Source organism: Adiantum capillus-veneris, chromosome 22, assembly GCF_014529385.1.
Source record: "Adiantum capillus-veneris isolate H3 chromosome 22, ASM1452938v2, whole genome shotgun sequence".
Classification (NCBI taxonomy): domain Eukaryota; kingdom Viridiplantae; phylum Streptophyta; class Polypodiopsida; order Polypodiales; family Pteridaceae; genus Adiantum; species Adiantum capillus-veneris.
Window position 1 is genome coordinate 64,490,621 of NC_140952.1, and position 72,089 is coordinate 64,562,709.

At 40.6% G+C, this 72,089-nt stretch overlaps 1 protein-coding gene across 1 annotated transcript; it reads right to left on the minus strand.

Annotated features, from left to right (window-relative positions):
- Window positions 1-21,156: 21,156 nt before the first annotated feature.
- On the minus strand, window positions 21,157-22,711 carry LOC147429486 (uncharacterized). The gene has a single exon (XM_086495199.1). It carries the CDS (start codon window positions 22,698-22,700, stop codon window positions 22,110-22,112), a length of 591 nt encoding a protein of 196 aa, XP_086351325.1. The 5' UTR covers window positions 22,701-22,711; the 3' UTR covers window positions 21,157-22,109.
- Window positions 22,712-72,089: the final 49,378 nt, after the last annotated feature.

Here is a 72,089-nt window from a genome sequence, read left to right on the forward strand (position 1 = left end):
TAGTGACTGGGATTAATTGTGTGTACAAATCCTCTTGGTTCATAGCAAGATAACTACACTTACATCAAAAGAAAATTTACAGTCGATAAGAGGTAGTATGATGGGATCCAATGAAATAAGTATTTAATTGAGCGTTTTTGGGCCAAAGAGAAACACTATATGTTGTTGATATTGTATTTTACGGTTAATCCATACGTTACTTCTAATAGACCGCACAGAGTGGAAGCGATATAAATTTTCATCATGTGGATTATTCATCTAGGATAGTATGTGAGAAATATAGATAGGACAGAAGTAAAGAGATGAGAAGTTTCCCTCACAAGCCCTATTCTTGCCTGTAGGCAATAAGGGTATTGTGGGGAGAGATGTACCTGTAGCAAGGAGAACCTAGAATTTGTGGAGAGAATGAATTTTTAAGAGTGAGAGAGATATTTTTGGTTAAGAAGATGAGATTAGATATATATATGTTGGATTAGAGATGAAAAAGAAAACAACAAGAAATCAACAAAGTATCAATGTAGAACACATCTTACTTGTCAAACCCTTCGACACCATTTTTTATGGAGAGAGAAGACGAGGAAAGAATTCAACTTTGATTGATACACCAAGTCCAAGACCTTCTTCGATTATAGTTGATCTTCCAAGGATAGCTTACAAAAATGGCTAGTCTTCCTCTAGGAGAAAGTGTAGGCTTAGGCTTATGTTAATGTCTAAGTACAATTAGGCATTACTACTCACTCTCTCATGAATTCCTCTCATCAATGGCTTGAATGGAAGAATGATTGTCTCATTCATGTGTTCATCTGGTAAGCATACAAATTGATGAGAACATGAACATCCATGTACTATCACATTCAAGTTGACCAATCCCAATGTTGGTGTTGGGTTCTTGTTGCATCCCTTGAGAGTTTCTATTCCAGCTGTGAATGACTAACTTGTTGATTTCTTATATGTGGAATAACTGATTGCATTTACACGAGCTCCTGTATTGATCGATGCATTTGTGTTGTGAGTGTTCAACTGTATTTTGATGCGAAGGTCCATACCATCTAACCATTCATCATCTTTTGACACTGCATCTTTTTGCAATTCCCATTGTCAATGATCTATTTCCAAAGTGTTGATGGGAATAGGTATTTGTTGATTTTTGATAGTAGCCTTCCTTTTGAGTACTCAAAGTTTGAGCTTTCTCTTGGGCTTCATCAATAACCTGTTGTCATTTTGTCTTTCTTTGCTTAGCTGCATGCATCCTTTCTAGCAATTCATTGGTTAGTGGCAAATTTTACTTCTTTAAACAACATCTGCTAATCCAATTAGCCATTGTTTCACCATCTAGGGTGGACAACTTAACAACTCCACTTGGAGACACATCTTCAATGACAAACGGTCCGTTTCCTTTTCTCTTAAATTTGGGAATGTGTTGCTTAAGGGAATAGACTAAAACTAAATCCCCTTTTTTGAAGATTTTTGTAGTTAAATGGGAATCAAAAATTTGTTTTTGTTTTCTCTTTTGTGCATAGATGTGAGCTACAACAGCTAGCCTTTGCTCATCTATCTTTTCCAAATATTCAAGTCTATCTGACAATTCATGTCCAGTCCACTCAAGATCCTTAGCTACCCTTAGTGTCGGCAATAGAAATTATATTGGTAGTATGGCATCGAGACCATAAACAAGGTTAAAGGGTGTAGCAGTTAAAGCTGTTTTGAATGAAACTTGATAAGACCATAGAGCAGCATGGAGATTCATTTCCCAGTATGTCCTTCCTAAACTAACTACTTTAGTCAACAACGAGCTAAGAATTTTATTTGTATGCTCTGCTTGTCCATTTGCTTGTGGATGACCATAAATTCATTAAGTAGATACTCAATCACCTCATTGAGAAAATGAGTTCGCCTATCACTCACAATTTCTATTGGCAGTCCATATCTTGTGAACACATACTCATATAAGAATGTGGCAGTGGTTCTGGCATCATTCTTTTGAGTTGCTTTAGCCTTGGCCCACTTGGTCAAATAGTCCGTAGCTACAAAGATGTATTGAGCTTGGGTTCTATAAACAGGTGACTGTATTGGCCCAACAAAATCTATACCCCATTTTACGAAAGCTCTAGCCCCTATCATTGGCCTTAAGGCCATGCACTATCCACACGGGTTGGCATTTTTCTCGTGTCATCAATGATACCATGTTTTTCAACCATCAAGGTATCATTTCTATGGAGAATAGATATGCATCTGGTAGATCATCATCTACACCCTTAGGTGGTTATCCTGAAACAATTCTTGACAAATGATCTTCTCTTTGATGAGTGGTCCCCTTTTTCACAACTACAATGAAATCAAATTCCACAAGAATGATGAACCATCTCACTATTCTTCCTGTGTTGCATGGCTTGTTGACCAAGTACAATAAGTCTTGGTGGTCCACAAAGAACACAAATTTGTTAGCCAATAGGTAATGTCTATACTTTTTTACGGCATAGATCATTCCTAGTCCTCCCCTTTTGGTGGTGGTATAATTATTTTCTGCCATGTTCAACTGTCAGCTAGCATAAGAAATAGGAAAATTAAATATTCCATCTCTAGGTTGAGCTAGTATACATCCGATGGCAAAATTGGAAGCATCTACATGTATGTGAAATATCTTATTGCAATCTGGTGCTTTCAATATAGGAGCTTAAGTGAGAGCTTGATTAAGCTTCACGAAGGATTCTTCACACTCATCAGTCCATTCAAAGTGTGTGATCAAGCTGTACATGGATTTTGCAATTATATCGTACATGTAAATGAACCTTCTGTAATATCCACAATGTTCCATGAAGGCTTAAAGCCCCTTGACTGTTGTTGGTCTAGGCAAATCATCAATAACATGAATTTTATCCATATCAGTAGCTATGCCATTTTAGACACTATATGTCAAAGAATTTTTTCTTGTCTACCCCTGAATGTGCACTTTTTGGATTGAAGCAAATCCTATAAAGTCGACACTTTTTGAATACCTTTTTGAGGTGTTCAAAATGATCAATCCGGATTGATGAATGTACGCATAGACCATCCATATATACTTTTAAAAAATTCCTAAGATATTCTTTAAAAGCATGGATCATCAACATTTGGAAAGTGGCAGGAGAATTAGTTAACCCAAAAGGCATAACTCAATAGGCAAAAATACCCCATTCTGTTGCAAAGGCAGTTTTATGCTGATCTTTTGGGTCAATGAAAAGTTGATTGTATCCTAAAAATCCATCTAAAAATTTGTAAGCTTCTCTTCTTGCAACTCGTTCTAAAACATCCACAGTGATTGGAAGAGGAAAGTTATCTCTAATGGTAGCTGCATTCACCTTCTTGAGGTTGAAACACACTCATAATTTTCCATTTTTCTTGGGTACTACCACAATTGGAGAAACCCAATTTGTGTGTTCAATTTCATAAATGAATTTGGATTCCTTTAATTTTTTAATCTCTTCTTTGATCTTCCTGGCAAATGTCTCGTTATACGTGTATGGCCTTTGTCTACTTGGTTTAGCATCATCTCTCATGGGTATAGCATGTTGAAAGATTTTTGGATCAACATCCTTGAGATCCTTATATGACCAAGCAAAGATATCTCGATATTCTCTCAGTAAGCTTAACAAAAGCTCTTCTTTTTGTTTTGTCAGCTCATTTGCAATGTAGGCAGGTCTAGGCTCTTCTCTTGGTTTGGCCAGATCTATCTTTTTTGTGTTTTCAGGTCCTTCATAGGACTCACCCTGTTTTTGTAGTTCCCTAACAAGTTGTTCGACTATGATTTTCCAGTCTTAGAGAGTATATTTCTTGTAATGGGATGGAACACTCATAACATCTTTACCATCCTCTTCTGTGCTTTCCATTTTTGTCGTATATATCTCCTTTAGAGCTTTTTCCAACTCTTGATACTTCTTTTTTCGTTCAACTCGTGTCATGGTCAAGTTCTTGTCCTATTTTTTTGGTTTTCCTTGAGTTTCCTTTCTCGTTTTTCTCAGTGTTTTTTTCATTTCATGTTCATCGTTTAAAGAATATCTACTAGTGATTTTGTCCTTGACACAATCAGGAGCATCTATCTGCATCAGGAACTGTGTTCTACTAGAAATTGATGGCATAGGTCTAGCCTGGCCTTCACGCTTTGGGTGTCTCTTTTTCGTCTATACCATTTTTGTCTTTTTGGTTCCTGGTTCGCAAAGTCAAAAAAAATTTCCTCCCACCTTTCATGAGTAGCTTAGCTCTCACATGTTCTTTTTCTGACCGCGAATCGTCGGAGGTAGCTCAATGTTCTTCTAACTCATCTGTTGCATCATAGTAGAGGTCTGAAAAGACTTGTTGAGCTTTCATCAAGTCCTTGGATTCCAAAATTTTGTCTTCAATGTGAAAGGTTGAGATCATTTGGATGGAAATTATGTCATAGTTGTCCTCATTGCAAAATTGAGTGGGCATAGACGTATTTACACATACATCCATTGTCACTAAGATTTACTTTACAGGCACTGCATTATGTCCAGAATATCAAAGTTGTTGACCCAACACAGGCTAAGGTCTTTCCATACCCATCGGTGGTCTTTGAGCTTGGGCCACATTATGCTGATATCTATACATGGGTTGTCCTTGTGACGTTGTATGAACATTCCCATCATACTTTGGTCGGTAATAGCACTCATTGGTCTCATGGTTGATCCATTTACCCTCGATTGCACACCATTTTTGCAGCCTAATTGGTTGTTCTTGTTGAGGTATCCCTTGTGCTGGTCCCCTCATAGGTGCTTTTTTCATGGTATTCATCATCATGTCATTCATCCTTTTGAGCATGTCTTCTATGGCTGAAAGTGGTGTTGCAGTAGCCATTCCTACTTGTGCTGGTTTGGTGGATGCTATTTTCTCGCTTTGATTATCCTTTGGGACATCTTGTTCATTTAAAATATCACAATTGTCTTCTAAGTCAATAACATTTGACACACACTCTTCTAGGGTCATATGCTTCTTGCTATACAGTATATCATGAAGTTCTTTGTTTAGAAATCCCTCTAGAAACAAAGGTGCTAGTCGTTCTTCTGCGGGTATGTATAGCTCTGGGCATCTTGCAATATATTGCTTCATTCGAGCTGCACAATCCCTAACAGACTCACCTTGTTCCTGTTTAAAGCTATAGATTTGAGCTACTATGTTGTGTTTGATCCCCATTTTGGAACAAGCAACTAAAAATCATTGAGCTAATGTATTAAGTCCACGATTGACCTTGGTGGAATGTTTTGGAACCATGTTAATGTTTTTCCTTCTAATGTCATTCCAAATCCCTCGAATTGAGTATGGAAATCAAATATGTGTTTTGCTCTTAGCACTTTGCTTAAAGCTTGCTAAGTGGTCATATGGATCCCTAGATCCACTGTATTTTTTTGATCCATTTCTGAAAATCAGCTGGTCTGACACATCTATTTGGTTCAGCTCCCGGTATCCTAGCAGTTGGTCGTGTTCCATGTCCTTCAAACCAGTCTGTTGGAAATAGTGACTCATGTAGCCCTGGACTGGCCTTAGTGTCACCCGGTTTTCTTCGCGATGAGGTGATTTTTGGTTTCTTAACATTACTCTCCAAAGATCTCTCGCGGTGTTCATCTCTTGGAATAATTTCTGTTCCATGGCTCAATATCCAATCCTTTATGGAGTACCCTTGGTATTTGGTTTGTTCTACCTCCTTAGGAGTCATCATAGCAAAGTTATTGTTATAACAATCCCTAAACATGTAGGTCGGTAGATCTAATGATCCCTTTTCCTTGATTTTGAAGATATAGATGATCTTCATGGGTGTTAGTTGTCCTGATTTGGCATGTGAGTCCATAGAGGATCTTTGATGTTTTTATCCTTCCAACAATAGACTTCGATCCTAAGATTATCCGTACTGCCGTTTCAAAGGCTTCAAATCAACTTGATCATATTCCTCAAATTCTAAAGTAGGTGGCCCTTCTTTTGCTGCCATATCTGAAATTATGGTATTTACCTCTAATCCCCATTTGTCTATCACGTCAAGGTTTTCAACTTGTAAATACTAAGTTCCGTTTCTATCCAAATGCTTATAGCACACTGTCGTTCCCGTTTCAAAGTGAGTCGAATAGGAAGACATTTCAGACGTTGAATCCGAAAAAGTGTTTGAGACTTCTTCAACGATAGTGTGCAAGGGATTGCCTTGATTCACACTTTCTTCGGTGGATACTCTACTGGAGGTTTCTCCAAATATGCCTTGGTTATCTAGTATGCGACCAGACCTAAGATTCATAAAGACTTGTGAAACACTAGATAGAGTACTTACCATCGGATTGACTTGTTGTTAATATCTTCCACTTGACTTGATTGCAACTTCTGCCAAGCAATCAATTCCTTGTCTGCAACCTTATTCCTATATCAATTTTGATCAAGTTAGCTATTCTTTCACAAAGACCGTACAATTCTTGCTAACTATTGTGATTGGTCTATGTGTTTCACTTCAAATCGAGCGAAGTGAGTCAGTAGTTGAGACTTTCAGATTCTACTTTTGCAAACAGCCAAAGGACTAATATGCAATTTGGAAACTGAGTGAACATGTACCAATTTGGACCCAAAATTTCCATGTGGCCTTGTGTTATGTTGTTCTCACACTGTGTACAAGTTCAAAAATCAAAATTGGTGTCTCTGTGTAACAGTAGTAAATAATTGTGATTATTTACTTTTCTCAATTTTTTGCACTTCTTGGCTTGTTTTGCCAAGTATACAGCCTGTTAAGGTCTGTGAAAAAGTTTCATTAAGTTTGGACAAAATTTGTTGAAGTTTATCAATTGTTTCGTGTTCGCGGACTCAGTTTTTAACAATTTGGCTTAAGTCTCATTTTTGTGATCCAAATTTTATCAAAATTGATTTGTATGGTCTACTTGATATGCTTGACCTTGTGGTATACTCAAATGTGCAAGATTATCATTTTTTGTAGCAGATGTAAATAATTGTGATTACTTACTCCAGCTACTTTTTGCAAGTATTTTGCCCCAATCTTGACACAGATCGATTAAGTATCTCAACTTAAGGTCCTTAGCCAAGTTTCATCAAGTTTGGACAATTTTTGTTCAAATGGTCATCAATTTTGTGTCCGCAGACTGACTTTGCAAATCTGGCCATAAATTTAGGTACATATTGTAAATAATTGTGATTATTTACAACTGGTAAATTTTTGCATCTTTTTGGTCAATTGAGCATGTACACATGTCTATCACATCAATATAAGCCTATGATCAATCATGTTTCATTGAGTTTGAGTACAATTTTTTCCAATTTACACTCAAGTTTTCAAAAATCAATACAAACTTTAGTTTTTACTCAGTTTTTGATCAGCTTGGTGATCCAAATCTTATGTGCCTTTACAAAAGTTGTTTGCACACATGCATAGTCTTTGGCACCAACCTTGATCAGTTTTGAGCTGAAAGTAAATAATCACAATTATATACTTTAAGCCTAAAATGAACACTTTTTTGAACTTTTTCCTTGGACGGTATTTTCGTGAGCTATTTTTAAGCCTATGAATCAAGTCAATACTTAGTTAGGCCAAAAATGTCAAGAAAAAGTAAATAATTTGAGTTTTTTTCCAACTCTTGAAATTTTTACCTCAAAGTGTCCTTGAGTTTACCCACTAGTTCTTACAACTTTTAAAGCATACTCTCTAGTCGGATTGAGTGGTTGGCAGTATTTTGGTGCTATTTCTAGCCGTAGACCTGAAATTCTGCACCTTCACATAACAATTCATAATTGCTTCTTTCAAAGAGAGCAATGTTTTGAAACCCACCTCAGATTCTACTTACACTACTCCTAGGTTCTACTGCAATGGGGTTGTGGAAAGTGTCCACAAACACTCGTTTTCTTGTTTTTTATGGTTTTTTGAACCTTGATCTTAAGACTTGTCTGGTCCGTCAATCATTCTCAAAATCCTACAATCCAAAAGGTACTCAGCAAGTGCGATTACTTCCAAGGTACCTCTACACAACAAAAGATGACAATCTTAAGGTATGCGGTTTTATAACGAAAGTTTTTATTCTAGGAGATCCTAGAGGAAGTTAAAGGATAACTTCACAAGACTTTCATGTTTTTCCCTAGTTTAGGTCTCTTCGATCCCCGGCAATGGTGTCAAATGTGGAACGGGTGTCTAGCCTCACTCCTATCTTATTGCAGATGCAACGATAACCACAATTAAATTGTCAATCCATCGGACGAAGCTGACTCGACTAGTGCATAGAGGCTATAAGAGGTTGTCAATCTCTTGGAAAACAACACACAACTCGCATCTAACTCAGGCTACACTCAAGTAACTGAAATCACCAAAAGCCAATTGCTCATTGGTAAACAAATCACATCCATTACATCATCAAATGACATCCAAACGTAACAAAACTTCTAGGACATGTTTATAATACCTAAGCACACGTTGGAAAGGGGAAAGTAGGAACAAACCATGCACACTCTACACTACCTCTCTATATCCCAGGAAATATCCGGCACCCCTAACCACACAGAAACTCATATGCACACATACTTTTTTGTAGAACTCTACTCCCAAGCTCTCCTTTGAGCATCATCGATCACATACACTCACACATAAACACCTCAGCACCACAAGCCCATCAAAAACACCATCATATCCCAACATCAATCAATGCATACAACTCCCCAATCAATAAACGCACTCACATAGGGAGGCGACACACGCCTCGACCACTCATACAAGTTGCCCGCACAATCTCTCTCCCTCCCTCTTTGCACACACACACACACAGCCCCGGAGCCACCGCTACTACGGGTATACGGCAAAAGATGAGACGTAGATGAAATTGATGGCAAACTCGACACAAAACACATTCCAACTATGTATCACATGAACACAATCAAACACAATGATGGTGAATTTGATATTTGTCGGCTTCATAGAAAAATGCTTCGTGCAGCGAATTGATCCTCTTTGCACTAGCGATCTTCTTCAAAGCTCTCTCAAAGCAGTTCGACTACAGGTACTTCTCTTCTATTCACGGTCGAGCTCTCCCGCTCGTCATGCTTACCCCAACCTATAGCTGCACAGATCTCGGCCTTTCTCTTCACCTTGGCCTTCTTTTCCGACTACTGCATATGACACCCTGCCATGCTCCCCTCCTTCATGCTGTTCCAAAGCTCCTCTTCTATAAGTGGCTTCTTGGCCTTATCCTCCTACTCACGCCAAGGTGGCTTCCCCTTAAAGCTTCTGCAGCGTGCCCTTGGTTGCTTGCTAGCGAGCCCTGGCTTACAGAACCCTTTCTCTACCTCCTCGAGTGTGCCTCGCTACTGGTCAGCCCCACCTCCTCTCCCTCTGTCGAGCTTGCGGCCCTCAGCCCCTGCTTAGTATGGCCACCCTCATTTGGCCTTTGCACAATTGACGGCCCCTCCTTTTAATGGCTCTCTTAACCCTCCTGTGGCCCCCTCCTATTCTGTTGAAGGCCTAGGCCCTCCTGCACATGGAAGCCTCCACTTCCAGGCCCTTGGTGGTACCTTTTACTCCTCCTCATGCTTTGCTCTGTGGTGCCACGGCAGCCCACCCTTTGGCGGCTCTCCCTTGCTCACGCTGTCTCCTCATGCCTATTGTAAATGGCCCCTTGCCATGCTTTCCTGCCCCCCTTCACAGATGGCGGGCTTCCCTTGTTCCCTCCAGGCGCTTCCTCTGCCCTCTCTTGCAAACGTCACCCTCCTCCATACTGCAACTGGCGGCCCCCATTTCTTTCCATATGCAGCCCGCCCCCAGATGGCGCCACCACCCCCATGCATACCAGTAGTCAGCTTGTTTATATATATATATATATATATATATTCATTGAGCCTTTAAAAAATCCTCCCTTGGTGCTCCTTCACACGCCAGCGACTGCTACTTGTTGAAAGCCTTATAGTTTTTCCCCATCTGCACGCCCTTTAATTCCCGAGATTCTCCACTTTAAGATTACATGTGCTTCATTTCTTTTGAAGCCCCTTGTGTCAATGTCCACCTCAAGCGCAATCCACATAAAACTTGAGCAAATACAAGGCCGTCCATCTACAATAGACAGCTTCTCCATGGTATAGCCTTGCCTAATAGACCCAAATGCGAAGCTGTACAAAATACCAAAAAGTCTGACACTTCGAGCCTTCTAAACTCCCCCGATCGGTAGTGCAAAAATTTTCCTGACCTTCTAACAACCACATTTAGCATACACATCCTGGCAATGCTTGCCATATCTAGCATGAAACAGTTGGCCAATCACTGTACCACCCACTTGGTATCTTCCATGTACTTGCTTCAGGCTTTCTCCATGGTCGACAATGTTTGGTTGCACCATCATTGCCCACCCCCTCGTTGAGCATTCATGCTCAACCATTGCATTATTTAGATATTAGAAAAATGCATAAGAATCGAGAACATGATTGCATAATAAGAAGCTATATGTAGGATGTAGAGTTGTATAGGAGTCTTACCACGCACCGAGCAAGTCTTTCGGAGCAAAGACAAAAGCGAGCAAATATTAATATGCATCTAGCTCAACTCTAGCTTTCCAAATTTATTTTCACGTCATGATGTGTTGGTTTTTTGTATGGTGATGTTCATAATGCTCCTTTGTCAAGTACATTGGTTTTTATTTTTTCTTTGCACCTATCTCTAACCATGCCTATAATATATGTATATATACATATGTCTGCACACATACACACACACATGTATGTGTGTGTGTATCTAGAGAGAGAGAGAGAGAGAGAGAGAGAGAGAGAAGGAAAGTGAAGCTCTCATGTGAGACAAACAATCCCAAGTGTCCTTAAAGATTTATCCAACGGACCTCAAGACATGCTATTTAAAAGGAGTAGATTTAGAGAAATAAAGGGTGGCTAGGTTGAAGGCCAATCTCTCTTTAGCCATCGAAGCTTAGCTAGGTTGAAGGCAAATCTCTCTTTAGCCATCGAAACTGGCATGGTCTGCTAAAGAGAGAGAGAGAGAGAGAGAGAGAGAGAGAGAGAGAGGTACAACTTGGCTATCCATGCAATAAATTTAGGGGGGGTTTCGGACTACCTAGACCTTCATACCCTCAAACGAGGTGGCAAGCCTCCATTGGTTCAAAATAAGGCGCTCAGTTTTGGGACCCACTAGAGGGACGCCTTTCCCCTCGGAACAGAGGCAACTTTGGTACTTTTTGGTGCAAAATACAGACAAGGGTTTGATCTCTAATCCTAATCTGTAGTTGGGAATCACATAGCCACAAGCTTGTATCTCATTTGTTGCTTCAAAAGTTGACGTTTTCTTTTGTACCTAGATGTTACAGCAATAGTCTACATGCGAGGATATTGAAAAAAGGAATTTTGATGTTGGGGTGTTGTGACATGTACAATATGATTGCACGCGTGGAGTCATGCATGGGGGTAGTGGGGAGATGGATTGCACCCTATGAAGCCTCCTTGGTCACACAGTATGAGATGCACAAGTTGAGTCATGCCTATGAAGCTACATAGCTACTTCCCCTAAAAGCAAGCCACATCCAATGGGTTTAGAAAATGTGCCCATAACTTTTGGAAATCGGGGAATCTTGCAAACAATAGTATGCCAAGGTAGGCCAAGATGGTACAAGAAAAGTTGGGGTGGATGGGTATCTACATGTTAAAGGCAAGGAAAGTTGGGGTGGACGAGCATCTACCCGTGAACTTTGGTTATCATTTTCACTTTCACAAGGTAGTAGTGAGAGTTCTCGAACTACGATATAAAATTTCCCCCAGTGCGACCCCATTATAGTAGGGTGATCATTTCCCCACTATTGCCAATCCCTCTAGGCAGGAGTCAGCTCTTAATAAAGTCCTAACTCCCTCTAGCCATCCGCGCCGGCACGGATGGGTAGAGAGCAGTGTTTGGGAAAAATGTGTCTCAACTTAATATTGTTCCATTTCCAATTTCAAAAATGCCGGTTGCGGACAAGGGGAGAAGGAGAAATTTCACCCCAAAATAGAGAAAAATAGTGTAAAAACCACCCCTTATTTTTTAAAATTTCCTCTAGGCAGACTCAAGGAAAGGAATTTTGTATGTTTTGAAAAATGATTTTTCCCGAACTTTGGTAGAGAGAGTTGGCAAGAGTCAACTCTTAATAAATTCCTAACTCCCTCTAGCCATCCGCACTGGCGAGGATGGGTAGAGAGAGTTTTTCCACGTTCAATTTGCATTTTGGAGGGTGGCAAAAGGTTGATGACTATATTCGTACACAGCTTCACAGGTGCAATCCATCTCCCTCTAGCTATCCACGCCAGCGTGGATGGCTAGAGAGAGGTTTTGCAGATTCATAATGCATTCTAGAGGGTGAGTGAAACTGGATGACGATATTGCTATGACACTATGCAGGTGACCTCGCAGGGTGTAGCCATGTCAACTTGCAGGAAGTATCGCATCCTATTGTAAGCCATGCGCAACCTCGTAGGGTGCAAGAGATGCTTGTGTCTTTTCTTTCTCTACAAGCCCAGAGGAATTAGTATCGGAAGCTGAAGGGCCTCGTGGAAGGAGAAAGGCATATTTTGCAGAGCCTGCAGATGCCAAATAAAATGGTACATTGCTGCGACCTGTCGCTTCGTCCAACCAACCCTCACAGATACGTTTTGCAGCGCATTTAAGCTTTACAGCAACAACCTCAGGATTCCCCCATGCTGATAAGCGAGATGCTAGCTCGTCACCATTTTGTGCTGACCTCAGAATTTATTTGGAATGTTGGTGGAGGAGATCCGTACAGCCACTAGGCTATCCTTGTTATCTATGTCCTGCATGGGTACGCTAGAAGGGTTGGCGCCAGCTTGCAATTGTTTTGAGCCACATCAGGATCTACGGCACGTCAAGAGTGATCTCCAAGGGCTTGTTGAGATTGGCTTCTGCCTGCATCATGACCGGCTGCAACATGTCGGTGGGCTGGTTTGGGTGCTGCATGCATGGCGTCGACCGGCTCGGCCACAGTGGGGTTGAATTATAATCTGCATCAGGGTCGGCGGTTATTTCAGAAGCAGCATCAACAACTGATGTTGCGATAGCATTGGAGACATTTGCAGCATTGGCTTCGATAAGAGATTCAGCAGCAATGCTGGCAAGGAAGGTAAAAGTGATGGTTGCATCACTATCACCGTCAGCGGCGGCATCTTGGCATGAAGAGGACCGAGCAATTGAGCGTGCTGAGAGAGTCTTCGCCATGAGGGAATTAGGACGAGGCAGGCTGATTGGTGTTTCTCCAAGAGGGCCTTCGTCAACAACGAGGGCTGATATTGCAAGCGGGTTCATGCGTGAAGGAAGCCAGGACCTTGAAGGAGACGCACCAGGGCGTTTGCAGACCCGGCACACTTGATACCTTGTAGAATTGAGGGGGGAGCATCCCCCCTCAATGAGATCATACATATGTGTGTTCTACATCATGCACAGAAGGTGACGCAGGTAGTGTATGTGTAAGAGAGAGAGAGGACGCGCAGACACGAGAAGACGTGGATAGAATGCCATGTTCGTTTATTGGGATGGGTTACATTTTATGGTTGAGAGATGAAACGTTTGACATCTCCTATGATGACGTGGAATTATCATTCCAATAGATTTGAGAGAGGCTCCTCAGTGGAGGTGGCGAAGAAACTCATGAGCGGAAGCATCCAACAATGCGTCGGGGTTGGTTGTGCCTGCAACAAGTTTTGCTTGGACGGATTTAACGTCCAGGGTGCCAAGGTTAGCAGCAAGAAATGGGTACATGGGTGGGCTTCTCACAGAAGTGGGAGGATCTTCTTGTGGTTGCCTCGATATGCTAGTATGAGAATATCGCTAGCAAAAATGCCGTTAGCAAGTAGTAGAGAAGGTTTTCCTGCATCATTATCGACTTCTGTTGCGACCTCCTCTCCCTTGTCCTATATATCAATTTTGTCAGGTTTTGATCGTGGCACTTCCCATTTGGCATCGACGTCAGCTTCTAGACTCTTGAATTGCTACTTTTAGCCAAGTATTCGTTCTCCTTGCTTATCATTTTGGTATTCTGGGTAGCTCCACTATCAGCTTTGGCATGTGCTACCAACTCCCAATGATGTTAGACAAATTCTTGTGCTCTCTCATTGATTTTTGGGAGCTTGTGATAGAATTTGGTCCCTTTCTTGTCCTCCCATCACATTTTGTACTTTCCAAGCACTATTAGTGTACAAGGTCATTTTTTGCGTGAGGAAAATGGATTGAGGCTATGGCAGATAGCTCTATAGATTCCAAACTCGTGCTCAAAAGAAACAACACTAAGAGGTACATTGAATATATGTCAATATATCAAGGGTTTCACACTAAATTTCTCTAAAACTATTAGGCTTTTCAGCACTGTCACGAATCAATGCAGGCAAAAAAGATCAAAGAGAGTGTCCCAGAAGGGGGGAGTTTGTAACCATGATCAGTAAACACACAAGTAGGTGAAAGGGAGAGTCCATGTGCGAGCACAAAGATTTCCTCAGTACATCAATCATGACTATCAACCTTGGTGACTCTTCTATCAAATCACTTCAATAACCCTACCCCCCCTCTTCAATGACTGGCTATATATGATGGGTTGATGCAAACCTCAATATATACCATGATGTGGATTTTCTTAAAAGAATTTCCACATTGCAATAGAATTCTTCCAAAGTTCCCACCATGATCTATAAAAAAACTTATTGTACATCAAATCACAATAACTTGAGTTAGGGAGAGGGAGAGTGAGAGAGACAAAGGAGAATTAAGAAGAAGAAAAAGTCAAGAGAAGGTCACTCTCCTCTCTACTTAGTCTTGAGATTTGTATTAGTGGCAAGAGCGTTACTTTTTTCAGCATAAGGCATGTGGTTCAACCCTTGGGTAGAGGTCTAGGATTGAGTTACGTTTCCTTTCTTGAAATCATCTCAAAATCTTGTTTGACTTTGGGTTTTAAATAGTGTACCTTGCCTTGTCTTGCTCGGTTTAGGGATTGCTCGGAAATTCTTGCTCGAGGTTTGGGATCCCTCGCTGTATAGATACATAGAGGGAGATTCACTATCTGCCATAGCACCCGCTTGGATCAAATGGAAAGCCATATGCTTTCCCAAGCGTAGTGTAAACTCCACCTGGATCAAAAATATGGCATTGATCATCACCATCCGTTTGTAAAACTAATACAAACCACCCTAGTGTTGAGCTGGTAAACCTGTAAGCCAATCCTACCTGTAGATCTTGACAGCATAACCCTTCAAACAACTGCATGCATGAGCCATCTCCACTCCCAACACAAGCCTGCACATCCTGGAAAGCCTTTACATCACATGTCTCCCCGCCAACGGCTAGAGAGATCTCACCAACATCATTGTCTTTAAGCAAGGCAACCTGTAGCAATCAGCATAGAGGGGCTTGCATAGCAACCTTCAACAACATATCCGTCAATAGCATGGCATCCATCTGCGGTAACTGATCCTCCAAAGCAAACACTGGCATACCTTCACTTGTAGTCCCTTCAAATAGCACTAGAAAAGGTGGAAAGCCTTGCATACCTTGTATTCTTGCCATAGCTTTAGCAACAAAAACCTGCCACTTGTCATCTACATCGACCATTGGATCATCGAACCCAGTCTGCCTCATTGAAGCACTCTTCTTCAGTCAACATAGCCTTACCATCACAAGGCAAGAGAGAGAGTTGCCCAACCCGTGGGTCCACACAAAATGTCTCTTCACCTGCAATATGTTGCTCTTTGACCACCTTATCGACATGCATAACATCATATGTCTCATACCTTGAGAAAGTAGACTCCGTTTCCCATGTGTTTTCCGTATCCAAGGCACTGCTATAACTCGAATACACCTCGGCTTTCTCCACAAAACTCACCGGCTTTGGCACTTCAGCTATCTTCTCCACTGCTTGCCTTTTGCAAGTCACTTGGTCAAGCACATCAGGCAGTACTTGGTAGACTCCTCTCTGCAGCTGCTGAGGCCTCATAGGCCCACGCCTATCCGCTGCTACCACATGTGCATGAACAAAGGGTCGGATTACCTAAAGCTCTTCCCTAGCAATTGGCCTTGGCACCAATGGACTCACCAGAACCTGCTTTGCCTGTTGCTTCTTTAAAACCTTCTTCGTCCTGCTGTACGTATAGGCTACTGCCTCCTCGTATGTGCATGGTCCATCTATCTCGACTTTATCCCTCACTTTTACATGAAAGCAGTCCACAAGCTTGGTCATCTTCAAAAAATTTGCATTCTCTACAACAGTTACCTTAACCAACTTGCTCCATATGGCCTCGAACTCCCACACGAATGCTCGAAAATCACCGTCAAGGCGTTGCTTTAAGTTGTCCATCATCTGCTTCACTTCACTCCACTGCATGTTAGCCACATATTGGCTTCGGAATGCCGCTTCCAATGTGCTCCAATCCTATTTTTCTTCAGCTTGCAAGCCCTCGTACCATACCTTTGCTTTTCCACGAACCAAGAGCAGGAAAGCTTCGGCCACTCCCTCTTCTCTTGACAAGCTGTTGTCCCAAAAAGAAAGGCCATAGTCTTGCAACCAAACCTCTGCATCTTCAGCACCTGTAAAAGTAGGAGAACCCGACCACATCTTTCTTAGCAACACTTGTTCTTTGAACCTGGTAACACCGCAACACCGTCTTCGACTTCACCAAGAAGCAATCAATAGCTCCTCTGTGGGGGCACCACTGATGGAAAGGGGAAAGTAGGAACAAACCCAGCACACTCTACACTACCTCTCTATAGCCCAGGAAATAGTTGGCACCCCTAACCACACAGAAACTCATATGCACACACACATTTTTGTAAAACTCTACTCCCAGGATCTCCTTTGAGCATCATCAATCACACACACTCACACATAAACACCTCAGCACCACAAGCCCATCAAAAACACCATCATATCCCAACATCAATCGATGCATTCAACTCCCCAATTGGTAAACACACTCAACAAGGAGGCGACACACGCCTCGGCCACTCATACAAGTTGCCCACACAGTCTCTCTCCCTTGCTCTTTGCGCACACACACATTGCCCCGGAGCCACCGCTACCACGGGTATACGGCAAAAGATGAGACACAGATGAAATTGATGGCAAACTCGACACAAAATACAATCCAACTATGTATCATATGAACACAATCAAACACAATGATGGTGAATTCGATAATTGTTGGCTTCATAGCAAAATGCTTCGTGCAGCTAATTGATCCTCCTTGCACTGGTGATCTCCTTCAAAGCTCTCTCAAAGCAGTTCGACTGGTGGTACTTCTCTTCTGTTTATGGCCGAACTCTCCCGCTCGTCATGTTTACCCCAACCTATAGCTGCAGAGATCTCGGCCTTTCTCTTCACCTTGGCCTTCTTTTCCGGCTACTGCGTATGCTGTCCTGCCATGCTCGTCTCCTTCATGATGTTCCAAAGCTCCTCTTCTCTAAGTGGCTTCTCGGTCTTATCCTCCTGCTCACGCCAAGGTGGCTGCTCCTTAACACTAGATTGGTAACCTAACAGGACATAAAAGTGTCCTTTCAGGGTTTTAAAAAAAACCTCCAACACCATAGTAGATCCACTCATTTTGTAAACTCCTTTCATGAGGTTATACTTCAAGGCCTACTAAACATGGAAAAAATAATAAGCGTGTAAAATTTCTCATCTTTTGGTCACACCAAGCCTCCAAAGTTGATGGACCAGTGAATTTTCATCAAAGCTGTCATTTCTTACGTTTTGTTGCATTAAAAAAATAAGATTAGGGAGTTTTGTAGGACTTGAGAAATTCCCTAGTTAACTTCAATGGGTTGGTGATCAGAACATATGATTGCTTCTCACTCACTATTTTTGGTTTTGCCAAAATAAATAGGTACAAAAAAGTTGAATTTTTACCATTCTGCAAACCTATCATCAAAGTTTCTATAGCCACGCTCAATACAAATAATATATGCATGTTTTCTTAGTTCCCTATTGTCCTTTATGTTCATAAGGAGCCATGGAGCATATCAAAAGAATAATATATCTCTTAACAAGGAGAATCTTGGGGACAAAGATGAAGTGTTAAATACAGCAAAGATGAAAAAACTGGGTTGAACATTATGCGTTGTAGAATCCCATAGAAACTATTCAATATCTAGCCAAATTTGATCCTTATGACTAGATATGGTTATTACCTACAAAAGGCATGTAGTTGTCACAAGAAACTAACAATATTGAAAAAGCTATACTTATATACTAGAATGTTTAGTTTTCTTCCATAATTGAAAAAATAAACCATCGTTGTCTACTATGCAAAATAGGGTATTAGGTGCCCCAAAACTCAAGGAATGTTAGATTTATGTTACAATATGCAACATAGAAAATCAAAAATGAATTTGGATATCATGAAATCCACCAAAAAAATCATAGAAGAGCTAAAATTGGCTAAAAAACAGGATTTGACAATTTTTGTAATTTGGTTATAACTTACAACTTTAATATTTATTTCTCCCTAGAAGCATCATGACATGTTGAGGACTAGTAAAGATAGTTCTCTAGCATTATAGACCTGACAAACATGAATTCTAGAGTGGTATAGTTGCAGAAAGTTGAAAAAAGCCAAAAACAACACCCGTTTTTTCACACAGTTTAGGTTGTGAAATGTTGTGCAAGGACATTGTTAAAGATGGAATTGATATTCCCAAAAAATCTCAAGTTTTTTCCATCTCATGAGACAACTAATTTCTAGATAGATAGCACCTCAAAATCCATTTTGAAACTCTTGACATAATTCAAGGAAAATGGTCACTTCACAGGAGATAAAAGTGTCCCATTACCAACCTAGAGTTAAAGATTCTGCAGCGTGCCCTTGGTTGCTTGCTCTGGCGAGCCCTGGCTTAGAGAACCCTTTCTCTACCTCCTCGAGTGTGCCTCGCTACCGGCCAGCCCCGCCTCCTCTCCCTCTGTCAAGCTTGTGGCCTTAGCCCTTGCTTAGTATGGCCACCCTCATGCGGCCCTTGAACAGCTGACGGCCCCTCCTTTTGATGGTTCTCTTAAACCTCCTGTGGTGCCCTCCTATTCCGTTCAAGGCCTAGAACCTCCTGCACATGGCTGCCTCCATTTCCAGGCCCTTGGCGGTACCTTTTACTCCTCCTGAGGCTTTGCTCTATGGTGCCACGGCAGCCCACCCTTTGGTGGCTCTCCCTTGCTCACGCTGTCTCCTCATGCCTACTGTAAATGGCACCTTGCCATGCTTGCATGCCCCCTTCTCAAATGGAGGCCTTCCCTTGATCCCTCCAGGCTCTTCCTCTGCCCTCTCTTGCAAACGTCGCTCTCCTCCATACTGCAACTAGCGGCCCCCATATCTTTCCATATGCAGCCCGCCCCAGATGGTGCCACCACCCCCATGCATACCAGTAGTCAGCTCGTTATATACATACATATATATATATATATATATATATATATATATATATATATATATATATGTATGTATATATGTAATTTGCCTATTCAATTTGAGAGTAGCGGAATTTAATGAGAGTACTTTCAAGAAATGATTTTGTGAGCATAGCGAGTAGACATAATTGAAGATAGCAACATAATTATAGCAATTAGTTAACTTGTCATAGACAATACTTTTGCAAGAGAGAGAATTTAGAGAACATGACAATAGTTGAGGACCGGATTTATGTGGAGCCGGTCCCCCCTCCAATAGGCATTTGTATTATGATTTCTCCCATAAAGAGAGACTTGTTACAATACATTCTTTGTGTTCCTTGTGACGTAGGTGAAGCAATGAAGATGGAAAGCTTCATGCATCACCATCATAGCATAACCTAAACTTGAAGAAAGCTTTAACTATACCAAGCCTCAGTCCCAAGACCTCAAACACCTTCGAAGGTGGAGAGAGCTAGCAGGGAATGAGGGTAGGGAAGAGGAAGAAGAAACATTTCATAGGAGAAATTAAGAATTAGTTCCTCACTTATCATACTCTTGTTGCTAGCATACATAATAGCATAGTAATGAAGAAGAAGGAGATGGCAAGCTTAAGCATTGAAGCATGACTCTTGGATGGATTTGCACTCCATAGCCAAGAGTGTTGGTGTAGGCTCTCAACCTCTACTTGCTTGGAGAGGGAGCTCTTCCACTTTGCATAGCACACAATGAGAGTGCTTGTGAGTGTGCGTGGGTGAGTATACCCCCTAAGCACCCCCCTAGCTTGCTTGGGTTGACCCCCCCTTGTAGCTCATGCTTGAAGCTCATTGGACCCCTCCAGGCCTAGTCAATCACAAGCAGGAGCCATTACAAGCAACATGGGTAGCCTTGGGACAAGTGTCCCCCTTTCCCTTTTGAGAGAGAGGACTTGATAAATACAAAAACAATTAGATAATTCAAGTAATTTATCATTGGACCCCTTTGAAGCCTAGCCAATAGGCTTCAAGCAACCACATGAAGGTAACATGGGTAGGGACCTGACATGTGTCCTTGCTGCCTCTTCAAGCTGGGGCTTCCCTTGTGAGTGTGAGTGTGTGTTCTCTCTCTAATCCCTAGGAAAAGGGCTCGCCCCCCCTCTTGTAGGGATGCTTTTGACTTTAGGTGCTCAAGCACCTTAGTCATCAAGCATGACAAAGCACTTGGACTAGGGGGTATTCCCACAAGCATCTCAGGCAAGCATGTCAAGGCACCTCAAGCACCTTAATCAAGCAGCAAGTCAAGCACCTCAAGCATGGAGTAAGTCAAGCACCTCAAGCACCTTAATCAAGCACCTCAAGCAGGACAAACACCTCAAGCACGACAAGCACCTCAAGCAGGACAAACACCTCGAGCTTGGGCCGGGTTCCCACCTCAAGCTCAGCCCTAGCTTACCTAAGGTCAAAGGACTTTTACACACATTATTGGAGGTCTTGAATGAAGCTAACCCTAAGGTCTTATGCTCCATTGGTTAGCCTTGCTCTTGATAGACCATCTCCCATTTGGGCCCCTTTACTATTGGCCCTGTGTTGAGATAGATCTATAAGCACATATCTATATCTTAACACTTGTTCCCGTTTATTCTCCCACATTACGTGATCAATTTAATATGAGAAAATAATTTGGGTTGGTTAGATATTAGATTTTATGACTATATATATATATATATATATATATATATATTCATTGAGCCTTTAAAAAATCCTCCCTTGGTGCTCCTTCACACGCCAGCGACTGCTACTTGTTGAAAGCCTTATAGTTTTTCCCCATCTGCACGCTCTTTAACTCCCGAGATTCTCCACTTTAAGAAAACACATGCTTCATTTCTTTTGAAGCCCCTTGTGTCGATGTCCACGTCAAGCACAATCCACATAAAACTTGAGCAAATACAAGGCCGTCCACCTACAATATACAGCTTCTCCATGATATAGCCTTGCCTAATAGACCCAAATGCGAAGCTGTACAAAATACCAAAAAGTCTGACACTCCAAGCCTTCTGAACTCCCCCGATCGGTAGTGCAAAAGTTTTCCTAACCTTCTAACAACCACATTTAGCATACACATCCTGGAAATGCTTGCCATATCTAGCATCAAAGAATTGGTCAATCAGTGTACCACCCACTTGGTATCTTCCATGTACTTGCTTCAAGCTTTCTCCATGGTCGACAATGTTTGGCTGCGCCATCATTACCCACCCCCTCGTTGAGCATTCATGCTCAACCATTGCATTATTTAGATATTAGAAAACTGCATAAGAAGCGAGAACATGATTGCATAATAAGAAGCTATATGTAGTATGTAGAGCTGTATAGATAGATAGAGGGAGATTCACTGTCTGCCGTAGCACCCGCTTGGATCAAATGGAAATCCATAGGCTTTCCCAAGCGTAGTGTAAACTCCACTTGAATAAAAAATATGGCATTGATCATCACCGTCCGTTTGTAAAACTGATACAAACCACCCTAGTGTTGAACTGGTAAACCTATAAACCAATCCTACCTGTAGATCTTGACAGCATAACCCTTCAAAAAACTGCATGCATGAGCCATCTCCACTCCCAACATAAGCTTGCACATCCTTGAAAGCCTTTACATCACATGTCTCCCCGCCAACGGCTAGAGAGATCTCACCAACATCATTGTCTTTAAGCAAGGCAACCTGTAGCCATCAACATAGAGATTTTTGCATAGCAACCTTCAACAACATATCCGTCAACAGCATGGCATCCATCTGTGGTAAAAGATCCTCCAAAGCAAACACCGGCATTGTAGTCCCTTCAAATAGCACTGGAAAAGGTGGAAAGCCTTGCATACCTTGTATTCTTGCCATAGCTTTAGCAACCAAAACCTGTGACTCGTCATCTACATCGACCACTGGATCATCGAACCCCCAGTCTTCTTCATCGAAGCACTCTTCTTCAGTCAACATAGCCTTTCCATCACAAGGCAAGAGAGAGGGTTGCCCAACCCCCTGGTCCGCACAAAATGTCTCTTCACCTGCAATCTGTTGCTCTTTGACCACCTTATCAACATGCATAACATCATATCTCTCATACCTTGAGAAAGCACACTCTGTTTCCCATGTGTTGTCCGTATCCAAGGCATTGCTATAGCTCGAATACACCTCGGATTTCTCCACAAAACTCACCCGCTTTGGCACTTCAGCTATCTTCTCCACTGCTTGCCTTTTGGAAGTCACTTCGTCAAGCACATCAGGTAGTACTTGGCAGACTCCTCTCTGCAACTGCTGAGGCCTCATAGGCCCACACGCTATCGTCTCTACTCTGTCATCACGCCTATCCGCTGCTACCACATGTGCATCAACAAAGGGTTGGATTACCTAAAGCTCTTCCCTAGCAATTGGCCTTGGCACCAATGGACTCACTAGAACCTGCTTTGCCTGTTGCTTGTTTAAAATCTTCTTCATCCTGCTGTATGCATAGGTTACTACCTTCTCGTACGTGCATAGTCCATCTATCTCGACTTTATCCCGCACTTTTACATGCAAGCAGTCCACAAGCTTGGTCATCTTCAAAAATATTTCATTCTCTACAACAGTTACCTTAACCAACTTGCTCCATATGGCCTCGAACTCCCACAGGAATTCTCGAAAATCACTGTCAAGGCTTTGCTTTAGGTTTTCCATCATCTGCTTCACTTCACTCCACTGCGTGTTGGCCACATATTGGCTTTGGAATGCCGCTTCCAACGTGCTCCAATCTTGTTTCTCTTCAGCTTGCAAGCCCTCGTACCATACCTTTGCTTTTCCACGAACCAGGAGCGGGAAAGCTTGGGCCACTCCCTCTTCTCTTGACAAGCCGCTGTCCAAAAACAAAAGGCCGTAGTCTTGCAGCCAAACCTCAGCATCTTCAGCACCTTTAAAAGTAGGAAAACCTGACCACATCTTTCTTAGCAGAACTTGTTCTTTGAACCTGGTAACACCGCAACACCGTCTTCGACTTCGTCTTCGACTTCACCAAGAAGCAATCAGTAGCTCCTCCGTGGGGGCACCACTGATGGAAAGGGGGAAGTAGGAACAAACCCAGCAGACTCTACACTGCCTCTCTATAGCCCAGGAAATAGCCGGCACCCCTAACCACACAGAAACTTATATGCACACACACATTTTTGTAAAACTCTACTCCCAGGCTCTCCTTTGAGCATCATCGATCACACACACTCACACATAAACACCTCAGCACCACAAGCCCATCAAAAACACCATCATATCCCAACATCAATCCATGCAGACAACTCCCCAATCGGTAAACACACTCAACAAGGAGGCGACACATGCCTCGACCACTCATACAAGTTGCCCGCACAATCTCTCTCCCTCCCTCTTTCCACACACACACACACTGCCCGGGAGCCACCGCTACCACGGGTATACGACAAAAGATGAGATGCAGATGAAATTGATGGCAAACTCGACACAAAACACAATCCAACTATGTATCACATGAACACAATCAAACATAATGATGGTGAATTCGATATTTGTCGGCTTCATAGCAAAATGCTTAATTAATCCTCTTTGCACTGGTGATCTCCTTCAAAGATCTCTCAAAGCAGTTTGACTGGTGGTACTTCTCTTCTATTCACGGCCGAACTCTCCCGCTCATCATGTTTACCCCAACCTATAGCTGCACAGATCTCGGCCCTTCTCTTCACCTTGGCCTTCTTTTCCGGCTACTGCATATGCTGCCCTGCCATGCTCGCCTCCTTCATGCTGTTCCAAATCTCCTCTTCTCTAAGTGGCTTCTCGGCCTTATCCTCCTGCTCACGCCAAGGTGGCTGCCCCTTAAAGATTCTGCAGCGTGCCCTTGGTTGCTTGCTGGCGAGCCCTGGCTTAGAGAACCCTTTCTCTACCTCCTCGAGTGTGCCTCACTACCGCCCAGCCCCGCCTCCTCTCCCTCTGTCGAGCTTGCGGCCTTAGCCCTTGCTTAGTATGGCCACCTTCATGCGGCCCTTGCACAGCTGACGGCCCCTCCTTTTGATGGCTCTCTTAACCCTCCTGTGGCGCCCTCCTATTCCGTTCAAGGCCTAGACCCTCCTGCACATGGCTGCCTCCATTGCCAGGCCCTTGGCAGTATCTTTTACTCCTCCTCAGGCTTTGCTCTATGGTGCCACGGCAGCCCACCCTTTGGTGGCTCTCCCTTGCTCACGCTGTCTCCTCATGCCTACTGTAAATGGACCCTTGCCATGCTTGCATTCCCCCTTCGCAAATGGCGGCCTTCCCTTGATCCCTCCAGGCTCTTCCTCCGCCCTCTCTTGCAAACGTTGCCCTCCTCCATACTGCAACTAGCGGCCCCCATTTCTTTCCATATGCAGCCCGCCCCAGATGGCGTCACCACCCCCATGCATACCAGTAGTTAGCTCGTTATATATATATATATATATATATATATACACACATATATATTCATTGAGCCTTTAAAAAATCCTCCCTTGGTGCTCCTTCACACGCCAGCGACGACTGCTACTTGTTGAAAGCCTTATAGTTTTTCCCCATCTGCATGCCCTTTAACTCCCGAGATTCTCCACTTTAAGAAAACATGTGCTTCATTTCTTTTGAAGCCCCTTGTGTCGATGTCCACCTAGAGCGCAATCCACATAAGATTGAGCAAAGACAAGGCCGTCTATCTACAATAGACAGCTTCTCCGTGGTATAGCCTTGCCTATTAGACCCAAATGCGAAGCTGTACGAAATACCAAAAAGTCCGACACTTTGAGCCTTCTAAACTCCCCCGATTGGTAGTGTTAAATTTGCCTTGACCTTCTAATAACCACATTTAGTATACACATCCTGGCAATGATTGCCATATCTAGCATCAAATAGTTGGCCAATCACTGTACCACCCACTTGGTATCTTCCATGTACCTGCTTCAAGCTTTCTCCATGGTCAACAATGTTTGGCTGCACCAACGTGCTTATGGTCCCAAATCCCACCAAATCCCACTTTAGGTCAAGTGCAAAAATCAGGATTATTAACAGCAGTGGATTTTTGACCTAGTCTTTTTCGACCCAGAATGTATCTAAATGCTTAGCAATAATGGTCCAATACCCCGCATATGCTTAGTTTTTTATTTTGAAGTGTAAATTCCTACTTATGATGAAATTAGGCCACAGGTCGGCGATGCCAACAACTACAAAATACCATGAAATGCTTACATCAATGCGTAAAGCTCTTACCCACGATTGCAACACAGCAGATGCGACTGCAATGTGACAACCAGAGAGGGAGTAGGAAGCGCAAGAAGGAGAGAAGTGAGCGCCATTAGCTCACAGTGTGTATTTCATTATTCAAAAACTTAAAAATAACTTAACAAAAATTGGCCTTATATCTTAGCCAAGGTTTGGGGTGGTCAAAACTAATAATCTAAGAGCTCTAACTAAAGACAAGTTGATACAATCTGGAAGCTTGAAGCCCTGGCTCATCGATTATTACAAGGTTTATCCAAAAAGTAGGAGTTACAATATTCCTAATTCATCAAAATAATAAATGTTTTTACAAAGAGAGCTCCGAAAAATGATATCCGCCGGTGATGGCTAGTTTTTGAAACCGCGGCTTCAAGAACCAACCCCAATTGGGGAGGAGCACAATATCAAAGAATTGATTAAAAAAACGTTTTTACATTCACTACCATCCCTTCTATGCTTGCAGGCGGTGGGCCGCCTCTCAGTTGGGCCATACTCCTCCATTATCACTAGAGGACGAATCCTCTCTCTCTCCTACTCGGCTCCGCCAACCCACTATCTCTCTCTCTTATCTTGCTCCTATGTCACCTAGCCCAATGGGCGCAGAAGACGAACTTTCTCTCTCTCTCAGGGCTGCCATGCATGGACAAACGTCTCCCTCTCTCTCTCTTTCATTATCCATACCCCTCTCGTCCAGACTCCTTTTTCTCCCTCTAGCGGGCCTCCATACCACCCTTCTTTCTCCCCTCTCATCCACACACTCTCGCCACCCCACCTAGCCCCTCTCCTCCCCTCTTGTTTGTCAATATTTGACTCCAAGGGCCGCCACTCACCCAAGCTCCCCATCTCTCTCTCTCTCTCTCTCTCTCTCTCTCTCTCTCTCTCTCTCTCTCTCTCTCTCTCTCTGTGTGTGTGTGTGTGTGTGTGTGTGTGTGTGTGTGTGTGTGTGTGTGTGTGTGTGTAAGAAATCTCGTAGATGCAGCCAATAAATAACTCCCTCTCTCTCTCATCACACACACACACACACTCCCCATCCCTCTCACCCCCCTCAACCCTCACACGCTCCCTCGAACCATCTTCCCCCCCACCCGATGCTTGTAAGCATGCACGTAAGCAAAACTATATATATATATATATATATATATATGTCATAAAATCTAATATCTAACCAACCCAAATGATTTTCTCATATTAAATTGATCACTTAATGTGGGAGAATAAACGGGAACAAGTGTTAAGATATAGATATGTGCTTATAGATCTATCTCAACACGGGGCAAATAGTAAAGGGGCCCAAATGGGAGATGGTCTATCAAGAGCAAGGCTAACCAATGGAGCATAAGACCTTAGGGTTAGCTTCATTGAAGACCTCCAATAATGTGTGTAAAAGTCCTTTGACCTTAGGTAAGCTAGGGCTGAGCTTGAGGTGGGAACCCGGCCCAGGATCGAGGTGCTTGACCTGCTTGAGGTGCTTGTCGTGCTTGAGGTGTTTGTCCTGCTTGAGGTGCTTGATTAAGGTGCTTGAGGTGCTTGACTTACTCCATGCTTGAGGTGCTTGACTTGCCGCTTGATTAAGGTGCTTGAGGTGCCTTGACATGCTTGCCTGAGATGCTTGTGGGAATACCCCCTAGTCCAAGTGCTTTGTCATGCTTGATGACTAAGGTGCTTGAGCTCCTAAATTCAAAAGCATCCCTACAAGAGGGGAGGCGAGCCCTTTTCCTAGGGATTAGAGAGAGAACACACACTCACACTCACAAGGGAAGCCCCAGCTTGAAGAGGCAGCAAGGACACATGTCAGGTCCCTACCAATGTTACCTTCATGTGGTTGCTTGAAGCCTATTGGCTAGGCTTCAAAGGAGTCCAATGATAAATTACTTGAATTATCTAATTGTTTTTGCATTTATCAAGTCCTCTCTCTCAAAAGGGAAAGGGGGATACTTGTCCCAAGGCTACCCATGTTGCTTGTAATGGCTTCTGCTTGTGATTGGCTAGGCCTGGAGGGGTCCAATGAGCTTCAAGCATGAGCTACAAGGGGGGGTCGACCCAAGCAAGCTAGGGGGGTGCTTAGGGGGTATACTCACCGACACACACTCACAAGCACTCTCATTGTGTGCTATGCAAAGTGGAAGAGCTCCCTCTCCAAGCAAGTAGAGGTTGAGAGCCTACACCAACACTCATGGCTATGGAGTGCAAATCCATCCAAGAGTCATGCTTCAATGCTTAAGCTTGCCATCTCCTTCTTCTTCATTACTATGCTATTATGTATGCTAGCAACAAGAGTATGATAAGTGAGGAACTAATTCTTAATTTCTCCTACGAAATGTTTCTTCTTCCTCTTCCCTAAGGCTCATTCCCTGCTAGCTCTCTCCACCTTCGAAGGTGTTTGAGGTCTTGGGAATGAGGCTTGGTATAGTTAAAGCTTTCTTCAAGTTTAGGTTATGCTATGATGGTGATGCATGAAGCTTTCCATCTTCATTGCTTCACCTAGGTCACAAGGAACACAAAGAATGTATTGTAACAAGTCCCTCTTTATGGGAGAAATCATAATACAAATGCCTATTAGAGGGGGGACCGGCTCCACATAAATCCGGTCCTCAACTGTTGTCATGTTCTCTAAATTCTCTCTCTTGCAAAAGTATTGTCTATGCCAAGTTAACTAATTGCTATGATTATGTTGCTATCTTCAATTATGTCTACCCGCTATGCTCACAAAATCATTTCTTGAAATTATTCTCATTAAAATTCTGCTACTCTCAAATTGAATAGGCAAATTCCATTACATTGGTATTAGAGCATTTGGTTTCTCTTTTCTTGCTTAAGAAGAGAGGTCCTTAAGTAGCCTATAAATGGTTGATGTTGTTAATTATAATAGAGTAAGTGAAACTGGGATCTAATATCGGTTTTGTTAAGCCCACTATGTGGGGGATGGTGCACACCTCGGGAGCTTTGGACTTAATAATGGAGTCTTTTTAGACTTGCCTACGGCTTTACCATTATTGAGCCATAAGAAGTCCGAAAGGAGCTAGCCCTTGGCAACTCTGCTATGTTAGACCTACTCCTCTACTCTCTATAATTAACCACTTTGAGCCGTGGGTGTAGATACTTAAGAGACGATTTTCAAAGGCTAAGAGGAGTGGCAACTGAGGTTTTGTATTGCCAAAGCATACACTAAGTATAAACATAAATTTTGTTAACATGGCTGACAATAATCAAGAGAGTAGAATGAACATTGATAGCTTTGATTTTGCACATGAAGGTGCTAATGATGATGCTCCCATGTTTGTGAATTATCTCGTCACTAGGTTGCAACAAGCTATGGGCAACCCTGTTTTGCAAGCCAAAGTTACTCAACAACTTCGTGCTTATGGAATTTCCCTTCCTCTCCCAGAGGAGAGAGAGCTTAGGAGGCCTCTTGAAGAGACCCCCAAAAGAAGACTCTCTCCCATTCGAGAGGAGGAATCCAAAGAGAAAGAAAGCAATGACAGTCTAAGTTCTTCTGAAGATGTGGCTCCACGAAGACGGAGGTCTAGACGATCGCCTACTCCTCCCAAGAGGAAAAGAGCAACCTATAGTCCTTCTCCTCATCACTCTGAAAGGCAAGAGAGGAAACAAAGGAAGAAAAGGGCTAGGAAGAGGTCACCCTCTTCTCCTTCTTCTTCACCTTCCTCCTCTTCCGATGAAAGTTATGGCTATTCTCCTAGAGAATACAAGAGGGGAGGACATCGCAAATCATTTCCTGCATGGCGAAGGTCACAAAAGCTAAAGAAGTTCAAGGAGGGAGGAAAGAGTATCTCTTTTCTCACCTATGATGGCACCTTTGGTGCTACCGACAAAGTGTTGGCCTTCATCCAGCAATTTGATGCGGCCTTTGGGGACGAGGGCTTCACAGAGTCCTCCAAGCTACGCCATGTAGCTATGCACTTCCAAAAATCAGCTCGTCACTGGTGGGCTAGCCTTCGTGGCAATGGAGAAGCCCCAAAGACATGGAAAACTCTACGAGTTTCCATCCTGAAGCAATTTCTTCCAAGTGATACTAAAGATAAAGTTCTTACCGAATGGCGCGGCTTGAAGCTTCTCTCTCATGAGTCTATCAACAAGTATGTAGACAAGTTTTGGGATTTACATCTCAAAGCTACTGTCTTTCAAAAGATAGACTTTGCCGAACAAAGACAACAATTCTGTGCGGGAATTACCTGAAGTGATGGCTGAATACATCAACTCTCAACGGCCCGGTACTATTACCGAAGTAATCCACCACACCATGGTTGCTTCACGCATCAATTTCCATCAAGGGGCTAGACGTAATGTCAAGCCCATGGAAAACAAAGATAAAAATGATGCAAGGGGAAATCCAATGCTCAAAATAATTCCCAAGGCACTTCCAACAACAACAACAACAACAACAACAATCGGTCCAAGGAAAAGGGAGTTTACAAAGGTAAAAACAAACTCTCTCCTGAAGAGCTTGAAGCTTTTTGCAAGGACCATAAATGTTTCAAGTGTGGGGAGCAAGGACATGGCTATCGTTCTTGCCCCAAGAAGAATACTCACAATGAGACTCCTAGGGCTTCCACCATCGAAGCTCCAAAAGAGGATGCTCATTGCAAAGGATCATCACTCTCCTATGCTTGGGGAAAGGTAAGAGAGCATGATGCATTCATCTTGGTTGACCCTGTCTCTACTCTCAACTTCATATCAATAGAGTTGGCCACCAAGTTGGGCATTCAAGCTTTTGAGATGGGAGATATAGTAACAACCGATGCAGCTTTCAAGGGACAACAAGCCTCTGTTACTCCCTTGATTGGGAAGTTGAGGCTTCATGTCCAAAGCTATGTCGACAAAGAAGACTTCTTCATCTCTCCTCTCCAACATCAGGATGTTATCCTAGGGGCACCATGGTTTGATCGCATGGCTTCCAACATGAAGTTCCCTGAAAGGAGAATTTACTTCACCTACAGGGGAAAGAACATGTATATAGATGCTAGTGAGCGTGGTCGCACTATTCCACTTGTAAATCCTCTTTCTTTTGATAAATCAATGAAGAGCTCAGTTTCTGCGTACATGATTTATGTCAAAGAGTCTCTAAAAGCTAATAATGTTTTATCAAAAGAAAATGATAGGAATCAAGAAGAGTTAGACTTGTCTACTTTTCTAAAAGGATTCCAAGATGTGTTCATCGATGATATCCCTATTGACCTACCTCCAAAACGAGGGGATGATGACCATCGTATTGAGCTCCTTCCAGGAAGCTCACCGCCTAACAAACCTCCTTATCGAGTCTCACAAGCTCAACAAGAGGAGATTATGAGGCAAGTACAGGAATTGGTAGACAAAGGGATGGTGAGGCCTAGTTCCTCTCCCTTTTGTTCTCCAGTCCTTTTAGTGCAAAACAAAGATGGTACATACCGTATGTGTGTGGACTATCGAGCACTAAACCATATCACTATCAAAAACAGATTTCCTGTGCCTCGGGTAGAAGATCTATTTGATAAGCTACAAGGCTCTACCTACTTCAGTAGGATTGACCTTAAGAGTGGCTATCATCAAATAAGGATAGTGGATGAAGATATCCTAAACACCGCGTTTTGCACAACATTTGCTCTTTATGAATATCTAGTCATGCCTTTTGGCTTGACTAATGCACCAGCTACTTTCAATTGTCTCATGGAGAAATTTTTTAGACCATATCGTAAATTCACTAGAGTGTTCTTTGATGATATCATCATCTACTCCAAGTCTTTGGAGGAACATAAGCAACATCTCCAAGTGATTTTTCAAGCCTTGAGGGAGAACAAACTTTTTCTCAACCAAAAGAAAAGTGAATTCTTCCTTCAAGAGATTCAATATCTAGGTCATATTATCTCTCACGATGGTATTTGTATGGATCCATCAAAGTTAGAGGTAATAAAATCATGGCCTAAATCATGGCCTAACCCAAGGAATCTACATGAGCTAAGAAGCTTTATTGGTATATGTGCATACTATAGACGCTTCATAGCAAAATTCTCTCAAGTAGCAGGACCACTACACGACTTAACAAAGAAGAACGTTAAGTTTGTATGGACTGCTAAGGAGCAAAATGCTTTTGAAAAACGCAAAGAGAAGCTTACTTCCCAACCAGTCCTCGTGCTTCCGGATCTCTCAAAGCCATTTGAGGTCCAGTGTGATGCGTGTGGTGATTGCCTTGGAGCGGTTTTGCTTCAAGAAGGGCATGCCATAGCATATGAGAGCCGAAGGCTCAATAGTGATGAACGAGTCTTGGGCATTTATGAGAAAGAGCTTTTAGCTGTTCTACATGCCCTAGACACATGGAAGCACTACCTATTGGGGACTCCATTTATCCTACGAACTGACCACCAAAGTCTCAAGTATTTCATGACGCAAACCAAGCTTTCCGACAAACAAATGAGGTGGACAAATTTTCTTTCGCAATTTAATTTCCATATTGCTCACATAGCTGGTAAGCACAATCAAGTTGCCGATGCACTTTCACGACGACCAAAAGTTAATGCGGTGTCTATAGCTACTCACAATGATCTATCCTCTATGATAGATGAGTATGCTACTGACCCTGAATTTTGAGACATAATGTCAGCCCTTGCTTTGGGGAAGAAAGAGGAAACATTCACCTTGCAGGATGGTTATCTTCTCCACGGAAATAGGCTATGTGTTACCCATTCCCTTCGTGAGAAGGTTATGTATGAATCCCATGCTCCTCCATATGCAGGGCATAGAGGTATTCAACCTACTCTCCGAGGAGTAGAGACGTATTTCTATTGGCCTACCATGAAAGTGGACATACAAGAGTATGTCTCAAAATGTGTAGTATGCCAAAATACCAAGTATGATAGAGGGAAGCAACCTGGATTACTTCAGCCATTGCCTATTCCAAATTCACCATGGGAGAGTATATCCATGGATTTCATCTTTGGATTACCCAAGTCTATCCATGGGAATACAGGAATATGGACAATAGTCGACAGGTTTAGCAAGCAAGCACATTTTATTCCTGTCAAAAAGACTATTAAGGCACATCAAATGGAAACTCTCTTCATATCTCAGATTTTCAAGCACCATGGATTACCCACATCCATCGTGTCAGATAGAGATCCGAGAATGACCAGTAATTTCTGGAAAGGTCTCTTTGAAAATCTAGGAACAAGATTGAATTTCTCTTCGGCCTATCACCCACAAACGGATGGCCAAAGTGAGATAGCCAATCTTACGATACTCGATCTACTCAAGACTTATGTTACCGAAGTAGATCAATGCTCACAATGGGAAAATTATTTACCTCTAGTAGAGTATGCCTACAATAATATTGTACATACTTCTACGGGGAAAGCACCTTTCTAGATCATAGAGGGAAGACCTAAAAGTCCCTTGCTACTCAAAGTACATGGGAAGATCTTCGCCGCCGATGAATATAGACGTGACCTACAAGAATCTTTTCAAAAGATTAGGGAGCTATAGCCATCTCTCAACAAAGGTAAAAAGCTGCTGCTGATAAGCACAGAAGAGCCTTAATGTTCAAAGAAAATGATTGGGTCTTACTCAAGTTTCCTAAGGCTCGATTAAGGCAAACGACGGGCAAAAATCCTACAGGCCATCAAAAGTATTATGCTAAACTAGCAAAAAGATACTATGGTCCTTTCCAAATCTTGAAGCCTATCAATGAGACGGCTTATCAACTCAAGCTGCCCAACCATTGGCTTATACACAATGCCTTTCATGTAAGCCTACTTAAGCCCTACAAAGGAGAGCCACCAATTGAACCAATTATTGAAGACCCTCGCAAAGTTGAAGACCAAGAAGAGGTGCTACAACCCGAAGCTGTCCTTCGGCATGAAGACAAGGTACTACAACATGGTAAGATAATCCGACGGTATCTTATTAAGTTCAAAAATTATCCTTTTGAAGATGCTAAATGGATGCAAGGATTACAACTTAAGGATAGTATGAACCTTGTCAATGCTTACAATGCTACATTAGAGTAAGCAAATGTACAACTCTCTTTTAAATGACTCATGTTTTTGTCTTATAAGACTAATCCTCTTTTTAATTGTGCACAAATTTAACTAGTATGCATGCTTAGAATCATGTTTGTGATGACGACGTCTCTCAAACACCAAGTAGAATTTGTCACTCTACTTTGGGAGAATGAAATGGACTAAAGAGCACACATGCTTGCGGTAGCTATGTCTCCCAAGCACCATATGGATTAGTCATTCATCTTGGAAAGATGTCGTAGGGTAAAAAAGGGATCCTCTACCCGCTAAGTACGATTGACTAATGACTAAACCTTTATCTCTTCTACCTCATAGTCGAGGACGACTATGATTTCAAGAGAGAGATAATGTCATAAAATCTAATATCTAACCAACCCAAATGATTTTCTCATATTAAATTGATCACTTAATGTGGGAGAAAAAACGGGAACAAGTGTTAAGATATAGATATGTGCTTATAGATCTATCTCAACACGGGGCCAATAGTAAAGGGGCCCAAATGGGAGATGGTCTATCAAGAGCAAGGCTAACCAATGGAGCATAAGACCTTAGGGTTAGCTTCATTTAAGACCTCCAATAATGTGTGTAAAAGTCCTTTGAACTTAGGTAAGCTAGGGCTGAGCTTGAGGTGGGAACCCGGCCCAAGCTCGAGGTGCTTGACCTGCTTGAGGTGCTTGTCATGCTTGAGGTGTTTGTCCTGATTGAGGTGCTTGATTAAGGTGCTTGAGGTGCTTGATTAAGGTGCTTGAGGTGTTTGACTTACTCCATGCTTGAGGTGCTTGACTTGCCGCTTGATTAAGGTGCTTGAGGTGCCTTGACATGCTTGCCTGAGATGCTTGTGGGAATAACCCCTAGTCCACGTGCTTTGTCATGCTTGATGACTAAGGTGCTTGAGCTCCTAAAGTCAAAAGCATCCCTACAAGGGGGGGGGCGAGCCCTTTTCCTAGGGATTAGAGAGAGAACACACACTCACACTCACAAGGGAAGCCCCAGCTTGAAGAGGCAGCAAGGACACATGTCAGGTCCCTACCAATGTTACCTTCATGTGGTTGCTTGAAGCCTATTGGCTAGGCTTCAAAGGGGTCCAATGATAAATTACTTGAATTATCTAATTGTTTTTGCATTTATCAAGTCCTCTCTCTCAAAGGGGAAAGGGGGACACTTGTCCTAAGGCTATCCCTGTTGCTTGTAATGGCTTCTGCTTGTGATTGGCTAGGCCTGGAGGGGTCCAATGAGCTTCAAGCATGAGCCACAAGGGGGGGTCGACCCAAGCAAGCTAGGGGGGTGCTTAGGGGGTATACTCACCCACACACACTCACAAACACTCTCATTGTGTGCTATGCAAAGTGCAAGAGCTCCCTCTCCAAGCAAGTAGAGGTTGAGAGCCTACACCAACACTCTTGGCTATGGAGTGCAAATCCAACCAAGAGCCATGCTTCAATGCTTGAGCTTGTCATCTCCTTCTTCTTCATTACTATGCTATTATGTATGCTAGCTCAAGAGTTATGATAAGTGAGGAACTAGCTCTTTCTCGTATGAAATGTTTCTTCTTCCTCTTCCCTACCCTCATTCCCTGCTAGCTCTCTCCACCTTCGAAGGTGTTTGAGGTCTTGGGAATGAGGCTTGGTATAGTTAAAGCTTTCTTCAAGTTTAGGTTATGCTATGATGGTGATGCATGAAGCTTTCCATCTTCATTGCTTCACCTAGGTCACAAGGAACACAAAGAATGTATTGTAACAAGTCTCTCTTTATGGGAGAAATCATAATACAAATGACTATTGGAGGGGGGACCGGCTCCACATAAATCCGGTCCTCAACTGTTGTCATGTTCTCGAAATTCTCTCTCTTGCAAAAGTATTGTCTATGCCAAGTTGACTAATTTCTATGATTATGTTCCTATCTTCAATTATGTCTACCCGCTATGCTCACAAAATCATTTCTTGAAAGTATTCTCATTAAATTCCACTACTCTCAAATTGAATAGGAAAATTCCATTACATATATATATATATATATATATATATATATATATATATTTATTTATTTATATATGTATATAATAAATCATTCTCTCCCTCATTCCCACAATCACACAACCCTCGATACTTACACAAACACTCGCACACACTCTATACACACACATAACCCATGGCACATACATGAGCACACATGCCTACACGCACGCATATAAACACACAACACACACATGCGATACGCATCCACAAAAAAAAAACAAAGCTCGACGCCATCGACAAAAGAAAGGACGGTCAAATCACGCCGTAGCGACATCAAATCAAGAAGTGACATCGAAGGCCCGGACCTGAAATTGGCAAACGTGCTACATCGACGCACCAGCAAGGCTCGCCGTTCACTAGTGTCTCATCCACGACACCTCTTCGCAGTAACATCCATAGGGTATTATTATTTTCCAGTTTCCAGCCAAAATCTTGTATAAAAACCGATTGTTAATTGCCACCTCTATCTAGGCGATGGTCACAAAGGCTCACCTAGGAGATTTCATTAAAAAGTATCCTAAGACAAAGCAAGGGTCAACTATCTCGGACCCAACTCCATGCTTTGTCTCTCCTGATTAGGGCCCTAACCTAATCAGATTACCCTAACCTAATGCAGCCTACACCTATAAAAAGGCATTGAGAGGTCACTATGGTGGAAGGGGGGGGTCAGTATTTGGTAGCATTTTGGTGAGGAGGACTCGCAACACTTGCATCAAGAGAGAGAGGATTTTAGTGCAGCATTTTGGGAATTAGCACTATGAAGAAGAAGCCATGTCCACACCTTGACTCCAAGGGTCGCCACACACTCACAAAAGTAGGAATCTCCATGATTATGAATCACTCTAGAGAACGCACTATAGTATCTGGTAGCATTTTGGTGAGGAGGACTAGCAACACTGCCATCAAGAGAGAGAGAATTTTAGTGCAGCATTTTGGGAATTAGCACTATGAAGAAGAAGCCATGTCCACACCATGACTCCAAGGGCCGCTACACACTCACAAAAGTAGGAATCTTTGTGATTATGAATCAACCCTAGAGAATGCACTATAGGCTCACTATCTCTCTCCCTCTCCCTCTCTATCTCTCTATCTCCATGGTTGCCATCTTCTCGAAGATATGTTTCTTGTAAATATTGCATTGAATCAATTTTTTTTTCCCTCACATCTCGAGGGGTTTCATCACCCGTGTCTCTCTCTCTCTCTCTCTCTCTCTCTCTCTCTCTCTCTCTCTCTCTCTCTCTCTCTCTCTCTCTCTCTCTCTCTCTCTCTCTCTCTCTCTCTCTCTCTCTCACACACACACACACACACACACACACACACATACACACACACACACATACACACACACACACACACTCAGTGTGCAGAGTTTGTGCTATTTGTAATCACCATTTTTTGCATCCTAGCTGCTCAAAGCTAGGTGGTGCCCCTGTTCATCTCACCGTGGCCAGCTCGACATGCATCGGCTCTTGGCGTTTGAGGCCGTCTGGGTCCATGTTGTGCTTTGTGCTTGTCATTTGGTGCCCATACCACTGAGAAGGGCTTCTTGAAAACCTCTAATTTACAATGTTGAAAACAACGCACATCGTCGACCAAGGACAAATGGCTGCAAGAATTCTCCAACTGGAGAACGGAGGAGGAGGAGATTGAAGAGACAGTGACCGCCTTCATTGAAATATTACTGCCAGTCTGTAGCGTCATCAATATCAAAGAGGTAAGCTCCCCGTCTTGCATTACTCGTGCTAACTACAAATTAAGAGCATTGTTGATTATTACCAAGCAATGTGCAGAATTCATTATTAAGCAATGTGCAAAATTCATTACGAAAAAAACTAGGGACTCTATCCTAAACAGCCCCGTGCCGACGTGTTAGCAGTTAGGGTAGTGTCCCATTGCACTTTAGTCAAGCAAAAGGGGCGTCTATCTTGTGGGGGGTCGACGTTTTGACGCCATCGTTTTTCGTGGACGATGCTTCTTGCAGACAACGTGCAGACCCTATTTCTTTTGTGTGCAGGCTTTTAGAAAATCTCAAACACTAAGTTCTGGTTAAAACATTAAAATTCCTATTTTATCTAATCTCAAGCTTATGAGATGTGGTCAGGGAAGATGTGTCTGAGGTTAATATCATGCCGGTTGTGACTAAGGGGAAAATGAGAAATTACGTTCCAAAATAGAGTAAAATAGTGCAATAACACAAATTCTGTATAATGAGAATATGTCGATGGACATTTACATTGCAATGAAAATACGTTAATGCCTTCAATACGTTTAGACACCGACAACAATCAGTACAAGTTGAGCATAGAGGTGTAGGCACTCAGTAAAAAATTAGCATAAAGGTGTAATTATATAACATTGAGACTTGCCACATATCTTATCGTGTAGGGTGGAATTAAAAAACAAATAAATCAACATTTTTTTGCCTCAAGTTTTGGCCTTTTCACACTTTATATCAGGATGAGCATGGTTTAGGTGATTGAATATTGACATTTTGTCCTTTCCAAGACATTGTTGTCTACAAAAAGCGCACTCTGTTACTCTTCAAGTTGACTATTGTTCAATCCATGCAATGGCTTGCCATGTCACTACCTTCAGTCCCAAGCATAAGCAGAAGCTTGTGATGGTGTTTGAAAGTCCGTATCACACTATCATTGTTGAAGCTTTAACAGAACCTTTTGAGCTGGAGAAATTTTTTTTCTCTTTATGTCCACTTACACTACAAGGTGAGCAGGTTAGAATTGAACCTGCACGTAATGATACAAATGCATTTTTTTACCATTTGGATCACAAATATTCACAATTTTACAAGGTGCTTTGCAACAAACAGCCATCAACATCAAATGTTTGCTCAAAAGAATCTCCAATCAATGTTGAAGATGTCAGTACATGCATCAAAAGTGTACTTGATGTTACTCATTCTCTTCCTCTGCAAACCAGTCTATAAATTTGACTCTCTTCTGCTACAAGTGTGAATAATGTTTTGGAAATTCCTGCTTTTTATGATGGGTATGTTTCATATGAGATTCCTCCTCAAAATGATAACTCTGTTATGTACGGGATGGAGCAAGGATTTGATGCACATGTTTGGACAGAATATGTTACCTGCAATAATGATATATATAATGGTACTATTTGTTTTAGCCGGTGTGGAGGGCATTTGAGATGCTCCAATATAGAATGTCCATAATATCAAGGAAGGAGACAATTTAATGAGTCTCAATGGCAAGGAAAATTAGCACGTGCTCCTGGTAAAGGCCACTTGGATGCTGGTAATGGAAAGCTCATATGCTTTCATTGCTGTCAAATACCATAGTGCATTGACCCTTGCCCTAGGGGTATATATTATTGCATTCCATATGAAAATACTGGAGTTACTAGATGTGTATTGCATTTAAATTTCACAAACACCCTGTTGCTGAGGGGAAGAACAAAGTTGCAGAACAATCAATATCTGATGCCTTGATGCATCGAGATGCCTTTGATACTCTAACAACTGCCAAACATCTTGAAAGAAAAACTACAAAAGACCTAATTATGGATAAGCTTGTGTCTCAAGTAGTTGGTGGTGACTCACCATTGATAGATGGAGAGTTCTCTTGTTTTATAGATTTCGTAACCCCACTGTCAGACAAGACGCGTGTTCAAAGAACCTTAGAGTCAGCTAAACGGGCAAAAGGATAACACCTCTTGGCTTGGAGTATATTTTGACTTTAAAGGCCAAATCAAGATATCCCTTTCTCCACAGTGTTCTGTTTCCAGGTCAACTTGGACCTAGACAACAACCTTATATATTTAAAATTTCTACTATGGGATCAAGGAGTGGTGTTGATTTGGTGAACCGTATGCGTCCTAGAGGAAATTTGCAAGATATGTGGGTTCATTTTGATCAAGTACATTGTGTGGAGGGTTGGCCTACTATTTCGATGAACGTTTACAACCCATATATAAGAAGATATTAACATTAGCTATATGTGAATTCATTGTGGAAAACAAGCATAAGGTTGTAGTTGATCATGGTTTTGAAAAGCCTGAATTTTTAGGATTTATGGAAGATGAAGCAAATGCAAATTGGATTGCAGTTCGTACTGTCTACTTTGGTGGAGCAAAAAAAAAAGATGCCTGAGAAAGATAGATCATGTTTTTTTCATTGGGAGAAAAGCATGGTTAAGCACACTGTCAAGTGTGTACGTTCCTCTTGTCAAGAGGAGCATAAAATATTGTGTCAAAAATGGTTACTTGCACCTTCAGAACATGCAACACAAGTATGCAAGGATGAACTCAAATAGTTCTTGAAAATGGGCCATGCTATTTTGGATGAGATTCAAGCATTGGAAACATCGTTGTCATGGTGGGATGTTAAGGAGACAGGTGCTTTTGTCCCTAGAACACGTCTTTCTAAGGCAAAACATGCAAGTATGAGTGCTTCAATTGGTTATAAGAATAACACTGGTCTGTATGAAGTCACTTATAATGATATGCCACCAGCAGTTCTGCAAAGTGTGCACTACAATGCCTACTTGAAGGGCATGCAATCAGCCACATGACCAATGATGGTAGACCTGGCATCCAGATTTATGAGCAATCAGTTAGTGTCAACATTGAGTAGAAAACTTCTTGATGTAGCTCAGTCAGCAATTTTAGAAATGAAAATACCAAGTCCAGAGATGAATAGAGCTACATTACAGGAAGAGAGTGTGAAAAAATCACGCTCAATCTTTCTTGATGCCGATGAAACTCTTGAAGAAGACTCCTATAGACCAGAGTTTGTTACTGTCACTAATCCAATTTACAATGTACCACATAGCTAGCCAAATGCTTCTATTGTTCCTAGTCTTTGGCCAGAGAAAAAGGTGCCTCGGACTGTTTGGGCGATTAGGCGCACTGAGTCTCGCAAAAAAATGACATGTTATGGTGTTCTCCCCAGAGATAAAGTACATTGTGGTAGGTTCATAATTTTTTTTTTAGATAATGTGAAAAATGGTGTTCTTGCCTCTTGCTTTTGGGGAAGGAAAAAATATCCCACTGTCCGTGCCAAACCAGAAGGAACTATTGAGGGGTTTGTATGGTTTTGCAATGATAGTAACACTCATGCATGGAATATTGATGGGATGATTATTGGACCTCCTAGCCTAGCCCCGAGGATGTGGGTTGTGGAAGAGGGAACATGTCTGCTTCCATGGGAGGTTGAGATGCTACGCAAAAATGGATTTGTGCTTCAAGGTGTTAATATGATAGCACACCAAAACCTCCATCTTGGTGGGAAATGTGGAACACAGATGAGTTCTTTTTGTGCTAGATTTAGAGATGGAAAGCATGTAAGATGGAGGACAAAATTAACCAAAGACTTCAATGACAGGATAGCAATGGGCCGAATCATGGAAGAACATCTAGTGAGGGAGGTTATATTGGTACCAAATGCATCGCATGTTTTTCATGTTAGCACTCCAGGATCAGTTCAAAAGGGGGTTACTTATGCGGTGACCATTGCAGACTTTCCTTGATGTACTTGTTGAGAGGATTTTAAAAAAGAGACAGCACGGTTCTCACGTATGTGCAGTGCAAACACATGTACTTTGTGTATTTTTGAGTCCTGTCTTTGGATTCTATAGCTCATGAGTTTGTGCATCAGGAAGCACTGATAAAAATAGAGTTGTTCAAGGGATTGTGTGGGGCCAAATTGCCAGCATAGCATCATTTTCTCAAGCTAAGTTTTCAATCCTCTATGGATTAGCCATTTTTTTGGTTTCCCTACAATTTCCATTGTAGATGAGTGCCTATTATACTTGCATCATTTTGATAGCTTGTGTTACTTAATCCATTTGGCGTTTATATTGTTGCAACGAACAGCTTCTATGGATTGACCATTTTGTTGGACTAGCTGCACTTGACATTATGGTAGGGATTTATGCAAAAGAGCTTCTCTATGTTATAATTCTCCCTAATTTCACTAGAAAAAATGCCACACTCGGTTTTATTGGCTTGGTGTATGGTTTTCTCCTTCTTAGTTTGATGTTCTAGTAGATCAAACAAGATAAACCATACTGCTTAACATTACTCTTCATAGTTGGCCAATAAAAATCACAATAGAAACTTTGAAATGTAACAAGAAATACTCTATGTCTAGCATAAGGTGGTTTGCACAACTCTTCATTGATGAAATGATGAAAAATTTGTGTGTGACACACAATTTATGCTTAAAATAAACATAAAATTATTAAATGTGCACTCTAAAAATATGTGAGCAGTGTTAATTGCGTTTTCAAGAATATGAAACCATGTGGTCTTAAAAGCATCATCTTGTGCATACGTATTGGGCATAGATTCAAATGAGATGCCTATAATGGTTGATATGTTATTAAGAAAGGGTCTTTAACTCAAAGAAATTTCCTTTACATTTTCTTTACCAAGTTGGTATTTAATATTGGGTTGAAAAATTTGAATTTCTATAACTCAAATCTTTGATTGTGGATTAGCTCAAACCAAGAGCTCTAATACGGTTGATGGGAGATCTCAAAAGATGGGTGCCAAGATCCTCAAGATTTTCACAAAAACAAACACACCTATCACACCATCATTTGTCCCTTTTCAATTACACAAATGGGTAGACAAAGAAAACACAATCTACACAGGCATATACACACAAACATAGTCAAGATGGTGAAAGCTTTTATAAGAGAAAAATGTAGAGAACATTAGAGCACATAGCATAGCATAAGAGAAGAAGTGAGAGAATATTGCAAGTCAAAGGGCCCTTAAGTGATACCCCCCAAACTCCACAACATCTCTTTTGGAGTTGGTTATTTAATTTATTATTAAACTAAGTTGATGCCATAAAATTAGAGGCTTCTGTTCACACTTGAGATCTTTGGTGGTTTCTATTAGTTATTGCACGAACCCTCATAGGAGGGTAAGTTCTCACTAACTTTGTACAATTGAGACACATAGGATTATTGGAGAATTAACTACATCACCTATGCTAAAATAAATGGCCAAGACATGTTATTGTTGGCACTGTTGCCAATTCCTTCTCCTGAATCTGTAGTGTACTATTCTACACAACATCAATTTACTTATTACTGAAAATTAAAGATAGCATCTTAATTAACCATAACACACCCAGCTATTGCAATTGTAACTCCATAACATGCCATGTTTCAATACATTGTTTGTTGCTCTCTACAAGTTGTTTTTATTATATCTTGAGATTTAGAACTCCAATTTAGAAACCATAAGTTGACATAACCAATTCAAAGGATGTCTTGAATGTTAATTTTGACATGCTAAAATTAGGGTATATTCTTCATATTTTTTAAAGAACCAGCCCTTGTTTGACGATTTTGAGATACTAGGGTCTATCTAGATAGGCTTGTCTACCATCCTAGCAAATCTAGTCACAATTGTGCTTCATTGTTTGAGACTAAATCGCAGTCATAGACTAATTTTGAATGATTTGGTGATCATTTGAGGTTAATTATTTGATGTTAGGGCACATGATATTTTTTTCCAAGAGTCAAGACAAGCTCTCATTGCCTTCATGCCCTAGTTGGATTGTCTCTCTATCACTCATATTAGCATTAATGTATGAGGTTCCATCTATTTTTGCAATAATATTAAAGAAAATTATAAAAACTCATTCAACATTTGGCATTGTTGCTAGAGATAGCCACCTAAACTAGACAAAACTACTACCAATGGTTTTCATTTCTAAAGTTCCACTTGATCAATCTAGCATATTCTTCACTTTTAACACATGGATAGCAATTGGGTATGTCATCTACGTTTGGGGATGTGGTGGTATTGATGTACTAGCCAAAGGCCTCTAGATTAGGATTGGACTAGTAAAATATACTCTTGAGCTATGGTATGGGGGAAATAGTTATTTACTTAGTCAAAATCATCCTTGGTACATTTTAGAGAATGATTTAAGTTTGTGTCTTTGAAGTGTGTGTGAATGTTGGCATGAGAGGAGAGAGTTGCAGAATCATTTTTTATATACATAGCAACTACTGGAAACCAAAAACTTAAAAAATTTGACAACTATTTAATATTGTGGAACTAAAAGATTGGGCTAAATTTGAATTTTGACCTTAGACATCACTTATACATGTTAGGGATGAAAGCAGTAATTTTTGGTGGTACCCTTTACAAAACTTGGGGGGGGCTGATAAAACTTTTATAAACAATTTTGAGCTTGTAGGTTTGAACTCTACTTTGAAAAGGCTATCCATTGCTATATATAGCATGCTAGTTTGATCTACATGTAAAACATTAAAATGGGGTTTGTAAAGTGCTACTAATGACTATCCAAGACACCATTTTTTAGTATCACTAGAACATGGTTTCACCTATTATGTACAGTTGCCTATAAATTTTGGGGTAATTTGGACTTGGAAAGTGGGATTAACGGAGCAAAGTTGCAAAAGCACATTGGGGGATTCACTATATGTAAAAACTATATATTGCATACATTCAAGGATATTTATAAAACCCCTAAGCTATGAGTTTTTCACCAATAGAAGAGACCCTTTTTCTATTTAGTCTATATATTTTTTCTCAAGATCATTTTTTCAACACCCTTTTGTATGTGAAAATGTGAGAAAATATAGAATAAAATAATTAATATTTGAACCCACATGATAGGCATTTTTTTATTGTAGTGACCCCCAACAGAAAAATGCAAACATATCAAAAAATTATGAAAATTGATGTAAAATAATTCCAAATTACTTAATTGGGATATCAATGGACTCACCAAGTAGAGCACTAGCATTGACAAAAAATTGGTCCAAGCTGGCACAAAATTTTAGTATTGTGACTAAGGATAAAATCTAGGAATTCTTGAAAAGTCTTCAGATACACAATATATACTTGTTGAAAATAGCCTATTATTGAATTTTGAACAAATTTTGACATTATGATCATCTTCAAAGACCAAAATTCTGGAATCAAATAGTCATGAAAATTGAAAAGCAACCATTTGCTCAAACTAAAACAATCCAAATTGAACCAAAATTTTATAGTGGACTTAACATGAAATAGGAACCAATTGTATCAAGTCCAATTCTTGATAGCAAGTGGAGAAGTCCACAACAATACTAGATTATTTTCCATAGTGGGATATCTAACTTGACAATCTTGTAGATATACTTAAGTACATTTTAGATTTCAAGTTTGTCCTAAAACTACCCACCAAAGACCTAGCTACAAGAAAAACAAGTTTTAAGAAAAATTCATACCTTTTTGTAGATTTCAAACTTTAAAGGGATATTTTTATGCCTCAAATAGGTCATATAAAAAATGTATACATAAAATTTCAATATTTCTAATAGAGATCTTTCATTTTAGACTTGGAGCATTGCTAGAGATGGAAGTGTTGTGTAGTAGACTGGACTCAAAACGTGCTACATATATTTGAAAACTTGGCAATCATTCAAGTCAGGCTAGCATCCAAATTTAAAGTTGTGATTGAAAAACCTTATGAACTTTAGGTCAAGGTGAGTGCTAAGAAACTTAAGATCAGTTAGAGATTTAGAGAGCCGAGCTTCAACTCGGACTTTAATGGAAAAAAGTGTCAAACTCGGGGAAAAAGATTGTCTACCATCGTTTAAGAAGAATTTAATGTTTAGTCTAACACTACTAAATAAATGGCTTCTCACTCAAATAATTCTAGACTTTGAACTATTGCTAGATGCCTAAGTGACCTAATATTTTTCATTAAGAATGAGCATGGAGCTCATATCCACCTTAAACATGTGAACAAGTATATGGTTAGCCTAAATGAATATGATATAGAGTTTGAACCAAGTTATTTGACTCAAAATAAGGTGACTATTACGTGGACCCTAAGGGTAATAAAGATCCCAAGAGTGTTGATGTTTTGGGATAAATAGTGGAATTAATAGAGCCAACAAAGGAAGTCTCTATAAACCACCTCCAATTGGTCTAGCTGATTTGTCTTTTCACATTCAAAACATTGCAATGAGAGTGAGGACTAAAGATGAGATATGCTAGTTCATCATTAGGAAAAACAGGAATTCAGTAGTCCACTCTTATGAACTTTAAATGCCAAACCCAAGATTCTCCAAGACAATAAGATCTTGTATTCCATGGAAGTCCACACATTTTTTTGAATGCTACGTCACTCATAATGGAGGACACGTCTAAAGAACATGTCATAATGGCATCGGCCAATCTGAGCTAGACTTGATTGGCATGTCTGATCGACAAATCTGAGATAGAGTCAACCAGCTATCCATTATACACATCTTTCAATTGTCTCCATGTCCGTTTTCCATCCACCCTAGTTTGAAACAACTACATTTCACATTATTTTTTCAAGATAGGGTTTTGGAAACTATTCTAAACCCACATCTCTATCCAAGGTGAGGACGTCTACTACGTTTCCTTGATGCCATCAAATCTTACCATAGGCGGATTGTAGAATTTCATCCGCGTCACACAACAGATCAATAGTCGGCCACAAGCTATTGCAGATCATTTCTACCATTGATTTTTTCGGTCATGTGCCAAGGCTATTGTTTTTCCACCATCGACCAATAGCAAGCCAAATGTATTTTTTCCTAATGACAATTCACTCAATGCTTTGGATCTTCCAAATCATTTCAAAGTTGAAGCAGGTCATTTTTTTCAAATAAAAGATTAGAGTTATTGAACTATGTTGTCACTTTAGTGCTGTTTATGTAGATTGTAATGATTCAATGTGTTGTTTTTATTCAAATTGAGTGGTGCAAATATTCTAAAAATGTGTAGTATACATATTTTATGAGTTGTTGTGTAGTGATTGAAGGGGTTTTTTTCTTATTTTAAAGACTTGGGTGTAGGCCTACAATTGGGAGAGGCTCTTGTAAAAAAGGAAGAGGATTTGTGTCTCATGGTCCTTTTTTATGAGATCAAGTGAGCTTTATGTCAATCACAGAGGACTTTGATGACAATGATCTTCATAGTGATGAGAATGAGAGTATAGACATTGGCTTGGGGTCAATGTATGAAGTAAATGCTCAAATAGCTAGGCGAGAGGAAAACTTGTAATTGGTTCCACTTCATATTACCCCTAAAGTTGGGGCGTTTGCAAATGATGGGATGATAGTCATTTGTATATAGATAGAGGAGAGGACATTCTCAAAATCACCAAGGTTCTTAGTTGTTTTGTGTGCCCTCCTAATGCCTTTGTGTCAAGGCATTCCAAATGCACACATACACGGCCTTAGATTTGATGTTTATGGCTTGAAAGATTCATTCTCCAAGAAGGGTTATAAAAAGGAAAAAGGTGCTTGTATATTTTCACTGCAAACATGTCAAAAGGAACATACATTAGTGATAGTTAATCATTGATGTTGCAAAGTACTTTTGTAGAATCATAATCTCCTTTTGATTAAAAGTGTCTAATGCTATTTTTGGGATGTGATATGTTTGTGAAAATAGACAACATCATTTAAATATGGGACCCACTTTGGAAAGACATAAACAAAGAGTATGAAAATGATTCTTCATAAAAAATACAACTGGAGCCACTAATGTGGGAATGAAATCACAGGACAAGGCATGGAAGCTATAGATAAAAGATGCTCTTTAATAGCAAAGAGAAATGTTGTAGGGTCTTATGCAGTATCATTGACCCCACAAAGGTTTTCAAAATAGCATTACTAATGAGCTTTTACCAGATGACTTTGTGAGTGACTCTTTACCATTTTGTTTCTTGCTTTAACTTTACATGTTTGAATGTCAATTACCCTACTAATATTCAATTAAGTATTGATATGCACGAATTTGTGAGTGATTCTTTACTAGTTAATTTTTTGGATAAACTTTACATGTTTGAATGTCAACTAACCTACTAATGTTCAACTTATTATGGGCACCCATACACTAGTTTCATTTACAGTATGCAAAAATTCTCTTTGCGGATCATGAGGATTAATTTCATGCATTGCTAGAGAATAATCAAAAATTGATTTGTGCAAGAGAAACACAAAGGGAGAGGAGCCATATCATCCTCTTACATGAAGATATCTAGATAGACTTCTTTTTTATGTGAGTGAGTTTGTCATTGTAGCTCTTTTTTGTATGATTTGATTGGAGCTTTTGTGTTTAAAAGTATTTTCTTGATGAATTCAGTTATAAAGTCACTTTCCATTAGCAATCCTAGCATATATCCAAAGGCAATTTTGCTTCATAGTGGTTCTAAAGTTGGCTCTTTGTATACTCTTTATGTGTCTCGCAAAAGTAGTGTTTTTTTTGTAATTGACCTACCAAATGTTGCTAAGTGTTCTCATTTGGGTTATTTAATTAGTCTTTTTTTTTAAATTTCCTTTCTATGAGCACTATCAGTTCGGGAAGCAAATACATGCTTTTCATTTGAGAAAGAGAGACAACCCTTAGAGCTTGTACATACTAATGTTTGTAGTCCCATGTGGTGGTGCATCTTATTTTATGACGTTCATGAATGATGCAGCACACGAAGCTTGGGCTTATGCATTAAATTCAAAGGATGAGACTTTCTCTTTACTTAAGAAATTCTTGCAAAGTGTTGAAACTCATTATGGTAAGAGGCTAAAGGCTTTCTCGTTGTTTTGACAATGGTGGAGAATAAATCTCCAAAGAGTTCCATCTTAAAACAATGTTGCTGATGAGAGAATGAATAGGAAAATTCAAGAGAGAACCTTGTCTATGCTATCACAGTGAAGCCTAACACAAGGTTTTTGGGTAGTAGGACTTTACACAACAGTTTATTTGTTCAATAGATCACCACATGCATCATTGCAATTTTGTGTGCCTGAGGGAGTTAGGTTAGGACATAAGTTATTGTATAAAGAAACTCAAGACATTTGGTTGTGAGGATTATGCACATGTCCCTAACGAGCTTCGTGCTAAGCTAGACCTAAAATCTCAGAAATGCATCTTTATTGGTGGCTATGGATTGGATGGTCAGTTTGGATATCGTTTATGGGATCCAAAGAGTCGATCCATTAATCAAGTCAATGATGTTGAATGATACTATTATGCATAGACAATCACTAAAAGAGGTTGAATTCTAGGAGATCACATTCTTTGATATATCACCTCTTAGGGATACAACTCAAGAGCCTAATGTTCCATATGTGAATTCTCTAGATGGTAGAGCTATTGATCAATTTAGTATTACTTAGCCAAAGAGATCTTAGAGAGGCTTGTATCCATTGTTCCTGGCATGGATTTTTGTTGTTTACACATAGTGGTGAGTCTTCTTGTTACAAAGAGGCCATGCTAGCCAATGATAAGACTCAATGGTAACTTGCAATGAAGAGTGAGTTCTCTAGCATCAAAAGGAACAAAAATTTGGATTTGACTCCATTGCTAAAAGGTAAGAAATCATTGCCTTGTAAATGGGTCTACAACTAAAAGTTTACATTAAATTTTAGGAAATACAAAGCTCAATTAGTATCTAAGGGATTCAAGAAAGATTATGGCATAGATTTTGATGAAATTGTTTCTCTAGTGGTCAAAATGTCAACACTAAGATTTTTTCTTGGATTAGTTGCTACAAAAGACCTAGGGCTAGTTCAAATGATGCAGTATCAACTTCTTACTCAACGATCTTGATGAGGAGATTTATCTATAGAATCTTGAAGGGTTTGTGTAGAAAGGCAAGGAACATTTTGTGTGTATATTAAAGAAGAGTATATATGGTGTAAATTAAGCATACAATCAATGGTATCATATGTATCATACTTTTATGTGATCCAAAGGATTTACACATAGTAATGAGGATCCATGTCTTTATGTGAAAAGACTACATAATGAATAGCTTATTGTGATTATTCTTTATGTGGATGACATGATCATTGGCTGGTCATTTTAAAAAGGACATTAATGACCTAAATTAGAAGCTACATAGCTAGTATACCATGAAATATTTGGGTGATGCCAATCATAGATTGGGTATGCACGTAAGAATAGACTGTTAAACGTGTCTCAGAAAGAGTATGTATAGAAAGTGCTTTCACATTTTAGTATGCAAAAGGGGAAGTCATTGAATACCCCATTGCTAGCCTATTTGAAATTGTCCCAAATCTATTGAGAAAAAATTCACGATGGCTAAGGTTTCTTATTATTCAGCTTGTGGAAATCTTATGTCTGCCATGGTGGCTACGAGACCTCATATTGCATAGGCTGTATAGTTTGTATAGTTTTAAGCCCTCCACACTAGCCATCAAGTGGGAGAATTTTTGTTTGATGACCATGTAGGTTGGGCACCCACTAGGGCATATTAACTTATGTTCGTTAACCTTCAATTGTATAAATATACAATTATGAGCCACACACAAAAACCAATGCACTATCATGTGCTACTATGAAGAAGAGGGCTATCTCTCCCTCACCACATCTATATGTCCTATGATCTCTCTCTCTCTCTCTCTCTCTCTCTCTCTCTCTCTCTCTCTCTCTCTCTCTCTCTCTCTCTCTCTTGCAGGTATTCATCTCCACTCTTCTACTTACCTTCAATTATCTCTTGTTAGCCAGACATGTCATTTTTGAAATTTTCTAGTTTCCAAGCATAGAATACATATCACATACATAGATTGAGAAATTTGGAGTCGTTTAGATATTGTTTTCTCTGCTAGAAACTGGTTTTTTAGCAATCGAAGATTTGCTAATTAGTCCTTTGTGGTTATTTTTGTGAATTTGAAGGTAAATATTTTTACCACAAATATTGCACATACTTACAACTAATAAAATGACTTGGTGATTGGTTGATTTTGTAGGACTGGTTGAGATCAAGCTTGAGCTAGGAGAGAGCCAGCTTGGAAAAGAAGTTGCAACGATGCAAGCGAGTTGACATTGGAACTAGAGGCTATGTATCCACTTTCATTAAGAATTTTTAGTCTTTATGTACCTTAGATTAAACCATGTACTAGTAAATATCAGGGTTTTCATCATGAAAACAAGAGAAAAGTCTCAATTGAGGAGGGTGTTAACCAAGTTAGCCTTTAGAGACTATAGTCGAAGAAGTGCTAGACACTTACTCCAACTCTACTTCAAAGATGTCCTCCTTTTCCACTCATTTAAGTGCTAAGACCTTGCTAGGAATTAAGCACATATTGAACTTTTATAGCACCAAAAAGCATGGGCCTCAAATTTATCTAGATCCCAAGGAGGATTACGTAAGATTTGATGATCATACTATTGAAATTGAAGAGGAGGTGAGAGCCAAGAGGTGAGAGCCAACAAGTAGGAACCCTTTTACATGGACCAATATGGAGTACAATACTTAAAGGTTGTGAATTCTAACACTATGGATAAATGGGGACTAGAAGTTGATACATTGATTCCAAAGAAGGATCCCTAACTTTGAGCAAGATTTTTTGAGCAATCTCTAAACCAAGAAAAAGAGCAAGCTTCAATAACAAAAAATCAAGGAGCTCTCTTAAGTATTAGCACTCAAACCAGGGGAGCGAATAGAGGTGTTATTTTTCATCTGAATTCAATATCTTGTTGTAGCTAATATATATACAATCACTAGTAACTGGACACTAAGCTACACTAAGCTAGCAACGCCCAAAATTGAAAAATTTGTGATATGTCAATAAAAAGATATATAGTGCTATGACAATGTATGCAGCTTCAAGAAAAGTGTCTATGAGTTACAAGTCCTCTAATATGCAAATGAGCTGGTGATGGCCACAAAATAGAAATCTTTCTATGGACTATAATATCTTAAGAACTAAAACAAACAACCATAAAGAAAAACTAGCAGATTTGCACAAGCAAGAGTTTTAAAAACACTTTTAATTGTGTCCATTCTAGAAACCTCTTTCTCAATTTTAGACCATTTTGAATTTTGTCAACCTAAAAGACCCTTTCTTAGAGGAATGGTGGAACGCTCCCATCAAAAAGGCTAAATTTTTCTATTTTAAGTGTAGTTACAAATATAGGGCCCATGAAAAATGTCTATTAAGGAAAAATTTAGTACTAGAATGCAAGGGTAGATCCATACTAACAAAAGCAAAATAGTTTTGACAAATTTCTTTATAACTTAAGAGCTCTTCATTCTCTTGTTTTTTCTATTTTGTTCAACATCATAACATTCTACGGGATTGACACATAGCTAGGTTTGGTATGGGTGCAAGATTGTTGCCTCTACTAATAGGGCAAGTAATTTTGTCACAAGAATCCATCATTCCTCCCACTATTATTAAAATATTGTGAAGTATGGCAACAACATGTGCTTCTATTGTCTTGTCTTTGGTCAAGTAGCTTGGTGTGACATTCGAGGTAGGGAGGCTATTACCCGTTGTAGCCCCCACACACAAATGGCCTAGCTAAGTTTGCAAACTATAGTCAATCCAATAGAATCTAAAGAAGTAGAAAACTTTTGGAGAAACTAAGGAAAGGGGACCATTTTTCCCAAAGGAAAATTTTCAAAATATTTATATCCATTAGAGAACGAGATATGGTTTGGATGTAGTGTGGATGTTCTTGTAGGAAAGGACATGTCAGATTGTGTAGGTGATCCATTAGGAGTACCTATTGATAGAGAAGGTTGGGTAGTTTTAGCTCATATGTGGTCAAAAGAGGCATACACGTCTAGAGTGTTAGTCTCTCACCTATCTATGTGTGACTGCAAAGCTCCCACAATCTCAAGATGGTTCTATCTAAGTGCACCTGTCTTCAAATTCACCAGTTGATATTGTGAAATGTGCTTAATAAAATTGAGTCACTTTGCATATCTCCTTTGTTTCATGCTAGAGCTCAAGTTGGAGATACATACATCTCTACTGTGCAATTCCAAACTTCTTATGTAATCCTCACTTCCAAATGTCATGGATGCTAGAAAAAAGGATCCAATGTTTATTGCCTTTTTGCATACACATCGTGAATACCAACGGTAATTGGCCTTACCATCATTGCCCCTACAGTTTGTGGGAACCAAAGTAAATTTGCAAACTTCATCAACTTCATCAACCCTAAATATCATTCCAAAACGAACTGTGTTGAGATTGTGTTGTCATTATCACTATGGGAATGAATAATCTGGATGATAGTGTAAATCTCTCAAAATGATTGTGGTGGATGAGCATACATTGAAGCAAGTTGTTGGCCTGCTACTATGCTGCTTTCAATGTCATGTTGGAGACTCTCTCTCTCTCTCTCTCTCTCTCTCTCTCTCTCTCTCTCTCTCTCTCTCTCTCTCTCTCTCTCTCTCTCTCTCTCTCTCTCTCTCTCTCAAGACCAATGACCAATTTATTAGATATAATGGATGCCAATGTGTACATGCAAGTAGAAACTTCTCAAAAGGGGTGACTAATGATAGAGAGAGAGACAAGCTTGATCAGCTCTAACAAGAAGCCTTGCAGCAGTTGAAGCAATCATAGGAGCATGCCAACACTTTGGACACAAAAAATCCACCTCCTCTTCCTTCACCTTTGCCTCTTCCGCCAACACCTCCTCCTCCCCAGCCATCACCTTAGCTGCCATACCCAGGTGTACCCGTACCCGCACCCCTACCCTCCATAGCCACCCCCATTGCTGCCTCCTTAGAAGGACTGCACACAAGCAGTTGGGGGCATTGCAGCGGAGAGTTGGTGCACGCACTACAAATGCTAGCCTTACATACGGTATGCTTAGATAGCACCTTACTTGACTTCTAAGCCTCGTTGGCACCCTCCACATGACTGATCACCACTTGAAACACGTCAAAGCTTTTTAAGCTAGTAACTAGCTTTAAACTCTATGATTGAAGCTCAGCATACACAACAAGCATAGAAAGAAGCACTAGCAGAGCGCCCACTAGCACTAAGAGTATTGATGATGAGAGTTTTGAGGTTATGAGAATGAGAGATCGTCTCTCTCTCTCTCTCTCTCTCTCTCTCTCTCTCTCTCTCTCTCTCTCTCTCTCTCTCTCTCTCTCTCTCTCTCTCTCTCTCTAGCACTGCTTTCCGGTGTGTGCCCTTAAAGGGAGTTCAAGGCACATGAGAAAACACACGCATACAAAGACTCTCCTCGTTGGCTAGATCTTTAAGGTCTCTTAGGATAGTTTCCTACGATGTTAAAACTATTTTCTTCTTCTTCTTCTCTTTCTCCCTCCCTCTCTCTATATCTCCCTCTCTCACGTGCTCTCTCTCTCTCTCTCTCTCTCTCTCTCTCTCTCTCTCTCTCTCTCTCTCTCTCTCTACAACACATTGCACAAAAATTGACGTGGATATCGATGACTCAAAGCTTATTTTAGAAGTAAAAACCCCTAGAATAAGCATCCGAATCACCGTCGACACCGTATCGTCGGTATATGTACATGTATAGCTATCGTCAGAAAAAGAAATGGAACTTACACTGATATATGTGTCCCAATATACGTCAAAAAATGTTTTTCCAACTGGCACGTATTTCGAGGCTCATAACAATGCTTATATCGATACCTCTACCGACGGTAAAACTTGTAATTTCTTTTTTGGGCAGAGAGGGTTGGGAACTGATGCTGCATGTACTGTTGTAGAAGAAAACAACCCTCTCTACCCAAAGGAAGAGTGCACAAGGAACCGCACTCCACCTACAATTTGACACTAAAGAGCGAGTGTATATAGGTTAGCAAAATTATAAAAAGAACAAAACCACAAATCAAAATCTTAAACATGACAAGTTCCCAAAAGCATAACCATAATGTCAACTCCCAAACCATAGGCAAATGGCATGAAAATTTTATATCCATAACTAAAACAAGACTTGAAAACCGCAAAACCATAAACATAACCCACTTGCCATACCTTAACCATAACCATAACCATAACTTGCTTGTCATACCATAAACATAGCCTCCTTGTCATACTATAACCATAACATCCATACCATCATTGCAAAACCATAACCATAACCATAACCTGAATGTTAAACCATAACCATAACATGATTGTCAAACCGTATCTAGAAAGCCATTTTATGTACATTTATTACTCAAGTGCCCATTACGAGTTATGGCCATTTATGCTTGGCCGGCCAATGTGTTCATTTTTTAGCATTTGAAAAATCCATAAATAAATACGTGCAAGAGGAAAATGCTCACTCTTGCACGGAGGGAGATTGCACCTAGTGCTCGTGTCCTTTTGCCAAATATGCAGATTAGTCACTTTTATATCTTGCAGTACGTTGTTTTTAGTGTTTTGTAGGGCTCTCTACGCTCGCAATTGTAGAAAAAACTATCAAGGCAAAGAATCTTTCTTAATCTTGCCACTCAAGCATGACGATGTTATCTTAGGGGGACCATGGTTTTGGTTGCCACTATGAAGTTTCTTGAAAGATAATTTCTTTATTCCTATGGAGGCAAGGATGTTGCACTTGATCTAACTAGTGTGGGTAGCACCACACCACTTGTACAGAGTCAAGATTTAGACAAATTAATGAGTTCTCTTTCTCGCTACATAATTTTTGTCAAAAATTATAAGGAAGATGCAGATGTTCCTAATGAATTCAAAAATGAACCTAAAGGAGTAAAATTTATCTAGTTTCCTAAATGAATTTCAAGATGTGTTTACAGAGACATTCCTAGGGAGACACCTCCCAAAAGAGGACAAGATGATTATTCCATATAACTTCTACCTCCTAATAAGCCTCCTTATTTTTGCGAGTCTCATTGGCTCAACAAGAGAAGATTTTGAGGTAGTGAACAAGCTTGTAGAAACAAGGATGGCTAAGCCTATCTCATCTCCAATTTTTTCACCCCTTCTAATGGCACAAAAGAATGATGGTACTTATAGAATGTGTGTGCACTATCAAGAACTCAATCAGATAACCATAATGAATATTTTTCCTCTTCCCAAGATAGAGGATCTATTTTATAAGCTACAAGGGTCTAACTAATTTAGTAGAATATGCTTCAAAAGTGTTGTCATCAATTAATCATTTCTCCTAAAGATATTCATTTGTACAACATTTGGCCTACATGATTATCTAGTACTCCCTTTCGGTCTTATGAATGAACAAACTATCAGAGCCTATTTAGACCTCATCAAAGCTTCACATGAGTATTAGGCTTTGATGACATTATAATCTACTTCAAAGTATATGGAAGAAAATAACCCTAAACACTCCAAAAAAAGAATTCTAGGGAAAAATGTAGATGAGGGTGACAAGAAGTATTTCTTAAGAAAAAGAAATAGTAAATTGTATATGCTTACCCCATGGGAAATCACTTAGCATAGCTTAGTATAATAGATTAGTATTAGAAGAAAATGATAATCTCACTTTCTTGGATCCACATCCAAGTGCTTGAGCATAGAAACCACCACTTGAGCTCTCATGAAGTGGGAATGAGAGTGAGTACTTGGTTATAGCCTGAATGGAGCACCTTTAAAGAATGAGAGACTGGGAGAGAATGCTAGCCAAAAACCTCATGAGCCCTCTTATTTTCAAACTTGCCAAAACTATAAGTGGAAGGCTCAATACTTGCACCAATGAAAAGAAAACATACAAATGCAACTAACAGAGTATCTAAACACTTGTATACTTGCTATTCTACCCAACTTATCCCCTCTTCTTTTTTACTTTTCTTTGGAAAGGATGCACACACACAGACGCGGACACACACACACACACACACACATCAACTCCCAGAAAGCAAGTATGATCGAATTTGGATATGTTGTCTAGCCAAACTTATAAGAGAAGAACCAGAGTCAAATTTTTAATTATGGTGGGGCTGATCTACCTTAGGCTATTAATTTTTTCAAGAATTAATTAAAAACCATAGAGTTACCTTTTGTTTTACTGCCTCGGGTGCAAAACCTATGCACAATCCTTTGGAGGCTTTATGCAACTAGCCAGGGCTAGAACTTACTTGTGCTAATTTAGGACCTACTAGATTAGGATGGACTTTGGTAAATGCTTAACTCACCCTTGGGCTTTTAAAACCTCACTGCCTATGAAAACATTAGCACAATGCTTTGGAGGTACCACAAAGTTGGTCTTAAAACTTGCTTAATCTAAATTAACTTTGGTGAATTTTAACTTTACTATAAGGCTTCCCAAACGTTATAATTCTAGTCTAATGAGTGATTTTAATTCTTTAGCATTAACATAGCTAGTTTGTATTTTTACATTCCTATAATTTCTCTAGGTAATCTCGTTTTTCCTCTACCTTTGATCAAGGATACCTCAAGATAGACTTATTGTTACTTGACATGTATCTTTGATTGAGATAACTAAACAAAATTTATCATTTCTCTTTTATAGACTTCTCTACTTTGGTCTAAAGTCTTTGATTGAGTTGGTCTATAGGCACTTTAATCAACTTCATTTGTTCTCTTTTATTTTCCTTGAACTTAAATGGCCTCTTGAATTGTCCATTGGATTGCTTTCTGCTTCACTGTGTTCATAGATGAAAGTTCTATGCGACATGTAAGTTTCTTACAATAATTCCATGAGTTTGTTTTGTTGGAATTAGGGTTGCAGAGAAACGCACGCAGCTTTGAGAAGATGAAGGAAGCTCAAGGCACACAATAGAGAGTGTGTTACTTAGTGTGCAGTAGAAAGATAGATAGCCCTAGAGTGATGGGCGTATATACAATACTCGAGGGAGAAAACCTCCTAAAGAGGGAAAAAATGCCCCGGCGGTCCTACTGTGTTCACACACATCACTACCACATGTATATAGTAACAAATCCCACCTGGAGTGATGCGGTGAATGAGAGCTGCACATGAGTAAAGGGAAGTGCCATGCTCTGAGGACATGATCAGTCCACAAAGGGGAGTAAGCCCAAAACTTTGCGGAGAGCTTCAAGCTTCTCATGAGACAATGCCTTTCTGAAAAGATCTGCAAGGTTGTCCTATGTTGGCAGATAAGCCAAGCTAACCTCTCTTGCTGAGAGCCTCTCCCTGACATAGTGGTAATGCACCTCAATGTGCTTTGTGCGAGCATGAAAAACTGGGTTCCTTGCAACTACCAATGCACTCTGTCTGTCAGTGTAGATAGTGTTGGCAGTGTCATGTCCAACACCCAAATCAGCCATAAGGCGTTTGAGCCATACACACTCAACCTTAGCTGTGAAGACTGCCCTGTACTCAACCTCACAACTCGAAGTGACCACAGTAGGTTTCTTCTTGCTCAACCATGAAATACATTAACTACCAAGCATGAAACAAAAACCACTCGTGGACACTTGTGTGTCAAAATAACCAGCCCAATCTGAGTCCGAAAAAGCATGTAAGTCTAGCGGCAATGATCCCCCCTTGGGATAAAATAAGCCAAGATGTAAAGTGCCACTAAGGTAGAGGAAAATCCTCTTGACAGCCTGCCAATGCTTAGACCCTCGGCTATGCATAAATCTGCTAACTTGTGAGACTGCAAATTGAATATCCGGCCTCGTGTTGCATACATAAATGAGGCAGCCAACTGCAGTTTGATAAATAGTACATCAGCAGGATCGCCAGCATCATAGACTCAACTTCAAACATGTTTCCATGGGACTGGCAATAGGTTTGCAATCCTCAAGTCCAAACTTACATAGCAATGTCTCTATGTAACTTTTCTGACACAAGGAAATACCACCATCACACTGCTTAAACTATATACCCAAGTAATGATAAACAACCCCAAAGCTTTCATCTTGAAAGTAGCATTCAAATCAGCCTTAAATTCAGCAATATGTCTCTCATTTGGTCCAATGATCAGCAAATCATCAACATAAAGAACCACAATGAGAAGTACATCACCCTCACGCTTTACATACAATGTGCTTTCTTTTGGACTGTTACGAAAGCCTCATTTGACCAAATGAGTGTCAGCTTTCTCATACCAAGCACGAGGACATTACTTCAATCCATACAAATCCTTCTTACATATGTACATTTTGTCCTCTTGTCCTTTTATGAAAAAACCGCGAGGCTGCGTTACATAAACTTCCTCAAATATGTCACCATTCAAGAAAGAAGTAACAATATCTAATTGATGTACATCCCAATAAAAATGAGCTGCCAATGCACATAGAAAATGCACAGTAGTCATACGAAAAGTGGGAGCAAACATCTCTTCATAATCTATGCCTTTTTGCTGTGCATAACCCTTCGCAACAAGTTGAGCCTTATGGTGATCGATCCCACCATCCGGCTTGCGTTTCAACTTGTAAACCCACTTTGTACCGATGGCCTTTTTGCCAGGAGGCAATTCACATAAAGTCCATGTGTCATTTTCTATAAGTGCTTCATATTCTGATTGCATGGCAGCCATCCAATTTTTTGAATTCTGTGCTTCATCAAAAGATAGAGACTCCTCAACATCATGTAAGTTGGACATAGGCAAAGCATAACAATCTGATGCATAAGATGCATGGCGAGAGCCTAAACAAGTACGGCTAGACAAAGGTGCATCCAATTTACTGTCATGCAAAGTGTGCACCAGCCTTTTTGGCATACCTCTATTTTACTCATTTTCAGCCCTTTCCTCATCAAGTACATCATGTACATCTGCATCAGTAATAGGCTGATCTGTAACATTTTCAAAAACCCCCATAGGCTGTACATTTGCCTCGTTGGAACTTACATTCGTATTTCCACCACTGAAAAGAGGCAATAAAGTGTCGTAAATGTCCTGTGAGCTTACATTACTATCTCTAGTATATGACAACAAGGGCTAAACAGAATCTTCCACAAACACTACATCTCGTGAAACTAGAATTCATTTTGTTTGTAGATGATACAACCTGTAACCTTTTCTTTTAGCACTATAACTAGCAAAAATACATTTGACAGCCTTATCATCCAATTTTGTGTGTTGTGTTTGTGGCACCAAAGCATATGCCAAACAACCAAAAACATGCATGTGCTCAATAGAAGGCTTTCTATCATGCCATGCTTCATATGGAGTAATAGACTGCAAAGCTTTCATAGGACACCTATTTAGTACATACCTCGTGCGGCAAAGCTTGACTTTTGACCATACCTCGTGCCATTTCCGTAAGTGGCCTATTTTTCCTCTCAGCAACACCATTTTGTCGAGCTGTATAAGGCACTGTACATTGGTGTTTTATCCCACGACTAGCAAGAAATGCATTAAATTAATGAGACATATACTCACCCCCTCGATCAGAATGGAGGGTGCCCATAGTACATTTTGAGACATTTTCAGCCATAGCTAGAAATTGTTTGAAGCACATAAAAACTTCGGACTTTGCTTTAAGCGGAAATACCCATGGATGCCTAGAGTAATCATCAATGAAAGTCACGAAGTAAAGGTAATTTCCCAAGGACAGAGTTTGCATGGGCCCACAAACATCATTATGCACAAGCTGCAACCTCCATGTGGCCCGAACTGAACCATCCTTTGGAAACTTAGAATGCTGCATCTTACCCAAAACACAACCTTCACAAACATGTTTAACAGGTGCTTCAAGAGGCGGAAAAGAAGCAACCATATCAGATTTTTGCAAACGCAGCAAACTCGCAAAATTCAGATGACCAAAACGTGCATGCCAAAGTTTTGCATCTGAAATAGGCCTTGCATCTGCAACAGCATTTGCAAAATTTTTTCCACACTTGTCATACAAAGTGAGCTTATACAACCCATTGCATAAAAGTCCATATGCAACAATTTCATCACCAAAACTCAGATTATGAACTGTACATCTGTCATCCACAAATTTGACTACAAGTCCAAGTCTAGCAAGTGCGAATACAGACAAGAGATTCTTCTTGATCCCAGGTATATAAAGTGCATCAACAAGTGTGAAGGAACTGCCATTTGCAACAGTAAGCACAACCTCCCTGAACCGGTGATAGCCGTTTTTTCGACTCTCTGTAATTGCCATAGTGAGTTATCTCACCCTATCAAATCACTCAAACACTATGGTTACCCTCACCCTTTCACTGCACATAGGTGCGTGTGAGTTAGGGGACTTTTCCCATATCTCCTTATTGAAATAAAAAACCCTCAATTAGCTAGTCATTGGGATAGTTGAGCCAAAAAAATAAAAAATATTAGTATATTATGGCCCATACGTATGTAAATATTTCTTTGTATATAGGGCCTAAATAAAATATTTTTTCATAATTATTTTGGTATTTATTTAAATATTTCTACCTAGGTGTGTGTTATTTATGCTCTGTACATTGCCTCACCATTACCACAATTTTTCTTACCATTTTTCATACTCTTTATTCCATATAGAAATATTTTCATGTAAGCTTCTCTTATATTTGGTGTAACTCCACCCAAAAAAAAATCCAAAAAAACTAGTTTTATTTATGTGTATATTTTTTCACTATTGTGATTTTTCCCTTCCTACATCTATTTTGTTTTTTTTCTAAAAAATTAGAACACCAAAAATATTTGTCTTTTTATGGTAGCCTCATAATGAGAGAGATTTCTTTTGACCCGTTTATATTTTTTCCACTTATATTATTTATATTTGACATGTACATATTTTTTAGACCCCTCAATATTTGATTTTCTTAGTTGTACTATTCACTTATATCATGATCTCAACAATATCTTCAATTATAGACCTACCAAATAAAGTCAAGGGTAGGTGGCATGCATACATGCACTATGGAGGGCTCACTCTTGGAGGTATTCAAAAGAATCATCCAAAGAAGGACCCCACAAGGACCTTGTGCAGTGGAAAAAAACGATCGGTTTTGCTGAATTTTTAAAGTTCACTTGCTCTCCGAATTTGACAAGGTGATACAAACAAAAGTTGTAGCTCGTGGGCTGAACTTTTGCCTCAAGTTTTTTCATATTTTTTTGAGCTACGAGCTGTGAGCTATGATTTTATTAGTGGACCCCAGTTTTCCCATGCTATGCAGCCACACTCTCTCTTCCACTTTATCATTTTCCTCTTTCACATACACTTCTCTACTCATCATCCCCACCTCTCTCACCACTCCTCTCTGCACCCTACTCACCTTCTCCTCAACCTTGAAGAATAATAGAAACCATGGTGAACTCATACCTCCCACACACAATTCCATTCCAAAATTGACCACCTAGTCTCATTTTTCCTCCTCCAAATTACCCATATCTATTAAAAAAACCACAAAATTCAGCATCTTCTCTTAAAAGACAGCATCATGGTGGTTGATTACTAAGCTTCAATTACCTTGTCTCTCAAGGAAGGTCAAGAGTGGAGAAAAAATGTACCGTCAAACCTAGTGGACCGTCAACAAGCGTCAAAATTGGCCCTACTCAAGACACTTGGAGCATCAACCTTGTAAGAAATCCACCTTTTCTTACCTCTTAAGAGTTTTTCTTCCTTATTTGTATCCTACATGGATACTCCCATTGTAAATATCCAATTCCATTTGTAAATTAATACTAACTCTACTAACACTAACCCACTATGAAAAGTCCTATCACCTCCATTTCTCTCCTCTCTCTTTCCCCACCAACTTCTTGATAATTCCAAGCAAAAGAAATTAGATAAATTGCTGAAAATCTAACCCAACCATGGTTAGAGGAGTAACCCTAGCCTTCAAAATTGCTATAAAAGGAGGGTGTAGCTAGCACAAAAAGGGGGGAGAAGAAAGAGCACTATGCTATAGCTTGAGAAGCCAAGCTCAACCTCTTGAGAAGGAGCTCTTGAGTGGAATCTCATTGGCATTAGGCATATGTATGTGTTGTATTAGGGATGATTAGCAAGGGAACTCTATGCCATTGTAAGAGAGAGTGATCATTAAATTAAGAGTAGAAAATCTATCATTTATCCTACTAGAGTAAGCCCAACATTTGCTAAATCAAGGAGGGTGAATTTGGACTAAGCATGGATACCTTGTCTCTCTTCCAACATGACGTCATGGACAATAATGATGTGTAAGTGTCTTGGTGTTTTATTTAAGTTCTTGATAGCTTGTCTCCAGGTATTGTTATCAATTTAGCCATAAATCCCACATGCTGTAAGAGGGCGACAGGGTGGAGAGGACTCCCGTGGCCTTAAGACAGTGATTGGGGTGGATTTTTTCTTGTGATGTGTTGTTGTGTAATTTACTCAGGCTATGTTGAACAAATACTAATCTCACTTTGATTGGTCATGACAGATTGGTAAGAAGGCATTAGTGCAACAAGCACCCCCTTCCCCCTTCCCTCTCTTTCTTACAGATATAATTGTGTTTGCTTAATCATTGCCGATACATTTCAAATCAGCCCGAGCACCATCTCTCTCTCTCTCTCTCTCTCTCTCTCTCTCTCTCTCTCTCTCTCTCTCTCTCTCGCTCTCTCTCCTGCTTTAGTGTGTGAGAGTGTTCCATTGGTGTTAGGGTTAGTGTAAATTCCTTGCTTGTTTGTGGGTTGCTCTAACGATTCTCCTCTTTTGCATCCTAGTTCGCTCTTAAACTAGGTGGTGCCCCTTGTGTAGTTGGGATTTGGCTGGGGGTTTGTTATTTTGGTTTGTGTTGTGTTGTACCCCAGCCCCATTGAGCAGCACGGGATCCTTGAAGGGTGTCTAGAGGTTGCTCTTCTTGTTGCCCGCCCCGGACCGCCTCAAATTGGTGCCCCCATGGAGGAAAGGCTTGTGTATGTTTTGTGAAGGCTCAACCTTTAGCATAATCAAGTAGCTTGCATGAATCACGAGAATTCGTATGATCCCTTCATTCCCATTGCAAGGCAAAAGGTACACATAATTGTTAGTACTATGTTGCAATTTCAGCGAGTTATTCGTAGAATTTTAGGTCCTCTTAGGTTGGTAGAGATAAACGCATCAGTAAATCCTTTTATTTTGCCTCTCATTAGGTACGACCTTAGTTTGGACGTCTATATTTTTGTTTTGTTTTAAGAATTAGGTCATGCATAGACCATGGATAATGGCCCAGGAATACAGGTTTTCCCCTTTCATCTCACTCCACACATTAGAGTAAACATTGTAATTAGTAGAAAAATCCATTTTCAACAACGTACGGTATTCATGTTTGGTGCCCAAAGAGTAGGACAAATTCTCGCATCACCAAACCTTGTCATTCTACCTCTTATTGATTATCATAGGTCATTTGATGTGAATATTTTTATTTTGTTGTAGAATAGATTGCAATTTAGAAAATATTATTGTGTAAATCTTTTAAAGAAAGAAAAAACAAAAACGCGTCACTTTGAAATCAATTCAATGGAGAGCCCACGCCAAATGTCTGGATATCCTCTTTTCTTTGGAGAGCCTGAAGAGGATGCAGAATTATTTCTAGCGAATTTCAAGATGTCTTGCCGTATCAAGAGGATAGTAACTGATCAAGAACGTGTAGAAATGTTGGAGGTGGTCCTTAGGAAAGATGCTAGCACTGGGTTTGACTCTTTGCATGAGGAAGTTAAAGGGAATTACACGGAAGTTTTGAATCGTTTCAAGAAATAATTCTTTGATCCCCAAAACACTCAAAAATTATGGCAAGACATTGTTTCTCATAAGCAAAAAGACTTAGATGACTACTACTTGTACAAGCAAGAGTTCCTACGTCTTTGGGCTCTATGGATACGAAATGTTGCTAACCCTAGTGATGGTGCAGAATTTCTAAAGAAGGAGAGGTTCATAGCCGGACTCTTTCCTGACCTTAAGGTAAAAGTTGAGGCAGGTGCACCTGCTACCTTTGATGCAGCTGAAACTAGGGCTTCTAAGAAATATAGGAAACTCAAGTGCTTAAGGGGGGAGGTTCCAATAGAAGGTCTTAGACCCAAAGGTAAGTCACAAGCATCAACATCTAAGGAGCTTCCTGAGGTAACGGCGGAAGTGATTGAGAAGTTAAATGAATCTTTAAGCAGCTTGTCAATTCACCTTGCACAAGCTGTAGGTCCAAAGGGACAAGCAAAGAAGTCTGAAGAGCGAGACCCTCGACCTAGGAGAGTCTTGCAATGTTGGAATTGCGGTGAGTCTGGACATGGGATGTATAATTGTCCTTGGCCCCATGGGGAGCCAGGGAGACCTAACTTGAATTACCCAGTGATGAATGCAGGTGAAGGAACTAGTCAGCAACCACGGCTTATACAAAGTCCAAATGGAGCAATACCACCTCCACAAGGAGTGGAAGGAGTTCCACCTTTGCCAGACCCAAACGTGCATGTGGTAGAGGTGACAAATTCAAGAGAGGTTGACATGGAAGCAAATGGCATTAAGCGTGGCCGACGGAAAGGTAAGGAGAAAGAAGGAGTTACATCACAAAGTGACCACGGACGAGAAAAGAAGGCAAAGGAGACCAAGGAAGCTAAGAGGACTCGACGTCGTATCAACCTCCAAGACTTTCCTCTTGGACATGGAATGGCTCCATACAACTTGTTGGAAGACATGAGAGGTAAGGGTCCTGATATCTCATGGCCTCAGTTTCTTGCATTATGCCCACAAGTTAGGAGGGATTTAACAAGGGCAGTTAGCACTAGGAGAAAGGTAAAAGAGAGTGTGCCTGTTGTAAAAATTGCACAAGCTGAAATGAATGAGGACATTACACCTGTGCTAGATTGTTACATAAAAGAGAGATTGGTTAGGAAAGGTCTAGTGGATGGGGGTGCACAAATTTGCATCATGACAGAGGGACTCATGCAAAAACTAGGCATGCACATCCATGAGACACCTGAAATTAAGGTCAAGATGGCAAACAATAGCAAGGCTAGGTGCGTAGGCATTTGTAAAAATGTTTTTGTGGAGGCCTTTGGCATTAAGAAGGCAGTGGATTTCTATGTCATGTCTACCAAAGGAAATGATTACCCATTTATCCTAGGGAGACCATGGTTAATGAAAATGCGAGCTTTGCAGGATTGGGAGAGTGGAAAGCTAATTTGCAGGAACGACAATCATAAGAAGGTTGTCTTTGAAATGAAAGAGCAACGCAAGGAGGAGCTCCATGAAGAATCATCTCAAAGTGAGACGGAAGAAGGCTGGAGCGATAACACTTCAGAAGAAGAAAGTAGCGGCAGCATTACTGAAGAGGAGTCTTCCATCAAAGTCATGGGGGTAAGGTTTAAGCCAAGCAACCAAGAGACCTCTTGTCAAGGCTTGGAGGAGGTAGGTCCTCAAGAGAACGAAGGTGTTCAAGATGAAGGGATTCTGGAAGGTATGCTATCAACAACACTTACAAAGGATGAAAGAGAGGAGTTCAAATGTGTGCTAAGGAAGTTTCCTAGGCTTTTTGCTAAAGACTACACCGATGTGCGTGGAGTAGATGCTGTTCAACACAAAATTGAGTTGAAGCCAGAGGCCACACCTAAGGCTCAGAAGCTACGAAGGCTAGGAGTCATCAAGGAGCAGGCTTTACTCAAGGAGGTAAGAAAGCTTCTAGCAGGAGGTTTCATTTATCCAGTGGAGAATTCAGAGTGGGTCTCTCCCGTTGTTGTCACTCCTAAGAAAAACGGAAAGTGGAGGGTGTGTGTGGATTACCGTCCACTCAATGAGGCAACAAAAAGAGATCACTTTCCCCTCCCATTTCAGGATGAGATACTAAATGAGGTAGCTGGTCATGAGAAGTACATTGTGTGTGATGGCTACTCAGGCTACTTTCAAATAGGTATCGCATTGGAAGATCAATTGAAAACAACCTTTATCACTCCTTGGGGTTGTTATGCTTTTAGAGTCATGCCATTTTGTCTGACAAATGCTCCTGCAACATTCCAACGTTTCATGAAGATGGTGTTTCAAGCATTCTTTGGAAAGTCAATTAGGGTGTTCATTGATGATTTCTGCATTTATAGCTCAAAATCATTACATCTACAAAGGGTAGAAGAAGGTTTAAAGAAGCTCTACGACATGGGAGGTCAACTCAACCCCGACAAGTGCCACATAGGTGAGGATGGATTGATCTTGCTCGGTCACAAGGTTTCCTATAAAGGCATTGAGGTGGATCCTTCAAAGGCAAAGGCTCTTATTGAGCTCCCATCACCGAGGAGAAAAAGGAGGTCATCTCTTTCATTCAGAAGGTGAAGTATATGTCACGCTTCATTCACTTAGCCTCGGAGTTGCTTCATCCTTTGCAAAAGTTGACACAACAAGTAGAATTTGCATGGTCTGATGAGCTTGAAGAGTATTTTTGTAACATTAAAGTCATTTTGTCAGAGCTACCAACACTCATGCCTCCTTGTTGGGAGTACACATTCTTTGTTAGCTCTAGTGTTGGAAGGGAAACAATTGGTGTTGTGTTGCTACAACAAGATCCCCATAGTACAAGGATGCGACCCATCTACTTTGCTAGTAGGGTCATGAATGCTTTGGAGAGAGACTACACAGAAGCAGAACTCATGATGCTTTCTCTCATGTTTGCGGTGAGAAAGTTTAGATCCTACCTGCTACCAAAACCTTTTGTAATTCTCACTGCAAAAAATTTGTTCTCTTGGATGTCATCTCAAATGAATCTTAGTACTAGGATCTCAAAGTGGATTATGGAGTTGCAAGAGTTTCAATACTCTTTCAAGGTAGAAGATAGTGTGCGTGCACAATTGGCAGGGATTCTCACTTATAGGGTGCATGAAAAGGAGATTAAGGTGCCTAAAGTAAAGACCCTACCATTGCCACCACCAAAAAGTATTCCTAATGCTTTTACCTTGTTCTTTGATGGAGCTTTTCGTCGAGCCACATGAAAAGCAGGGGGAGGGCTAGTGTTGCTCAACCCAAGTGGAGAGGTGATCATGAAAGAGAAGTTCAATCTACCAAGTTCAGCTAGCAACAATGAAGCAGAATATGACGCACTACTTCATGGTTTAAAAATATGCATTGGCCATGGTATACAACGTCTCATGGTAAAAGGGGATGCATTTCTCATTGTTAAACAGATTTTAGGCATTTGGGCATGCAAGAATGAAAGCTTAAGGACAAAAGTTCATGCCATTCGTAGGATGTTTAATCAGTTTGAAGAAGTGTAGCTATATCATATTCCGAGGAAACAAAATGAAGATGCCGATTTACTTGCACAACAAGCCATTGCATGTGTAAAGAAAGAAGTGTAGGTCATCATGGTGGCGGCTGCTGTGAAGCAACCGAGGTACCAGGGATTGGAGTCATTGGCTCCCATCATTGGCTACATTTTGGAGGGTGAGTTTCCACCAGACTTCACAAAATCTCAGAAGAGGAGACTCATGAAGAAGGCAAGCATGTATCTCTTCCTAGAAGGCTCCCTCTATCAAAGAGGGAAGGATAAAGTGTGCAGAAGAGTACCAACTATCGCGGAAATTCCAGCCATTCTAAAAGGTTTGCATGAAGAGGCATGTGGTGGTCATTTTTCCCAAGAATTAACTGTGAAGAAGATTTTGCTTGCGGGGTATGTTTGGCCAAGTTTGCATGTGGATGTCCAACATTGGTGTAAAAGTTGTCACAATTGTCAAGTAAATGGGAATAGAAGATTGATTTATGGTCCAAGGCAAATTGTGCTTGCAAATGGACCCTTTGAAAAGTGGGGCATTGATGCTATGGGTCCTTTGCCTAGGACAAAAAATGGTAAACTCTACATTCCAGTGCCTGTAGACTATATGACTAGGTGGGTGGAAGCACAAAGTGTGGCAAAGGTAAATGAGAGGACAGTGAGCAAATTCGTCTACACTCACATTTGTTGTAGATTTGGCACACCTTTGGAGATTGTTTCTGATAATGGTCCAGGGTTTAGAAAGGGATTGCTCACAGAAGTCTGTGAAGAACTTCGCATTCTACATCGTCACAGTACACCCTACTATCCCCAATCAAATGGTTTGGTAGAAAAAGCTAATGGTGTCATTGCAGGCATCATTAGAAAGATGGTGAAAAACAAGACAAAGTTGTGGGATGACTTCTTGGATGGTGCCTTGTGGGCGTATCGAACCACATATAGGGAAGCCACGGAGTTCACACCATTTCACTTGGTCTATGGTCAATTGAACTAAACATTCCAACAATGCGACTTCATGGCAAATCAGCACAAGATGATCAAGAAGCATGGATGGATCGACTTCTTACCTTAGCTGAGCTTGAGTGGAAAGAGAAGCAGCATACGAGTGCTATAAGAGGAAAGCCACACAGACAAAGGAGAAGCTTGACAAGAAACTGAAGGACAAAGGCATCAATGAAGGAGATCTTGTGCTAAGGTATGACAATAGACTCGATAATCGTTTTGATGCCAAATTTGAAACAAGATGGCAGGGGCCATACATAGTCAAGAAGGCTTTCAATTCAAGTTACTATCAACTTATGGACTTGAATGGGAAAGAGCACTCCAGGAAGGTAAACGGCTATCGCTTGAAGCCTTACTTGAGTCGCCTTCTACCAAAGGATCTACCAGATATTATTTTTTCCACTTATATTATTTATATATGACATGTACATATTTTTTAGACCCCTCAATATTTGATTTTCTTAGTTGTACTATTCACTTATATCATGATCTCAACAATATCTTCAATTATAGACCTACCAAATAAGGTCAAGGGTAGGTGGCATGCATACATGCACTACGGAGGGCTCACTCTTGGAGGTATTCAAAAGAATCATCCAAAGAAGGACCCCACAAGGACCTTGTGCAGTGGAAAAAAACAATCGGTTTTGCTGAATTTTAAAGTTCACTTGCTCTCCGAATTTGAAAAGGTGATACAAACAAACGTTGTAGCTCGTGGGCTGAACTTCTGCCTCAAATTGTTTCATATTTTTTTGAGCTACGAGCTGTGAGCTATGATTTTATTAGTGGACCCTAGTTTTCCCATGCTATGCAGCCACACTCTCTCTTCCACTTTATCATTTTCCTCTTTCACACACACTTCTCCACTCATCATCCCCACCTCTCTCACCACTCCTCTCTGCACCCTACTCACCTTCTCCTCAACCTTGAAGAATAATAGAAACCATGGTGAACTCACACCTCCCACACACAATTCCATTCCAAAATTGACCACCTAGTCTCATTTTTCCTCCTCCAAATTACCCATATCTATTAAAAAAACCACAAAATTCAGCCTCTTCTCTTAAAAGACAGCATCATGGTGGTTGATTACTAAGCTTCAATTACCTTGTCTCTCAAGGAAGGTCAAGAGTGGAGAAAAAATGTACTGTCAAAGCTAGTGGACCGTCAACAAGCGTCAAAGTTGGCCCTACTCAAGACACTTGGAGCATCAACCTTGTAAGAAATCCACCTTTTCTTACCTCTTAAGAGTTTTTCTTCCTTATTTGTATCCTACATGGATACTCCCATTGTAAATATCCAATTCCATTTGTAAATTAATACTAACTCTATTAACACTAACCCACTATGAAAAGTCCTATCACCTCCATTTCTCTCCTCTCTCTTTCCCCACCAACTTCTTGATAATTCCAAGCAAAAGAAATTAGATAAATTGCTGAAAATCTAACCGAACCATGGTTAGAGGAGTAACCCTAGCCTTCAAAATTGCTATAAAAGGAGGGTGTAGCTAGCACAAAAAGGGGGGAGAAGAAAGAGCACTATGCTATAGCTTGAGAAGCCAAGCTCAACCTCTTGAGAAGGAACTCTTGAGTGGAATCTCATTGGCATTAGGCATATGTATGTGTTGTATTAGGGGTGATTAGCAAGGGAACTCTATGCCATTGTAAGAGAGAGTGATCATTAAATTAAGAGTAGGAAATCTATCATTTCTCCTACTAGAGTAAGCCCAACATTTGTTGAATCAAGGAGGGTGAATTTGGACTAAGCATGGATACCTTGTCTCTCTTTCAACATGACGTCATGGACAATAATGATGTGTAAGTGTCTTGGTGTTTTATTTAAGTTCTTGATAGCTTGTCTCCAGGTATTGTTATCAATTTAGCCATAAATCCCACATGCTGTAAGAGGGCGACAGGGTGGAGAGGACTCCCGTGGCCTTAAGACAATGATTGGGGTGGATTTTTTCTTGTGATGTGTTGTTGTGTAATTTACTCAGGCTATGTTGAACAAATACTAATCTCACTTTGATTGGTCATGACAGATTGGTAAGAAGGCATTAGTGCAACAAGCACCCCCTTCCCCCTTCCCTCTCTTTCTTACAGATATAATTGTGTTTGCTTAATCATTGCCGATACATTTCAAATCAGCCCGAGCACCATCTCTCTCTCTCTCTCTCTCTCTCTCTCTCTCTCTCTCTCTCTCTCGCTCTCTCTCCTGCTTTAGTGTGTGAGAGTGTTCCATTGGTGTTAGGGTTAGTGTAAATTCCTTGCTTGTTTGTGGGTTGCTCTAACGATTCTCCTCTTTTGCATCCTAGTTCGCTCTTAAACTAGGTGGTGCCCCTTGTGTAGTTGGGATTTGGCTGGGGGTTTGTTATTTTGGCTTGTGTTGTGTTGTGTCCCAGCCCCATTGAGCAGCACGGGAACCTTGAAGGGTGTCTAGAGGTTGCTCTTCTTGTTGCCCGCCCCGGACCGCCTCACCGGATAAGAGGCATTGTTGGCACAAGTGACTGAATTTCCATGAGGGACAGACTCGAGAGAGGTGAACAATTCATGATGTGAGGTAATGTGCTTTGTAGCACCACTGTCGAAATACCACACATGTGAATCTACAGCAACTGACAAGCATGCATCATGGACATCAGGATTGTAAGTGCACTCTGTGCTAAAAGCCCATTCTCCATCAACATCAGCATCACAGTCTCCTTTCACAGAAGACTCAACAATGGCTGCATTTGTAGTGGAACCAGCATTTGCAATGGAACCACCCTCTTTCTTCTTAGTCTCTTTAGCCTCAACTTAGGACACTGCTTGATCAATTGATCATTAGCTTTACAATAATGGCAACGCATCTTCTTTTTCCCCTTATCACAAGAATTGCTAGACGAAGTGCTGCCAGCAAAATCATTAGGAACAAAAGTTTTGCGACTCGTAGCAGAACCATAAGAAGTGGATGCATTGCTATTACCACCCTTTCTTTGAGAAGCAATAAAATCTTGTTCAACTGCACGCTGTCTAGTCTTGTTTTTTTTGGAAAGTGACTCTTGCAACAGCAATGTGCATAATGCATCAAACTTGACAACTTGACTTCACCTGCACAAATAAGTTGCTCATTGATATCCTTTACACTAGCAAGGAAAGTGTCCATATCATCTTCCTCATGCATAATCTTTGACTCCAGCTCTTTACGCAACAAAACAATTTTAGCCTCATCGCGGCTTGCATAAAGACCAGCCAAAATATCCCAAGCCTGTTTTGCAGATTTTGTTGAACGGATGTGAGGAACAATGGTACGCTTCACAGACAATGCAATCAATGCATGAGCCTGCGTATCCTTTACATCCCAATGAGCTTGTTCTACCATAGGCAAAACAACTCTAATAGCAACAATCCTTGTAGTAAGACCTGCAGCATCCTCAACATCGCCTACATCCTCAGAACCAAGATGTACATCAATGCCCTGCACAATATTCTAGACACCCTTTGACACAAGAATGTGTTGCATCATAGAAGCCCACATAGGGTAATTGTCCCCATCCAACCTGTCCTCAGTAAAAAACATCTTGAAGACATATGTGTTGTTGTCAGCCATGGTAAATGTTGCACCTGATGTGAAAACTACTCAAAAACAGG

Excerpts from the sequence above, each read along its gene's own strand:
- LOC147429486 (XM_086495199.1), bottom strand. The coding sequence starts at position 22,700 with ATGAGGCCTCAGCAGTTGCAGAGAGGAGTCTGCCAAGTACTACCTGAT.